Genomic DNA, 69,164 nt, shown 5'->3' with positions numbered 1-69,164 from the left:
CTTGGCAGGCTGTAGCAGGGTGGTTTGCCATTGCCTTCCTCAGTCATCACCTTCCCCAGCAAGCTGGGTACTTATTTTACCGACCTCAGAAGGATGGAAGGCTGAGTTGACCTGAGCCGGCTACCCGAGAGAGAATCCATCTTCCGCTGGGATCGAACTCAGGTTGTGGGGAGAGTTTCAGTTGCAATACTGCAGCCTACCACTCTGCACCACATGAGGCTCTAATTATTATATATCTACTAGTGAATAAATGCCACTAAGAGGACATCATGGCATTTGCTTCTGTAAGTTGAGAAGTGGCAGCTTAAAATCCCCAGTAGGTTTCCCCAATATTTCCCCATGCATGGTGTGTTTGTGATTGTGTCTGTTTATGTATCTGAATTTTATACTATTTTGAGTTCTGAGAAAAAATTTGGGTGGCGGGGAGATGAGTATGTTTGTGGGGATGTAATTTGGCAGTTTAAACTCAGACCCTCCCTTCTTCCTGCTCAGGGCTAAACTGGATAAGTGCATTTCATTTTATGCACCCTGCAACTGGTAATTGCATGATGGCATAACCTGAATCAGGACCATTCTGTGTGGACTGGGGGAAGTCTAAACTAACAACCACCACCTTATGTGTGAGAGTTTTGTGTGTCTATTGAAGGAGAATGAATTGTTTTCAGACAAAAGGGCTTGGAGTTAAAACTGAACTTCCTCCAGCCAGATCCAGATCCATATACTTGCAACGAAGTAAATAAACTCCAGATGTGGAACAGAATAAAATGCATTAGTCCTCGGTTTGCGGATTGAATTACGTATTTCCAAGCCCTATCAAGTATGTCCTGCTAATTGAAAGTTGAAACAGAATCTGGGTTGAGAGGAACATGTTGTGCTTTGCAATTAAGAATCCACTTTTATTGCCTTAGATCACTGTTTCTCAACCTTGGCAACTTCAAGATGTGTGGACTTGTATGCAAGTTGGTGTGGAAACCCCACACTCAGTAGCACTGATGAAGTTACCCAGTCAGGTAATGAAACGTCTGCAAACAAACAACCAAGCTTAGGGAGCACCAGGGACTCCATAGAGGGAAGAGGCAGAAAGCAGATAGGACAGACAGAAAGGTGCTGGTTTGAGAAAACGTAGAGAAGCCAAGGTGAAAGGGACAGAGAGGGAGAGAAACAGTGGAGGGCCAAGTGATGGGGAAAGGATATGAAATGCAGCATCAATGCAGGTGGAAAATGTGGGGCAAGTGGGTGCAAGCAGGAGACTAGGAGAGGGGTGCGACTTGAGGCAGCACTTTCCGTACTCCTGATTTGGAATCGTATCTGTGACCCTGTCTCAAACTTCAGAATGTGTCAGCTGGCCTCCCAAATTTGGAGGTTTCTGCTTTGCATGGTTTATTACCTCACTATAATAAAAATAGGAACATTTCTGTCTGGATATCAGTGACACATATCATGGTGTGCCCTAGGACCACGTGAAGCCCCTGAAGCTTTTGAGTGTCCCTAAAAGCCATTTCCATCCAGAAATGACTTTTAGGGATAATATTATCCCTTTGATATTATAATTATCAAAGTGATAGAAGGGGAAATTTACTAAATATAAGGTGAATAATAATATGAAGTAATACAGTTTTATGCATTTTTCTTTTAAATTATATTTAACTGCGTCCTGGCCTGAACTATAATTTAAAGATTATGTATGATTTTCTTCTCTTTCATTGACCTTGAAATGCTTAGAATAGAACATAAAGCATCACTGCTCTGTCCTGAACTGCTCCTTTCAAAAAGGAGTCCCTTATCCTCTGTAGATCTTTATTTCATATATGCATTTTCCAATTGTATGCAGAAAGTCTGGGCAGTTCCTATGAGGAGGAGCTAAAAAGCCATCAAGTCATCTTTCTCCTTGAAAGACCTACTGGGGCAGCTGAAGCACAGAAGCCAGCAGGGAAAGTGAGGCAAGAATTTTTGCAAATGGGGGAAACAGGCTTTCTGTAAGTTCCCAAGCATATGTCAAAGAAAAGGCAAGTTTTATTATACTTTCAAACGTATTGCACCTGAGCCAGAAATAAACTGGTTCTCTTCCTGAACACAGAAAACGGCTTGAGGTCATAGAGACTCAGAGATTACTCTGAACTGGTGCAGAGTCCATTAGTATATCCACACTTTCTGCTTGGCCCATGACCAAGGCCAGCCACCATTTCCTGAGCACCTCTTCCTGAGTGCAGGAACAGGTGACATCCTCCTTCTCCCACTCCCAATCCATTGCAAATGCACGCAATGCGGTTTTTCAAGCTTCCGTTCAAAACTGCTGCTTTCTGACCCAAACTATCTTCAGTCCTGCAGAGCAGATGGTTCCGAGAGTTTTTTTCTGTTCTAATTGGAGCCTTGGCTCTGATTGGCTGCGGAGCTTGTCACTTCATGTCCCCTCCGGCAGTTGTTTTCTTTCCTGGACTGCCATTTTGTCCTGGGCTGCCAGTCTACTGTGTTTTCTGCTGGTTGGCAGTTACTGTTGTGTGTTTTTGTTTTTAATATTGTCATGAGTAAGGATGGCGAGCAGGGGGCTCCCATCCAGACTGTCAAGCGCATGTGTAGCACTGATGAATTGTTCAGCCATTCAAAGAGACACAGATCGGGACCATCTTAACCCTTGGGGGTTATATGTCTGGGTTTTCCCATGCTTCTTCAGTTTGTTAGGATTCCTGTTAAGTACTAGCAATAAATATTAGAGACCAGTTCCTTGTCTCAGTGTGTTTCCTGGTTGTTAGGACAAATATAATCTGTAATGGATCCAACAATGGCCCATTAATCAATGAACTCTCCTCAACCCTAGAAGCTCATGCTGCATTCAAACCTTACATTTCCTAGTGGAGATTCTTTGTTTCTGCCCAGACTGGGTGAAGCCTGCTCCCCTTGCTTTCCCAGTCCCTGCAAAGTTTCCCTTCCCTTCCCTTCATTTTTCCCATCTTTAAGCTGCAACATAGGAATGTTGTTACTTTGTTAAGATGAAGCTGAATTATCAGTTCTTCCTTGCTATAAAGTTTTATGGACTCAAAAAGGAATGTAAAAATGAAAGAACGACCTATTCCCTGTTATTTTGATCATTTTAGCATTGGAGCTACGATGATACCATAAAGGGGAAAAAGGAAAAAAGAAAGGGTCTGTGTTAGTATCAAAGGAGATATGCAGAAAGGGGGTATGAAGGCATTTATGTGTGCCAACAACTGGGAAAGCAAAGGCAAGGCATGGGGATTTAGTGTAATGGGCTGTGAGACAGGAGGAGCCGCAGCCTAGGCCAGTGCTTCTCAACCTTGGCACCTTTAAGAGGTGTGGACTTCAACTCCCAGAATTACTGTTATTGTTTTGTTTTGTTTTGCATTGTTTTGTTTGTTTTGCAGGAGCCTGCAAATGGCCTGCTCTTTAGGTTCATTTTGTTAATATTGAGGAAAAACAAGACGACAGTTTTAGATGGCCACATTATATTTAATATAATACAAAGATCCATCCTAACTCTGGCTCCACTATGACTTCAGGCAGAGAGCAAGAATAATCTTAGCCCTTTGAAATTCCCCACTTTGGCTAGGAAGGCAAACAGAGGCAGGGGTTAGTCCCAACAGATGGCTCTACCACTGGTTGGCACCTCTGAAGCAGAAATGGATGGGCATGAGAGCCTCAGTGTGCTGACCACTTGGACTGAGATGTCATACGCAGGGAGAGTAAATGCCAGTATTTGCTAGTGGTGCAAAGTAATTGTAAAGATGTTTGCAAAGCCAGAGCAGCTTCTCACTTCTAGAACAATTGATTTAGCAATGTTCAAAACTAAATCCTTCCAGAACACTGAAAGTCTACCCTCTCCTTGGAATTAATTCTTGTTAATTCTAACTCCAGGGGTGGCTCCATAAGACTTGAGTCAAAAAAACATCTTCAGGGACTGCAATGTCCACCCAGCAACCCACTGAGTTCACTTCCCCTCTGATCTGCACCTCTGTTGTGTTCCAGTGTCAAAACATACAAAGCATACAGAATAGGAAGCAGATTTGATAACTGCCTGAAGTAGCTGACAGCACTGGAAATGTGCCTAACACATAGCAAGATCAGATTTTTCTCAGGCAAGCAAACAAGAGTGGGAGTGCTTGCTGAGTTTAGAGAGGTTTATCAAAATTGTTCCAGGAAGGCTTACTGTGTGCCAGTTTAAAATCAAGTCCAGAACCCAAAGCAACATCTATTTAAAAGGACAGGGATAGTTTGGGATGCAGATCTTTGATTTTAATCTTTTTTTTTCTTTTTTCTTTGCCAGAGGCATTGTTTTCTGTTTTTCTAGATTTTTTGAGCTAATTTTGCCTGCATACCACACAATAATTAGACTTCCCCCCAAGGGCTGTTCAGATGCTGACTGATGATAATGGACGCCCCAGGCTGGAGGTGGTCATGGACTGGCCTTATCTGAATTCCATCTGTTGTCATTTAATTGTACAATACGATTTTTTGAGAACAATGCCTATCTGCACGACCTCCTGCCTGATTTTTTACATGTGCAAACATATATTTGAGCAGCGTTCTTCTTTAATGTTCAAAGATAAAACCTGATGATGAACAGCTGTCATGCAGTAAGCAACAGTTTTTAAAGATAGAGTACCATATCGTTCCAAATATATTCAACATTGAAACATGATCTGATCCAAATTTTTGCCAAAGCAAAAATTATTGTTCTAAAGAAAAAAAATCCATCCTTTGTGATATAATCTATTCCTATTGCTTATTCTTATTCTTAATTTTAATTAGCATTAGCCACTGTACATTATATATTGCAAATTGTTGACATTGTCAGCTTAATCTTGCCTCCTGGTTAAATAAAAAAAAATCAGCCATCCTAGGCCACAGGAGAAATAAATGGCAAAGTCTGTAATTTATCAATGCCTTTATTATGACCAACCAAAATGCCACAGAAATGCGTGCAGAATTTGGAACATATTGTTTTTATTCCTTTATTTCTTCATTCATGCGTTCATTCAATTTATAAGCTGCCTAATCACAAAGGAATTCAAGGTGGCATACAGTTTTTTTTTAAAGTCCAAAACCAACCTATCATCATACCAAACAAAGAAGAACCAGTTAAAAAAATGGAAGAACAGTGAAGCACCTCAAGGAAATACCAAAATAATCTAAACATTGCATACTTGATTTGTGGACACAAGTCATCCTGCACCATGGTCTGTTGGAAAAGCCTGTTTTAAAGCTTTCCTGAAAGACAACAGGGTTGGGGCTGTCCAAACTTTGGGGGAATGTGCTTCCAAAGGACAGTGGTGGGAGTGGTGTTGACCTAACAAGAGGATTGTCTCAAGTATGGATTTGGCAATTAAAGTTCACACATATTTGAGATATGTCATAGAACCTGTGCCAGATGATCTTGGTGGCATGCCAGCTACCAAAGTAGCAAAAAACAATCTCATTTGTTCCCTGTTTGCAATTAATAGTGGGTTAACCAATATGCGGTAGATATGTCTACCATTCAAAATGGGCCCATGGTTCCATTTATTATTGCAACATAATACAATCAATGTTTCCATTTGTTTGTCACAATAGGAAATTTCAATCTAAGCACTTGCAAGATTCCATGTTTTGCTTTTTCATTGAATCTGGCCAAACTGTAAACATATCTTGCATTCTTTGCAAAGCTGGATGGGGCTCTGCAATGGCGGTGGGATCAGCTTTGAGATCAGCTGGCCTTAATAGCATACTGAAAGCATTTCTTGACATCAACTTATAAATTAAATGGCTTCCTATATTTGCTTCCAATATAACTGATTATAAATGATTTTAGCACAGATTAAATGGTTGTATTAACTGAAATGCTATTAAAATTGCACAGGAATGCAAAAGATCTATAAGATGGCTTAAACAAATAATAGTTTTAAAACAGCAAAATGCAGCGAATGCTGAAAGAAAGAAAGAAAGAAAGAGGACAATTAACATATTTGTAAGGCCTCTGTAGCAATATCTAATGTACATTAAGATGATGTTGCAATAACCCTGTCTCTATTTCCAGTGGTTCCATCCTCTATTTATATTGATTTGGTCAAACCCAATCTTGACATTTCCAAAGCATTTGAAAACTCCTTGTTTTTTATCAGTAAAATTCAAATTCTTTTGACTGGAAAGTGACATTGATCTTTTGATCAAAGATAAGTGGGCTCAAATTCCTACATAGCTATGAAGTTCACAGGTTATCCTTGCGTCATCACTACTTCCCAGCCTCATTTACTCTAGAGGTCAGTTAATAAGAATGAAAATGTGCCAGCATGAAATCTTTGGAAGAAAACTGTGACAAAATAAGAGAAATAAAATGTGATAACCTTTAATAGGCTGACACAACCTTACCTTTTTCCAGAGAGTAAAAGCTCAAATCCTTCACTGATCTTCTCGAAAGGCAATACATGAGATATTAGTGCATCTGTATTAAATTTATTTTTCATGTAATCAGAAACAAGTTTAGGGAGAGCATCTTTTAACTTCCAACCTGGGATTTAAAAGAAAACAAACATGAATACTGGGTAAGCTATTCATTCCTTTGTATAAAAGGACTGTATCTACACCAGCTTTCTCTGGGCTGATAATCCTTCAAAATACTGTGAGTTATAATGATGCAATTGGAGAGCATCAGGCTGGTGAAAGCTGATCTATATGTCTATTCTCAAATTATATCATAATACTTACAACGATGATGCTGTTATACTAGTAAAGGATGGGGCTAGTGTTTATTCTTTATTCTTTATTATAATGTCACTTCCCAAGAAACTTGTAGCTAATTACACTTATGATATTGAGAATCTTGACTAAAACCACATTTCCCAACCAGAGCCCCTGCTGTCTGCTCAAATTCAACAATGGGAGATGGAGATGATTTGGAGGCTGAAATTAAGTGGATAGTAGATACGTTTCCTTAGAAGAGTCAAGGCAACTTTATACCAAGCTGGACCAATCTGAAATTATACAACTTATTTCAAGAAATGAATCACATGCACATTCTTGCTAGAAGTATCTTATGACCCACATTAGCCAATGCGCACCTCCAATCAAACAGCCTATTAGTTTCCTTCCTGTGAGCAGGAGAGCAGGATCAAAAGAAAGCTGTGATCTTGCAGGAGGTGCCCCCACCAGCACACAAGTCCCATGACCCACATGGGAAGATGCAAGGGCACTGACCTATTTGAAAAACAAAGAAAAACAAGCAAAACAATTGAAGTGAACAAGGAGACTGTTGTCTAAGTTTTCCAAGGATAGCTTGTACATAGTCCTAGAGGCATTGCTTATAAAAGAAGGGAACATCCAAGAGTGAACAGGAGGTCCGAAACCTTAATACATCTGACTCAGCATTCTGAAATAGGAATTAAAGATGGACAATAGTTCCATTCAGACAACTGAAGGCAGAGGTGATGATGATAGAAGTGTCATGGCACGAGACTCAGTGGCACCAATTCCTGATGTGCCTTGAGGAGATGTGTGGGCCCAGAGGGAGTCTGGTTGTTGGCTCTCTTTCTTGCTGGAAGAAGGTACCTCTTCCTCCCCACTTCTTTCTTTTACCTAGTGTCAAAATATGGGCAATATATAATTGTAACTGCAAGGACCAACCAATATATCAGTTTGCTCATTTGTCCTCTCCCACTGGGTAGAAGAGTGAGAGGAAGTAGGCCTAGAACTGGAAGCTAACAGAAGAAGAGGAGGAGGGCATTTATACACATGTAGCCTAGGGCATCATAAACCCAGATGTGTCTCACAAATACTGCAACAAAGATAGCAAAGTGAACGTGCAGGTGCTGGTTTATATTTAACAATTGCACTTTTTCCCAGAAGATGAAGAAAGAATGCAAAGATCACTATTGCAAATATCCCCCCCAAATATAGAATTTGTGACTATAAGACACTAGAGTATTCTCTGCTTGAAGGTTTATCCTAATCTCTGAAGGATAAACCTTCTGCTACAAACTTGAAAACTGAACCTAAGAGATTAATGCCAAGACAAATCACATACTTCTGTGTCAATGCGTCCAATCACTTCAAATGTATAGTCCACACCAAGGCCAGTCATCTGCACAAGCACCTCATGAATTGGCTTCTCAAAATCTTGGGGGCAGATGCACTCAGTGGCTCCTAATTCTTTGGCCTTCATAAATTTATCCTTGTTGATGTCAATGCCAATAATCCTGGATGCTCCAGCTGCTTTGCAACCCATGATCACAGAGAGACCAACGCCTCCTAAGCCAAAGATGGCACAAGTAGAACCCGGCTCAACCTGAAAAATCACATGAACAAGAATCTTGTGTTGGAAGATCCAGTACCCTGACAAAACTTATGTAACAAAATCAGGAGCTAGATGGGTGGGGATGGCATGAGAACTGGCAAAGTCTAGGACAAGAGGACAGACACTGAGACAAAACTGAGCAGGTTGCAATAAAAGTAGTTCTAGTTTCAAGAAAAAGGGGCAACAGCACAAAATAAACAAGTGGAATATAACAGGAAGGTTGGTATACATATATAAGAAAAGGTATAACCTAGGACTGGAGAGAGTGCAGAAAATAAATTGGCAATGACTTTTGGCATTACTTTTGTCTAAAGTAGCTTTCTCCAACATGATATCCTTGCAACACTTGTGAATTTAGACCCATGACTGAGTTTACATGTTACACTAAGCCATTGTTTGCCACTACATTGTACTAAGCCACAAACCATGATTTACAAACCTTAATGATTGGATTCATAAAATATATTAAGCCAAAATCCAACAAGCCAAAGACTGGGATTACACATCAAGTTAACCCATGGCTTATTTACCTATGATATGCTAAATCAACCACAATGGATCACGATTACCCAAATCACAGTAGCTAGATTTGTACAACAGGCTAAAGCAAAATGAAACCAAACCAAAGGTTCATCTCCAGCAGAAATGGGAGAAATTCTTCTTTCAACCTATGCAGGAAGCATTAAGTTCTTCTTACCTTGGCAGAATTGATGGCAGCCCCATAGCCAGTAGAAAAGCCACAGCCAAAGAGGCAAACTTTGTCTAGAGGAGCATCATCATCAATTCTTACAATGGATGCCTCAGGCATCACAGTGTATTCAGAGAAGGTGCTCGTCCACAGGAAGTGATGAACCTGTTTCCCCCGGCAGCTGAACCTGCTGGTCTCATCTGGCATCAGATTTTGAAAAGCTTTATAAATGCTGTTTGAGGAGATTCATATCAGTGTATATCATAAACTGGACCAGTCAGAAATTGTCAGTGTAAGTAGAAAACCCAAATGAGTAATATGTACAACAAACTTACTGGGACTTGAGACAGCAGTTGGCTTTTGGACTCAAGCAGCAGCCACATTGTCCACACTGAGGAACACAGAGAGGAATGACTTTGTCACCTTGGAGGGAGAAAACATCAGTCCTAATGTGATATTTTTGTGTTAAAAATCCCATATTTGCTAATAAAAGTTCAAGAAATCAATATGAAGACTGTACACACAGAAAATAATTCCTAAGATGTATTTCAGATTTTAAGTCACCACCTCTTTGCTATTCTTTAAAACAGCTTATATTTTTTCAGGTTTTTTTTAATGGCCTGGAAGAAAGATGCTGCTGTTTTAAGAAGTCAACTGTTAATGTGTTTTTTAAAGTAGCTGCAACTTTTTTTCCCAGGCTCCTGAGAAGGCTTGGAAAAAAATGAGGTGGTTTCTTTGTTTATTTACAGTTTTTATAGCCCACCTATCAGAAGACTTTGGGTGGGTTACAACAGATTAAAAATGTAAAACAATTCAGAATATAGGAACTCTAAACACCTCCCCAAGATTGATGCCTCTAGCAATCAGCTAGAGTTAAAAACCTGGTAAAGTACAGCCATTTTGCCCACTTTTTGAAATGCCATGAAGGCAGGGGACATGGACCTCCAGGAACAGAGTTCCAATGTGTGAAAGCTACAGCAGAAAAGGCCTCTCATCTGCTCCATGTCCCCATGGGTAGGGACTCTTAGTGGACCTTCTTGGCAAGGCAGTGCATGATGTACCCTGCTGCTACTCCATATGGGGCTCTGTATAGGTGATGACCAGCCCTTTGGATTGGGCCTGAAAGCCTACTGGTAACCAGTGCTAGCTTGCAAAGGTGCTGTTGCCCCATCTGCATCTTGCCACTTCATTTTGGATCAGCTGCAGCTTCTAGTTGCCCCACACACAGAGTATTATGATGATTCAGCTGGTTAGGCATGAGTTGCCATTGCTAAAGCATCCTTTAAGAGTAGAGAGGTACCATGCTTGCACTTGTGCAAGGTTTGAAATCCATGTGAAAAAAATTTAAAGCACATACCATCAAATAAATATGTTCTTTTAAATGTGTTTGTAAACTTGAAGTTTTACTTCAACTAAATTTGGACTAAAACTAGTAAAAAATATTATCTCTCATAGAGAAAATGGAAAATAAATTACTGTTGGAAATGGAGGAAGGTCCTACTGCTGATGTTATCATTGTCTTCCATCATTCTGAAGCCTCCTTGGTAGCCACTTCCTAGACTGAAAAATATGTGTGGGAAAGTTTCCTTCTAATGTCTTCCTTTGAAGTTAAATTGAAATGAAAGAAGTGAGGGAGGCTGCAGATTACTGGAGACAAGATTGTACAATGAAAAACAGAACATTAACTTATACCCCTTTGCTGCCTCCACAGATATCTGCAGGAAGGGGAGAAGGGACAAAATCTGTATCACTATGTCACAACACAAACTCTACCCCTTAATTTTCTTTTGGTGACATCACAATAGAAGGACAAAAGAGCAGAGATTGCACTGTGACATCATAATGCATATTTCATTGTTTTGGCATAACTCTGATCAGGAGCAGAGGCTTACAGTTGTGCTGTGACAAAACAAGTGCTCCACACATGGGGAATTGACCAACGATCTTTTATTGTTTGTAAGAAAATTTGAAAACATATTCTGTTTCATCAGATTGAATGAGAACTGATAGAAGAAAGTTATAGGGAATTTTTTTCTGCTTGGCATAATTTAATCATGTTTGCAATCGTTTATCTTTTATTGATTTGATTGTAATGTCTTTGCTTGACTGTTGTGAGCCACCAAGAGCTGTTGAGAATCAGATGCCATACAAGTTTAATAAATTATTATTATTATTATTATGAACCTGATCCCTTTTATATATTTCAAAATGTAGATGCCTCTTCAAAATTGCCTGAAACTCCTAGTACTGTCCAATATGAATGGCTCCTCTGTCTTATCCTTACCTGGTTTTACACAAGTGACTTCTGGTCCAACACTTTCAACAATGCCTGCTCCTTCATGGCCCCCAATAACAGGGTAGTCTATGTTTGGAAAAACACCTTTCCATACATGATCATCTGTCCGACAGATCCCCGTGGCTACCATCTGTGCAGATAAGAGTATGTCATTTCAGTATTTGCTCTGCTTAGGTCCAGTTTCACCTAAGAAGGTGAGAGGAGCTGTGCTGCATCAGACCCAAAGCCTATCCAGTCCAGCATTCTCTGCACAGTGGCACAGCAGATGCCTTGTGGAAGCCTTCAAACAGGACACTCCTCCCACTTACACCACACAGCAGTTATACAGCTGAAGGAAGGAAGACTTGGGGGCTTTAGTGATGCTTGCCTGAAGATCAACAGAAATAACACCAGATTTATTGGGTTCTGTGTTGCATTTTTCAATATAATTTGTTTCTGGTGTTACCAAAATTTTAATGGCAGACTTATTAAAAACTGGTTCTGAAAAGCACACACAGATCTTGAGAGTTGCCTTCTTCATTCTGGATGCAGAATATCTGCTGATGCAAAATCTGGTGATCTGAATCTTTTCTTTTTCTACAGAATGCAACAGTTCTGCTTATCACCATCATCTCAACAGAAAAGCAGCTGTTGCAGAGGAAGACCCTCTATGGACCACTGATAATGTCACATTGTCAAGAACTTATTTAACAAGCAGGCCTGTAGCCATGCACAAAAGGAAGGTACTGGCAGGCTTCAAGAAGCTCTCAGCAATATAGAACAAGAACTGGATGATTGGTAGAGCAACCATCAACAGGAACATTTTGGACAGCAGCATTTTGGTTCAAGTCTTGTTTGTTATTTATGTTTTCCTAAGCCGTTGTCTCACTAGCCTTTCCAGCAAGTCTGAATAGTTTAGGTTCAAGATACTTGCAGATTTTATTACAATAATAATTTATTCACTTCAGGAGATGTCCTCCTTTTTTACCTTCACTCGAATTTCATGGCTCTTTGGTGGTGCTACTTCCACCTCTTCAATCGAAAGTGCTTTGCCCCGTTCCCAGATGACTGCAGCTTTACATTTAATCACCTATGTACATATGGACCATCAAAAGAAGTCAGAGAAAAGTGCAAAAGTACTGTCAGAATATTTTACTTTTCCTCCAAACCACAGCAGTGACAGAATTGCTGAACCAGGAAGGGAAGGCAGTTGTACTTCTTGGGTTTATTTCAACAAGCTATGGCAGTTTTACCATGGGAAATTTGGGAAGCACTGGTTTAAGTAGTGGTGGGGGACATCCCTAGACATATTTATGCAGAATGTTAAATGGAGTTTACTTCCAGCTAAGTGTGCAAACAACTGCAGCTTAATATTCATAATAATCACCCTGAAGCTTCCCATATGCCAATGTCTCCCTCCAGAGATGGAAGGAGGGATGGAGAAAAAAAACACAGTAATACCTTTGGAAACTTACCTCTCACAGTTTTGTATGTATATAAAAATCAAAAACTAATTCAAATTTAGAACTTTTCTAAAACTTGTAATGGGTTCACCAATTTTAAAAAAAGGTTACCAGGGAAAGTCTGCATTATATTAGGAGGTGTTGCTTGCAAAAATGTTAGAATAGGCAAAACTGCAAATAAAGATCTGTGGAAAGATGTTAACAAAAAACATGTTCACATACATATAAGAAGGCAAGTACTTAGGAAAAAAATACCCTTCAAATCAATTAATCGAACTTGCAAAAGCAGAAACTAAGAAAAATCAAAACTGGCATACATATGTACCCATCCCTAGCTGGAAATACTACTTCCTCCTATTTCCAAAAGATTGTTTTGTTAATTTTAACTATGTGCATGCATATCTATAATAGACAGACAGACAGAGGTAGATTGGTTGGTTGGTAAGTAGGTAGGTAATACACATTTATTTACTTAGGAGCCAGTCTGGTGTAGTGGTTAAGGCACCAGGCTAGAAACCGGGGGACTGTGAGTTCTAGTCCGCCTTAGGCACAAAGCCAACTGGGTGACCTGGGGCCAGTCACTCTCTCTTAGCTCTAGAAAGGAGGCAATGGCAAGCCACTTCTGAAATTTTGCCAAGAAAACTGCAGGGACTTGTCCAGACTGTCACCAGGAGTCAAAAACTGACTCAAAGGCACACACCATAGAGGGATATATAGCATAAACAAGAAAGGATGTACAGTGCATAGCAACTATTCCCAAGTCCCATTTCTAGCCTGGTTGAAATTGTAACACCTCTGGTTTTGTCAAAGCCCTTTAGGTTTAATATCACACATGAAGTGGGATTCTCCCACCTCAAGCACCCATACATTCAATTTGTTACTATGTTGTTTTGTTTCCCGATCAGGGCAGACCTTGAACCTAACTATATTATAATCAGTTTGACCTGAAAATCATTCCCAACACATTGAATCTTCAACCTGCTTTTCCTCCATATTGTCATCCTCAACTGTAGATTGAACAGGTTGCATTGTGGTGGATGCATTTGTTTATTTACTGGGGCTTGTATGCTCAATAGCACACAATTATCAGTAACAAAGAAGAAAAAGAAGAAAACTGTGGCCACTGAGGAACAATAAACATCCCAACACACCCAAATCAAGCCAGGTCTCCTTCCGGGGGTTTCTGTGAAAGCCAATTTGTCATGGCTTTCGTAAAACTCAACAGAGTGGGTAGAGTCTGATCTTGGAAAGAAAACTATTCTAAAGAAGAGGGGCTACAATTGAGAAGGCTTGATTCCTCGAGCCTTGTAGCTGACAGTCCCTAAGAGATTGGACCTGGACAGAGCTTGCCCTACTCAATCTTGTTGGATAGGCAAAAGACACTGGGTGTTTGCATGTGTGGGTAGAATGTGCTTGGAGGCACCTGCCAAAGCAGTTGCAGAGAAGGCTCTAATACCTTCTTTCCATTTTGCAGCCAGATTGCTAAACCTTGAAGTACGTTAAAAAAGAAAGCCCGAGGCTGCTATTGCATGTTGACAGCCTGACATACCTCCCCAAATTGGACTAAGACATAGCTGCTGAGGGATAAAGAGAAGACTAACACTCACAATTGCGGGATGTACCTGGAAGAGGATTCCACTCAGCTGTGCAGTGCAGGAACTGAAATAAACCTGTCTTTCTGGAGTTGGACTTTCCTGCAATTGATGATGTCTCCCCACTGTTTGTAATCAACATGGGTGTGCTTTGCAGCAGAGTCCTAATATTTTGGCATATGGCAGGGCTCTGTCTTGCTTCCTTAGTTGCGGTTTTGCTGTCCTGTTTTGTATCTTGTTACCACATACCCAAACCATTGGTTTATATCTACCACAGCTTTTACACCACTTACAACTTTGCCGCGAAGTGCACATATAATCAGGATACAGTCAGTATTTTCCCAACTGCCCAAACACCTGATAGCTTTTGTTTATTATTGTTGTTTGTCATCCCTTAAAAATGCTGTTTAGTTTTCCTTAGAATACAAATTTGACGTCTACTTCAGTTTGTTGATATTAAAAGTCAAGGGATGGATTGAAAAGATATGGGATCTATTGATTTTAAGTGGGCCCAAGCTGTACTGAGGAGAGGCAGGAAAATGAACAGGAAGATACAACTGATAACGCCACAATGCCTGCATTCATTTAATTTGGAACAGATCCCACCCTAATGGCTAATGACAGCCAACGATGTGTTAGAGTAGTTGAAGTGCTGGAGTGGCACCAGGAGACCCAGGTTCAAGTCCAGCCTAGCCTGGGCAACTTTGGGCCACTTACTGTCTCTCAGTTCAACCTCTCTCATAGGATTGCAGGAATAAAGTGAAGGGAGCTGTGCTTGTAATTCTCCTTGATCCCTTGGAGAAAATGGGGGATATAAATCTACCAAACAACGTGATGAGTTGCTCTTCTTTTCCATGCTAATCAGACTAAATAAACTTGGGAAACGCCTTTTCCACTGCAGAAAAAAAAGTTTGCAGTGCAATCCTATGCATGTTTACTCAGGACAAAGTTTTCACTAGGCTTCTGTATTTTAGACTACAGCTCTAACACTTTGCTCCCATAAATGCATGCACCTGAATACACTTTTTAGGCTGTTAAATTCTCTCCAAGCTTAGATTTTTCTGTGTAGTTTCTCTCCCCGATAGCAAATTTTTATTGAACTGCACTATCTTCAATGAGGCCATCTGTGGAATGCATTTAATAAGGCAAAGTAGTTCTCTCTTGCATTTGGCAGAGTTTGCAAGTCAGTCATGGTATTTTAAATTTATTACGATAATTTATTACCTACTAAGTAAAGAAGGCTACTTGGAAGTCTCATACCATAAATGCAAAACACAACAAAAGAAAGAAGAAAAGTTTTCCCCATATCTATATTGGCTTGTAGAGCTGTTTCTAGATTACACCACTGATTACAGAGTCCTGCATGAAATCTGATATATCAGGGGGAAAGCTAAGCTAAAGAAACTCTCCTCTCTGTTGAAACCCCTCAGAATCTAAATAAGCATCATGGAAGGGGAGGGGGTCAGTTTATAGTTGCAATGTATACTCAGAAAGAGATTGCAAGAGTGAGAAATATTAGCCCTAAATTCAGAGATTTCTGGCTGAAAACTGTTTTGGATATTACACTGAAAGCACGCGTGCATGCACACACACACACACACAAAAGAATGCAATTCTTTTGTTTGCTCTTGGCACACTTCTCTCAAACTGCTGTGAGATTCAATTAGTTTTCTGTATGGTAAAGCATGTTGGTGATCTGGATGGTGAAGAGCAACGGTTTGTCTATATTTACATTAAACACTTCGAATGAAAAGACTATCAGTTTAAATCAGACATGGTACATTTAAAACTCTCAATGTGAAACCTCCTAACAACACATTTGGCAACTGATCTTGTTCTAATACTTGCCCACAGGTTATGCTGATCCTGCTCCCATCCTTAAAATTCTTCAACAGAGCAAAACAACACAGATTTGTACCCCATTCTGATACTGTAGGTTGGACCATGACTCCCATCATCTCTAATCAACATCTCCAATGCTATCTTGAAATGATTAGAACAGGTAATCCAATATATAGTAGAAGATACTGTGTGTTAAGTACTCCATAGACAGCACTAAGTCTTAGTACTGTAAACCCAAGAAAGATTGTGTCAGCATTTTTATGCTTATAGTGCAGGTGAAGGATAAGAATACAGATTTTAAAAGGCAATCAAATGGCTATACAGTTTCTCACACACAGTTTAAAATCATCCCAATGCTCTAGAACACTCAATTTTTCACTCATCAGGCAAGTTTACTTTTTGAACTCACAAGGGTTGAATAGTTCTTCACAACTTGATCTTTGCAGAGTATAGAGTGAATCAGCACAAGTGAAATCACAGAATGCATCATTCATTTCTATGAAACAGTGTCTACACTTCATTCTTTCATTTCAGAAGTGGACTAATAACCACTCATATATGTTGTTCAGGCAGGTTTTGATTAAGCCTTAAAAAGAGTCTTCCTTACCTTCCCAGCAGTCGCCATGTATTCCAGGATCCCTGCTTAGAATCTGCCCAAACTCTTCTATAAATGACTTCTCTCCCTGGTCACTTTGGCTCTGAGAGATACACGAACAACTTTTCTCCACCCAGTACAACACATACAATGTTTAATCTATGATAGGTCAGCTGTGGAAGAGGAGGGTTCATTTGCAGCTGTACTAAAAAGTTCAGTGCCTTCCAAGATTTTTGCTTAAAATAATCTCCCTCTGGAGTAGCCATCCAAAGATAACTGCCATCTGGACCCAGAAGATAGATTCTAAAAACACACACATCTCAGAGCTTAGTACCAAATAAGTTTCTGACTGAGGACTAGTATGTACCAGCAAAAACCAAAGCAAAACACACACATTTGATCTATGTTCTCTTGCTTAAACTACTTACATGAAGGATAAATATAGACCACATGATGCATTTGGACAGCTATTTTAATCCCATAGATTTGGAGACATCATAGAACCACAATTGAGAAATACTAGTCCTTGAGGAATAGCTATTGGGTTTGCTTTGTACCCATCACACGTGTTTGCCAAGGCAAAGATTTATTAAAACGAATGACAGTTCATATGACAAATAATATAAATGGAAAGCCAGGACCACTTCTTTTTTTATGGGTCCTTAGCAAAATATCCAGCATATGCAATACTAATTACCCCCAAAACTATAGCTCTAAATTTCCCTCACTGCTTTGGAGCACCAGGGAAAATTTTAAATGGCTGCTCACAGAAGGTGGCCACACAAAAGCTGTAATTCCATGACATGCTTATCCATGGTTGACTTATTTTAACCTACTCATTAATCTATGGATACTTAAGATTGATACAATTATCCCAATACTATTATTATTTTAAAATTATTGTCAAATTTCTACCTGTGTGTCCCTGGAAAGCAAACCCATAATGTATTCTGTGTTGGCCCAAAACACTGAACCATAAACTAACCATTCTGGTTATGTTTGCACAATATGCTAGATTGAAATACATTTGACTAGTTTGTGGGTCAGTATATCACACAAGCACAGCCAGCATAGAGTTGCAGGCAAATTTAGCCAAATAAAACAGTCTGAAAATAGTTGCCATTGTAATCATAAGCAACAACAGAAGCAATCACACTTGGATATGGAATTATTTCAGCAATTGGTAACTCATGGTAGAAACATATTTGGCTGGTACAATGGGAGAGAGGTTTTCAAAAACAATATAGAGAAAGAAAAAGAGCTTCACTAAAAAGGTAAAATCGTTTAAATAAAGAAAAGCTTGAAGTAAATAATGATGTTTTAATAAAATATATAAAAATATTTTTAACCAGGAGAGAGGCAGGGAGATAAGGAGATAGGGAGAGAAAGAGTGAGAGAGATGGGTGATAGATATCCATGCATATACATAGACACACAGTATATGTGGATGACACCCAGTTATGTATCTCTACCCTAGTTCATTTGGGAAATGTGGTGGAATCTTGACCTGCTGTCTGGAGGCTATGAGAACCTGGATGGGGAGGAATAAGTTGAGACTCTACCTAAGCAAGTTGAAGTGTATGTTGGTCAGGAACCACCTAATTCTGGGACAATACCAACTTTAGATCTTTATGAGACTGTGCTCTCTCTTAAACAGTGCATAATCTCCAGGACTCTCAGTGCCTGCTGGAACAAGAGGTGGAAGTTATGCTCAGCTTCAGCTGGTGCACCAGTTGTGCCCATTTCTGGAACAGGAGATGCTGGCAATCATCATCATGCTTTCATCACCTTACATTTGGACCATTAGTTCACTCTCCACGAGACTGCCCTTCAACACCATCTGGAAACTGCAGCTAGCCAAACTACAGCCTGCTATTGCCTTATAACGCCAATGCTGTGGGAGTTCAATTGGTAGCTTGTCTGTTCCCAGGCCCAATTCAAGGGGCTGGTTATAGTCTTTAAAGTCCTATATGGCTTAAGACCTGGTTATCTGCCTGCCCAGTTTGAGAGTTCCTACTATTGGAGGTACAGTGGAAAGGAACTGGGGGGGCAAGCATTTTCTGTAGTAGGTCCCCTCCTATGAAATATTCTACCACCAGAAACAAGAACTGTGTTATCACTCCTGATATTTAGAAAGTGTCTTTTGCAAAGAGCATTTAGGTTGTAAGCAGTTGGATGTACCCAAGATGAATAAGGGGCTATATTTATATTACAGGTAGTCCTCAATTAGCAACCACAATTGGGACTGGCAACTCAGTCGTTAAGCAAAGCAGTCACTAAGTGAAACTGCAACTGTGCTTATGATCTTACTTCAGCTTTCCTTTGTTTTATATACCTGCAAGTCATAAAGCGAGGATTGGTCACAAAGTTACTTTTTCATCACTGTCGTAACTGAACAGTCGCTAAATGATGCAGTTGCTAAACGCAGTTGCTAAACGAGGACTACTTGTATCCAAGATGACTAAGGGGCTAATATTTGGAATTATTATTTTGAATTTGTTATAAGATTTAATGGTATATGGTTATGGTTTTTATGATGACTGTATTCTGATGTTGCTGTATTTTTGCTTGTGAGCTGTTTAGAGGCAAAATGACTGAAGCTGCATAAAATCCTTTGTGATAAATAAAAATATGGTTTATGGCTAAGCACGTTGTATATATTACCTATTTGTGGCTTATTCAATAACCCAATAAAACATGACCTAGTGTTATGCATGAATCTAATTCCTGCCTAGTCTGGTTACGTATCTTATGTTTCAGTCTCCTGGAATCACTGGACCATGAATCAAGGAATTGTAAAGATAATGAGCAGTACTTCCCCCCGCCAAAAAAAACCCTCTCTATAAAATATTGACTTTTTGTCTTTTCTTTCTTTCTTTCTTTTGGGGGAGATGGGCAAACAAAATTTGAATAATAAATAAATAAAACAAATAAACCACAATTCTCACAGAATGTTCTTTAGCAAGTTTTATTAAGATGAAATGGGCAGGGGTACAAGAATTCTAGCAAGTGAAGTATTTTCAACTTAATACCAACATATATTTGCGTACATTACAATCAATATTCTGGTTCTCTTTCTCACAGTCTTTGCAGGAAGGAGGCAGGACTTTTCCTTGATAATGGGAAAGATGGTGGCTGGTTGTTTACATGATAAGTCTCCTGAATCTTTGTCAGTTGGGGAACCACCCCTTACACATTCCTCAAAAGCTTTTTCTTAAGCCATTTTGTTTGGCTTAGAGGATGGGAGTTGACAAGTTATACTGCTGGAGTTCCTGTGTTTGCTATCTGACTCCCCCACCCCCATGCCAATCTGGGCACCAAAACTTAGGAAGCCTTAAGTCCTGCCTACTCCTCAAATCAGACAACTTCTCCATAGTATGGGGACACCACAGATGGTTCAGAACCATTGGAAATTGATCTCTACCTGTTTTTAACTACTCACCCATTTCTTGTTCTGAAACACCTAAATTTATTACAGTTGATCCTGGCCTTTTTGTTTGTTTGTTTTATTTGCTTCTGCTCTAAAACATATCTCTGCATATTTTGCATTCGGATTGGCAGCTGGTTCTCCCAAAAATATCAATGGCCTGGACCTTGATTCTTTAAGATGAATTTGAATGTAGTAAGTGGAAAAGTTTGGACTCCCTTCCAGCTGATTCAATGTTACATTTTTTTTTACTGTAAAATTGTTAATAAGCCTCAAAAGGTGACTTGACTCATTAACCTAGTTAGCAAGGTGAAGACAATTTCACAGGTGAAAAAATACACTGACCCTTCACCCTCATGTTGTGTTTGTTGTTGTGTCTACTTTCAATAACTGTGGGCTAATAACTAAGCAGCTACCTGAGCATTTGAAAATGAAAATAGTGAATTCTTAAAAGCAGGGGATGGTTAGAAAAAACCCTGAACACTTACAGTTAGCACTTTTAATTCTGAGAAACATTAAGAAATGGAACTGCTGAAGTCAAGGCAAGATATGGAACACGAAGCAAAGTCTCTGCTAGAACCCACTGCAAAACAGAACCCACAGACCACTTCATATAACCTACTGAAAGGTTTAGCAGATACTGGAGTACTTTTCCACAGATAAACAGGACATCATTACTTACACAACACTGATCTGCACAGGAAAGCTGTCAGAAGGAAATTTTTCTCTGACCTCATCACAGAAGTCAATGTCTAAATTTTGCAAAAGAAAACCTTGAACAGTGGGACAAAGTGCTTTGGATTGATGAAACACATACTGAACCGTCCAACCACAACCATATAAATTAAGCTTGGAGAAAAAAAGGTGAAACATTTGAAGACAAGAAGACCTTGCCAACTGTTAAATACAAGAGTTATGCAGCTCTATTATGCTTTATAGTTGTGAGGCAGCCAGCGGCCACAGGAACTATTGCATAGATGGAAGGAAAAATGACTTGAACTAAGTAACCGTACATCCTGGAAATTAATGTGCCACAGGCAGTTAAGAAACTGAAGGCACAAAGGGTTGGATGATTCAGCAAGACAATGACCTGAAACATACCACTAAATCAACCTTGAAGTACTAATAGGAAAATAAAGTAAGTTTAGACTTGCTTTCACAGTCCCCACACTTATTATTACAAATCTGTGGGGAGATCTCAAACATGCAGTGCATGCAAGGAGATCTAAGAATATTTCTGAGCTGGGAAGAGTAGGGGGAAAAATCCCAAAAGCAAGAATTGAAAGACTTAGCTGGCTACAGGAAACATTTGGAAGCTGTTAGTTCTGTTAAAGGAGCTATAATAAAGTACTAATTGAAAGGGTGTCCAAATTTCTCCATCCACCATACTGTTTTTTTTAAAAATTTTAAACCAACATCCATAGTAAGTATACATTCAAATTTGCAAAAAGATGTGCAACTCTGTATCATTATGTCAACTTCTATTTACTTAGAGATTTAGGATACCAAAGTTTTGCATGCAACTATATTTTTAAAAAATAGTTTTAAGGCTGCCTTTTGTGAGGATTTCTAATACATTTTCTCTTATTGTTAGCATTTGTTTTACTACCAGTGCATAAAGCATTCAATTCTACTTAAATGAAAGCCTTTTTAAAACTGCCTTTGACATTCAGATAATTCCTACTTTTGCGCTCCCAGGAATTGTTCCAGCTGGTTCAAGCCTTCCAACATCTGACTGGGCGATCTCAAAACACAATATAAAAATCGTATTTTTGTTCTTTCATCAACAAAAAGCCCACACACCATAAATGGTTTCACTTCACATAAGGCCAAACAAAATGGCTTGTACCCTTTGAAAAGGATTTTTTTTTCATCTTTTCTCTTTTAAAAATACGATAGAATCTTTTGGTCTCTTCTCTACTCCAAACAATGTCCCAAATTAAGCTTTCAGTACCTTTCAATTCAGGAGTCTCTAAAGCCCTAACCAGCAATTTATTATAGATGTCCCATCCTATCATAGTTTTGAAGTGCAAAAAGGGATACCATAGGTAAGCAGTTCTTCATGTCCACTGTCCTCAGGCTTTTTCCAAGTTGGGCACCCTGCAATTGTTGGACTTCAATCTGCATAATCCCTAACCAATAAATCTGAGTAATCTGGAATTTGAAGTCCACACATCTGAAAGGCACCCAGTGTGGCGAAGGCTGATTTATTTTACTGAGACTGTAAGAGGATGGTTTGGTCTCGTCCTCATTATTGTCGGTTTTGGGGTTGACATCAGAATGACTTCAGATCAATTGCTTTATGTTATAGATGCCTCCATTTTTCTTAGTATATCTTCAGCATTTAAAATCTATTTGGTGGATTTTCTGGGAAATGGGAGTTGGCTGGAAGAATTGTAAAACACTGGAATGGAAAATATTCACATGATTTATGACTAAGGATTGTTCCTATTGTATGTGTTGACAAATTTAAATGAGCCTTTTTCAGCCAAAGGTCGAGGAAGAAAACTTTAAAGCAATATAGTCCAAGTGTTGCAGCTGTTCCATTTATAATGATTTGCCAGGCCCTTTTAAAAAAATTGCTATGCTTATTATCCATTTTGAAGCAGTGCTGATCCTCTGATGCTATTGTATGTGTACTTTTCTTTCGTTGATTAGCTTTGCACAATTTTCAGTGCACAATTAAGCATACCTAAAACAATTACTGGAGCTGCTGACAGATGCTTTGGTATCTAGTTCCATTGACTGTGCACTGAAAGTACAGAGTTGGCATGGTTGGCATTCAAATTGGAGGGCAAGCCAAGGAAGACAGTTCCATTCTATCTTCAGCACATTAGGCTATGGGTGGTAAGGAAGCATGAACAGGAGAGAAAGCAAAGAGCAAGTCTCAAATTCTTTGATATCAAATTATATGGCAGAGGCACCCACCCTCTATGACAGCTAGTGCAGTGGTTGAGGTGTTGGACTGGAACCAGAAAAGCCTGGGTCCAAGTCCCCATTTGATCACTGGCTTAACAAGAGAACTGCAGTGCCAAGAAAATGAAGGGAGGTTGCCACATGTGTGGCCCTGGGCTGCCAGAGGACAGGAGCTGCTGCTGGCACCAAGGGACTGCCTGGAGGCGTGGCCCTGTTTCAGTGGAATTAATGCTGTGGAGACAGAACTATAAGGAGAAAGCAGTCAAGGGTGATTGGTCCTAATCTCTCTTCACTAATCAGGTGCCATTCTGGTGTAATTCAATTAGTGAATCATGTCACATTCTAATACCATAAGGCTAAGCGATCCAAGACATGAATTTTCCAATGCATTTAATGTAAGTATGATAGATTTTTTTTCCATTTTGGAGCCTTAGAAATGCTGGATTGTGCTCTTCCTGTGATAATTAGAACTAAGGCCATGACTTGGAATTTTTCAGCATTTGGAGCCAAGTAAAATCAACTTTCCATGTTGTAAATCCTGTAGTTTATGCTACATTCTAAACATAAACACAGAAAGAGACGAAATAATAGCATCTTTTGCCAGAACTTTCAGAACAAACATAGAGCCAAGGAAAAGGGTGTTCTTCATGGTTCCAGGCTAAAGACTTCCAGGCAGATGCAGCAAGTTGAGCAACTTAAAACATCAAGACAGTACGAATGCTGAAAAATATAACACAGGCTTAACTTTCCACATTATTTTGTAAAGAAAAATGATCAAAACAGCACATACTTTTAAATTCATCCCTCTGACTGATTTCCTATTTTAAAATCCTGCTGACAGGTATTATTGCTAACCTTGGAACTATGGGAGAGGCAGGCTGTGCAGTTGGGAAATGTGACCATTGGACTTGTTTGTGGCAATGCTGTCAAGGGAACAGCATTTACCATCCATAAGGATTCAGTGCTGTGGAAAACTCATCTAGTCAGGTAGCTGCGGGCCACAAAGGAATGGAGCCCAGTGTGGGTATACGTGAATTCACTCATGAGGCAGCTGACAAAACAATGGAAGAATCTGGGTGTTCCACAACAAAAGTAGCATGCAGATCTGAGCAGTCTTCCTTTTGCTGCTCCTGCACATTATCGCCCCATAGTCCAATTTGCATCCAGGTGCAGAAGTTATTGCTTGTTGTTTTAAAACCCCTGAGCGGCTTAGACCTGGGGTATCTTAGATCAGCCTTTCTCAACCTTTTGACCTTGGAGGAATCCTTGAAATATTTTTCAGGCCTCAGGGAACCCCTGCACATTCAGGCTCAAATACAGGCCAGAAATTATTAACAAAATTAATAACAAAATTATTATATTCATTTCATGGGCAGGCCTGTATATATGCATTCAGAGTGTTCTTAAACTAAAAATAAAGAATGAGACTTACCTCTGGCCTGAATTTGAAATAATTTTTTAAATAAATAGTGATCTCCCAGGGAACCCCTAGTGACCTCTCGTGGAACCTTAGGGTGCCACGGAACCCTGGTTGAGAAACCCTACCTTAGATAATGTCCTTTCCTCCTCCAAGATTCTTACTGCCTACTTAGAGCACAGCTGGTTCATCTGGCTGCCAGTTGGGCCTGCTCTTTCCGGGGTGGGTGGGGGAGAAGAGGGATTTGTGTATGTAGAACTCATTTCCCAATGGGATATAATAAAAACACACTCTTTCAATTAGCCTTTAACTTTATCTAGAGGTGTAATGTCTTAAATAGCAATTTAATAATTATTTTATTGGAGAGCTTTTGTTTTAACATGCTTGATTTTTGTACAATATCCAGAAACTTTGGCAGTGGGTGATCTAGAAATCAATCAATCAAATAAGGAAAAAATAAGTATGACAGTTGAGAATTCCCAGATTCCAAACAATATTAAGGGTATCAAATTAGGAAGGCTGACCTAGATTTTTAAAAATCTGTTGAAGAAGTCTAAGTGTTTGATTCACATATAATGTAGGCAATAAATCTTGGCTCACACATCACACTGAAGAATGATTTGTTTGCTGCACATCTCAAAATATGTGATGATAGCCACCAACTGGAGAGCTTTAAAATGGGTTAATCAGATTTAGGAATGAGAAGCCTATCAATTACAGTTAGCCATGAACAGCCTTTTCCAACCAGATGTGTGGATTTCAACTTCCAGAACTGAACCACATATTGGTATGTAAGGAAAGATTGCTATATATTATCTTCATATCAGAAGGCATATACATCTCCTTGGTATTGTGGAAAATGGGCAGGAACAGCGCTATCACATTTGTATCTTGCTTTTGGACTGAGTTCAGGACTTTTAGCCAGACTCAGCACAGCTGCTCTGATGAGATGAAAATATAAAAAAAAGTGCAGCAAATTCTTCAGTCTCTTGGCAAGTCCCTTTGATCTTTAAGGACCTACAAAATCTAAATATTAATACCAGCTCTGTGTATAGATGAAACTGAATTCTGAGCTGAAGCTACTTCTGTTAAAAGTAGGTAATGATAGGGCAGAAATCTCACCTCTTTCCAGCATGAAGCAAGTCAAATCCTTTTCCAATTTCACTGAATGGCAAAACATGGGTGATCAGAACATCTGGTTTAAATTTCCCTTCCATGTAACTGGAGACCAACTGAGGAATTGAATCTTTCATCTTCCAGCCTAGAAAAAACAAAACAAAAATGTAACCTACTAGATGTTGTTGGCTCTGCCTACCATGAACGTTTTTGCAAGTTCCCAAACTTTTTTGGCAAATGGCAAAAATGCTCATAACAACACTTATAACATTAATTTTTGTTCTTGTACAACCAAATATAGAGTAAGCTGAAACTGGAAGCACATGAATCGCTAAACATTTACTCGTAACTGTTGCTTCATTTTGTGGAAGAAAGACAGCAGCTTTATTTATTTATTTCTCAATCAATCACACTTATATGGCCATCCATCTCACAAAATGTGACTCTGGGTGGCATACAATAAAATCATAAAATAACAATATTAAAGGAGCGCCATTAAAAATATTGATGTTATTATTTAAAAAAGGCTAGGCAAGAACATTGGAAATTATGAACAGTGGAGCCACCTCAGCAGATCACCATTCCCTTGAGACCTCCAGGCCTGTTGACACAGCCAAGGGAGTTTTGAGGGATTTCCAGAAGGATGGCAGGGAAGGGGCCAATCTCACCTAGGGGGAGATGATGTTCCACAGCAGAAAAGGCCTGTCTCCAGGGTCCCACCAGATATAACTCCTTAGTAGATGGGACCTGCAGCACACCTCTTCTGCCAGTTCTGATGGGATGGGCAGATGTAATCAGGAAGAGGCAGTCACTCAAATAACCTGACCCCATGCCATGAAGAGAGTTAAAGGTCAAAACCTGCACCTTGAATTGGACGTGGAAGCAAACTGGCAGCCAATGCAACTCACGGAGCAGAGGTATAACGTGTGCCATTCTAGGGGCACACATAGCCGCACGCGGTGCCGCATTCTACACCAGCTGAAGCTTCTGGACACTCTTCAAGGGTGGCCCCATGTAGACCGCATTATAATAGTCTACCTGGGAGGTGACCAGGGCATGAGTGACCATGAGCAGAGCATTTGGAGGACACCAGAATGGAGAAGGTTGATATACAGCAATCATGAGAAGCTTTCAGAGTGCACAAACTCTCTCTGAAGATAAAATGGGACGGGATGGGAATTTGTTAGGATTGTAACAGGAGGAGAAAGTTAATACAAGAGCCAAATTTCCTAGCTACTACGATCTGCAGGACAGGCCCTTTTGAAAATGATCCGGGTTTCTGTTCTCTTGTATTGCTCCCAGGCTATCAAATGCACTTTCTTCTTTGCTGTTTAGAAAATCTATAAAGACAATTTCTTTTGCCAGAATTTTAATTATTAATTCATTTTAATCTCAATTTACAGTTTTTAATATTGCTTTTTAATTTTAACATCAATGCTTTTTAGCTGCCTTGATTACTTGCCAAATCAGAAAGGTCGAGTATAAATCCAACTAACTGATAAATAAATAATGTATATCCTCTGTACACATATTGCAACCCTGACACCCTATATCAGCCCTGTCTTGTAGATGTTCCTACACTTATAAGAACATAAATTTACAAAATGCAAATATGAAAAACACAGAGTAGCAATGAATTATTTGAACACAAATGAATTCACAGTAAGTCTTTGCAACATACTTTTTTTTTCCTTTCTAGTGTTTTTCCCACATGTGCAGGGTCCACTTTTTTCAGATCAACCAAATGTTGATCCATTGGTTGTGAAAGGAATTCACCAATTGGCTTGTTGCCCGAATCTGACATCAGGGATTGAGAGAGGGTGACTGGCCCAAAGTCACCCAGCCGGATTTCATGCCTAAGGAAGAACTAGAACTCACAATCTCCTGGTTTCTAGCCTAGAGTCTTAACAACTAGACCAAATTGGCTCTCTTTTGCAGCATACTATTGAAAGAAATAATTACTTATACTAAGTGGACTTTGAGGCAAAGTTTAATACGTTCAGATACTCATACTCTTTTGAACTATATGCCTATTATATAGTAATTGATGGCTGGACAATGGAAATGAAATCTCCATGCCCTTCTTCTGGCCCTTCAGCATTGTCAAGATAAACTTACTGTCTCACTTACTCAGTGGATTAATGTAACCTGAGATTTATGAATGAGTTGCTTATAGAAATAGATTATGTATGGACAATTGCAGTGAAGAATGATTATCCTTCACTGAAACTGTTGTATAAAATTTCATATACATCTATTGACATATGGGAAGCCCTTAATATCTAATTGTTGCTATTGTATGGCTTTTTTTCCCTTTTTTCTTTTGTTATCAATTATTTTTCTCCTTAACCTTCTGCTTTATTAAATGACAACAACAAAAAAGATGTCCAGAACAGGAACACTTTCCCCTCACCCTGAGAAAGATTCATACTGAAAATATATTTAGCTCAGATATCATAACATTAGGATGTTCTATATGACAGGATGCATATAGAACACCCCCATCCACCCCCATCTCCACACTATCGCTTAGTTTGCTAGTACTATGCAAAAAATGTAATTTTATAGCTAGTTTCTGCTACTTACTTCAAACTTACAGTCCTAAAACATTGTAATGCAGTGTAATATAGCCACAAATCAAATGAACCAATTATCCTAGGACAAATTCCAGTTTATAAGTATATACATGTTCACATACCATCATTCCCACTGTAATTCCACACTACAGAACAAAGAAAACAGGCAATAATTATATATTAGTGTGCTCACCTATCTTTCATCTATCAACATACCTCCAATGAAACTCCCTTTCATGGTGCGTCCTGTTAAAAGCAGCATGGGATCAAAAGAGAGTTGTGCACCTAAGGGAGGCACACCAACCATTACACAGATCCCACAGCCCATGTGACAGGATGCCAAAGCAGCTGTCTGATTGAAAAAGGGGAAGAAATTAAGTAAGTTTTTGCCTATGCAAAGAAAAAAGAGACAATCGATGAACCCTAAAAATATCTGATCCTGGAAATGGGAATGAGAACTAAGCTGCTGATTTAGCATAAAGCAAATGTATACTGAGTGTTCTGCAATCTGTGTACAGCCATCACTTATGCTTATGCTACACAGTAAGAACTGAGCTACATGCTTCCCTAAACCATTTTTGCCAGCCATGGTCTGAAGTTAAGCTGGAATCAGCTGACAGCATTCCAAGGATCTCTGATCTTTCTGAAAAGTTGATCAGTGATTTTTCACTAGACAGTTGAGTATCCCCAAATAGCATCCATCCATTTGCTCTTGAAGAATATCAATAAAACAGATCTGGTCTTCTAAATACCCTAACTGATCCATGTGTGGGTTGTGGGTTCTAGCTACTGACATACAAGAGCTCACTCTCAGATACAGAAGAGTCCCTTGGCAGTCTGCTTGGCATGGAAGAGCTGCCTGCAGGGCAGGACCCTTGAAATAAAAGGGGATCCATTTTTACACAGTGTACTACAAACTCATTGTCTTCAGAAGTGGTGATAGTTACCAAATGAGATTGTTTAAAAGAGGGATCTATTGTGAGAGCCTGTGGTTGATGATGGACTTAAACCTGGCTCTCCCCAGCCCTGCTTGAACATCTTAACCACTACACCACACTGCCTGATTCATGGAGGGCTGAACTATCAATTGTTGTCTTGATAGCCATTCACTTTCTCTGAATTCTTTAACCTCTCGCTGCTGAGAAGCAGGAAGGGAAGAGGGCTATTGTCCCTAAACCCTGTTTGAGATGTTGTAGAAAGAAAGCCATGTTAGTCTAGGGGAAGCCAAAAATCGGAAAGATTTTAAGATTAACCAATATTTATTTTGGGCTTTCATGAACTGCAGATTGCTTCATTAAATGCAGAGGGGCTTGACAAATGTGGGATTAAAAAGATAGGTATTGATGTGAAATTAAAATATACCACAATAAATGATTAGGTGCTTGAAATCCGTGCACCTTTCATCTGTATTACTACTCTGCCATCCTCTTCCCTTTTCTCCACTCCTGCCTTATCCCTGTGTATTTCAATCTCATCTCAGTCAAGTCACTGATCAAGTGAGTTGCAGGTCACGAAAGCTTAAAATAAACCCTGGTTAATCTTAAAATATTACCAGACTCATCCCATTTGACAGTTTTCCAAATAAACCTATTAGGTTACTGGGAGACAGAGAACACTGAACTAGATGATCCTTTGGCTTGATGTTTATGAAACAACTGTTCACTACAATGATAAATATTTCAAGAAAATATTAATATAGCAAGCCTGAAGAAAATATACATACAATTGCCATTTCCAGACTTCAGATGTAGCGGACAAAATCTGTGCTCCAATATCTCTCCAAAATATTAGACTAAGTCCATTATACCCAAAGTAGTTCAGACAATTCATTTTAAATTTAGATCAATTATTGTCACTTGCATATTGATGCAATTTATGTCACTTGCATAAGAATGCATTTATGCAAATGAAGTAAAATGGTGCCTATTTACACAAATGATGTACATTCAAACTTTAGATAGCTGGTAGTAGCAGATGTTCTGCCATCCCGAATGGTCTGTTAAATCAAAGATTTACTATACTGTCTTCATTGAATCTAGCATCAAATGGTAAAATAGAGCCAATACATTTTGAGTCAATACAGAACATACCAATGTCTCCAAACATCCAACAACCTCAAAGGCATAATCCACACCATGTCCAGTCATTTCCAGCAGTACTTCTTGAATGGGTTTCTTGTAATCTTGAGGGTTAAGACATTCTGTAGCTCCCAATTCTTTTGCCTTTCCAAATTTGTCTCTGTTAATGTCAATCCCAATGATACGAGACGCTCCAGCTGCTTTGCATCCCATGACCACAGAGAGACCAACTCCTCCCAAACCAAAAACAGCACAGGTGGATCCAGGCATAACCTATGGAGTCATGGAGAAAGAGTGCACAGATAAATTCAAGCTACACCCAGCAAAGTAACAGATTGGTGAAGAAGTGCTTAAATGGCACAGAATTTGAGACATCAAGAAACTTATAGGTTTTCTCACCTGGGCTGTATTGAGGGCAGCCCCATAACCAGTAGAGAATCCACAACCAAAAAGACAGACTTTATCCAGAGGTGCAGCATCATCAATTTTAACAATGGTAGAGTCAGGCATGACTGTATATTCAGAGAAAGTGCTGATCCAAAGAAAGTGATGAACTTGTTTCCCTTTGCAGGTGAATCTACTGGTTTTGTCAGGCATCAGATTTTGTGGTTCGCAGATGCTGTTTCAGAGATAACTGGGCTTGTCAATAGGAAAAAAGACTGTATGTGCATTGCTAATAATCAAGAAAAATACAAAAAAAAGTTTCTAAAGAACTCACTGGGTTTTCAAGCAACAGTTGGTGTTTGATTTTAAACACGAGCTGCATTCTCCACACTGGGGCAGACAAAGAGGAATCACTTTGTCTCCTTCAAATACAAGGGGAAAAACATGAAACCTCTGGATCAAAAGATCATGTTTTCTACCCACATTTTTATAAATCAAGATCAGTACAAATGGCCTTTTCCTAGTGCATTTATCACAGTTGAAACAGCCTTCTGAACACACTGTAAAAATTCATATTGCAATTCATTGTGAACTGGAAAAAAAAAGGATCACTAAAAAAGATGTCCTAGAAGCAGTTCATTTCACTTGACCATAGTTTCTTTAATAAGTTACATTCTTCATTCACACTACACCATGGCTTGGCTTGGCATGTTGGATGAACCTAGCAACTATGGTTTGTTAAGAACAAACAAACTTAGTTTACAATTCAGCTTTGAAAACCATGGTTTGTAAAAATGTACCATCCAAAGGAAAAACATTTATCATCGCATAAGTTTTCATAGATCAAAGGTTACTTCATCAGATGCACAGAGTACAGGTCTAAGGAAGAAAAATTATTTATTTATATACACAGCTTCACTGGGAGGGGGAAGAGAAGAGTGAAATGGTGAAGGGAGGCTAAGAGGCACAATTTTTTATTTATTTTTATTTATTTATCAAATTTTTATCACCACCCATCTCCCCCACATGGGGGACAATTGCTCTAGATGTGTCCAAATAAGAAGCAATACAACAGAGAAACTCTTGCAACGAATAGCAAATTATGTTTTGTAGTGTGACAAGAACTCCCTAACCTCTGGTGCAGGCTACGAAAAATGGTGCTGTAAATACAGCCTATAGTATAAATCCCAGTTAAACAAATCGAGGCCTCTAATATTTGAGCTCAGTCCTGTACAATGCAGACTCAGTGTAATGGCACATGGTCCAATTATGCTGGATACCCATTGCATTTTGAAAATATTAAAATACAGGCATACCTCAGAAATATTGCGTGTTCGGTTCCAGGCCACTGCAATAAAGCTAATACTGCAATAAAGTGAGTCACACAAATTTTCTGGTTTCCCAGTGCATAAAGAAGTTACTGTAGTCTACTAAGTGTGCAGTAGCATTGTGTCTAAAAAAATGTACATACCTTAATTAAAAAATATTTTATTGCTAAAAATGCTAATCTGTTGGAGACATGGTGCTGATAGCGTTGCTTGATGCAGGGTTGCCTTAAGCCTTCAATTGGTAAAAAATGCAATATCTGAGAAGCGCAATAAAGCAAAGCACAATAAAACGAGGTATGCCTGTCCATGTGAAAAAGCCAAAGGGGATCTTCTCTGTACCTGGTTTCACACACATCACTCCTGGCCCAACGCTCTCTACTATTCCAGCTCCTTCATGGCCTGGAATTACAGGATACTCTACTTTGGAGAAAGAACCTGCCAGCACATGGTCATCCGTTCCGCATATTCCTGTGGCTATTATCTGTAATAGAGAACAAGGAGGTAGGTCCAACTATAAGGGAAGTTATATCAGTAGTTATTAGGAGCTTCCAGTGACCTATGCACAATGATCCTGTATGAATATGGGCAAGTCTGTGGATTTCCAACAATCTTCACATTGGAGAAAAACACAATGTAAAAAATGCTACTACTGTGATGCAACAGACCAGAGGGCAGAATGCCGCTTATCTTCACCAGTGGAATGCATGCTATTAACGCAACCCATCCACCGTGATCATCCTCCTACAGATAGAAAATAGGTGACTAATACTTGTTCTACTTCTTGGCCTTCTAAGTATAATTACTGAAAATTTTGCAATTATTTTGGAAATGGGGCAAAATATTTTTCAGCAGTGATTTATGTAAGTCATGTGTATAATCAGTTAAACACTTGTTTGCCTATTGCAATTTCTGTGCAAGACAGAAATTGTGAATTCCAATTCATATCTCCCTGAGATCAAAGCAGTGCTCATCAATGGCATTGGCAACTGGATATCTATTCCCACACCAGTTTGGATTTCTGACCCAAACCATCACATTGCAAGAGGTACACTTCTAGAATTTTTATTATGTTTGTGAAGGCCTCCTCCTTAACTGGATCAAAGTGCTCAAGTGCACTTTTCTTCAAACTACCCTGCACAATTTCTCTTCTGTGTATTCTTTAATTTATCCTTCCTTCAAACCACACTGGGAAATGCCACTCTAATTTATCAACAGTATAGAACTATAAAGTCTTCTTTATACAGTAGTTATATAAAATATAATACTTACTCTGGAATTTCATATGATGTAAGAAAGACAAATATCCCATAATTTCATGCCAAATGAAGCACTGAAATACACTAATTTCAAAATGATGTCATATAGTTTCCTGGCGCTAGGAAGCATTCATGCCCCAGCCACTTCAGTATTCAGGAAAATGGGATGTCACAAAGTTTCCCAAACCAGTAGCAGCAAACTCAAGCTCAGAATTGGGTCCCCACCCCACTATTTTCATTTAGACCTATGCAGTAGACTGAGCATTGCATTGGATTTGAAGGTGAAAAGGTGTTTTGGAGCACATGGGAACGCAAATGTAGAACCTATCTAGAACTCTTTAAAGCAGCTATGTCACTTCTTGGGCTCAGAAAAGACCCTTAATCTGCAAAATTTAAGGGATCCATTTTGCACCTTTAAGCCTCCTCCTTTCCCAGTGTGGTACAGTGGTTGAGGTGTTGGACTAGGCACTGGGGGATCCTGGTTTTAGTTAACCCTCAGATCCAGAGGCTTACTGGGTAACTTTGGGCCAAGCAGAATTTCTCTCTCTCTGCTCAACCTACGTCACAGGGTTGCTGTTTTGGGAAAAAGCAGGAAGAAGTACCATGTACGCTGCTTTGAGCTCCCAAACAAAAGTTGGAATATAAATCTAATACATAAATATCTAATAAAACTTATGTAAAAATGAATTTAGGAGATTACAAATGGGAAAAATTTGCATGTCAACTAGAGATTACAAACTCCTGCCATAAATGCTTTATAAAGCAAGGCTGCATCACAGGACACTTTTAGCTAAAACCAAACAGGGCACATCATATTCTTAGAATGAAACACAATTCCGGATTACTTTTCTCTTAGCCTCTCAACTGTTGCCAATGTACAAGCATTTATTTGTCAAACTGCTTTGTCAATGGTTTGAAAAATAGGATAATGGAAGTAACAAATTGTAGGTTTCCTTTAAGAACAAAACAGTACTTTCTAAAACAGAGGACCATGGAAAATTACTCAGAAAAACTGATCTACCTTCACACGAACTTCATGAGACTTTGGTGGAGCGACTTCCACTTCTTCAATCGAAAGTGGCTTGCCGACTTCCCAAGCCACAGCCGCCCTACATTTGATAACCTAGGAAGGCCAAACCAAAAACAAATACGGTGTTCAGTCTAATCCTATGCAAAGCACAAAGGGGTGAAACCAGGTAGAACTTTTCCACTGGTATAACTTTTACACCTAGAATCCTTGTCAATGTAGCAGCTCATGGTGGGCGATAGAAAAAGCCTCCCATTCCAGTGGGAGTACTCAGCTCACTTGAGGTACAGCACCAGAGGCCTCCACAGGAGGGCTCAAATGACAAACTTAATGTCCCATAATTGCAACACACGCCCTACTCCCTTTGGATGTGCATCAGGATGATGCACGTGTGTACAAAAGGAGAAGACCCTGAATTGCAGGGGTGTAATGTTGCTCTGAGAGTGCCTTGGACTGCAGAAAAATCAAACCAGTCCATCCTCCAGGAAATAAAGCCAGACTGCTCACTTGAGGGGATGATATTAAAGGCAAAACTGAAATACTTTGGCCACATAATGAGAAGACAGGACACCCTGGAGAAGATGCTGATGCTAGGGAGAGTGGAGGGCAAAAGGAAGACGGGCCGACCAAGGGCAAGGTGGATGGATGATATTCTAGATGCTGATGCTAGGGAGAGTGGAAGGCAAAAGGAAGGGGGGCCGACTAAGGGCAAGATGGATAGATGATATTCTAGAGGTGATGGACTCGTCCCTGGGGGAGCTGGGGGTGTTGACGACCGACAGGAAGCTCTGGCGTGGGCTGGTCCATGAAGTCACGAAGAGTCGGAAGCGACTAAACGAATAAACAACCACAACAAAATAGTACAGTGCAGTAATATATATAATACATTACCTAGTGTATACATGACTTCTGGAAAATGTATTGGACTATATTATAAGTCACTACTTGCACTCACTGGGGATAAAATCCTCAGGAATACAATAAAGTGATTTGGTAAGATAGTACTGTTAATGTATAATTCTCCAAAGAGGAAAGGGCGCCCTGTTGCACCACTAGACTTAGGGTCATAGCTCAGTTGTCGATCACGTTTCAATTACTACTGTGTCCAGGTCCAAGTTTCAAGGTAAATCAGAAATGGGCAACTTTTTTGGTGGCTGGAAGCCACAATTAACATTTTGGGGAGGAGAAATCATGTTATGCCACAGGTGTGAGGAATTTCTGATACTTCCCCCAGAGAGTCTATTGGGAGAGGGGGGGCAGTTGGTTTTTGTCTCTTGCACACAGTTTCTTTTTTAAAATATTTTTAAACATATGTTTGTTTCACAGCTTGTACTTGCAGTTTTCAAGTACTGCCTGCCTCAAAATGTAGAAAAACCCTGACAGTTTTCAGCCACTCTAGCCAGAGGGGGCTCTAGGGATGGGAGAGGTTACCACCCTCAGATGTAGACAGCATCATGAGTGAATTTCCAGTGTTCTTACATGGCAAAGAAATCCCTCCCCCCACATGTGCGCTGTTGTGCTCATTTATTGCAAAAGATTTGCTATACAGAAGTGTCTACAGGGCAGAGGCTTTCATTAAATGACTAGAGCAACATTTGTTGTTGTTTATTCGTTTAGTCGCTTCCGGCTCTTCGTGACTTCATGGGCCAGCCCACGCCAGAGCTTCCTGTCGGTCGTCAACACCCCCAGCTCTCCCAGGGACGAGTCCGTCACCTCTAGAATATCATCTATCCATCTTGCCCTTGGTCGGCCCCTCTTCCTTTTGCCCTCCACTCTCCCTAGCATCAGCATCTTCTCCAGGGTGTCCTGTCTTCTCATTATGTGGCCAAAGTACTTCCGTTTTGCCTTTAATATCATTCCCTCAAGTGAGCAGTCTGGCTTGATTTCCTGGAGGATGGACTGGTTTGATCTTCTTGCAGTCCAAGGCACTCTCAGAATTTTCCTCCAACACCACAGTTCCAAAGCATCTATCTTCCTTCTCTCAGCCTTCTTTATGGTCCAGCTCTCGCAGCCATATGTTACTACAGGGAACACCATTGCTTTAACTATGCGGACCTTTGTTGTCAGTGTGATGTCTCTGCTCTTAACTATTTTATTGAGATTTGTCATTGCTCTTCTCCCAAGGATTAAGTGTCTTCTGATTTCCTGACTGCAGTCAGCATCTGCAGTAATCTTCGCACCTGGAAATACAAAGTCTTTCACTGCTTCTACATTTTCTTCCTCTATTTGCCAGTTATCAATCAAGCTGGTTGCCATAATCTTGGTTTTTTTGAGGTTTAGCTGCAAGCCAGCTTTTGCACTTTCTTCTTTCACCTTCATCATAAGGCTCCTCAATTCCTCTTCGCTTTCAGCCATCAAAGTGGTATCATCTGCATATCTGAGATTGTTAATGTTTCTTCCAGCGATTTTAACTCCAGCCTTGGATTCCTCAAGCCCAGCATGTCGCATGATGTGTTCTGCATACAAGTTGAATAGGTAGGGTGAGAGTATACAGCCCTGCCGTACTCCTTTCCCAATCTTAAACCAGTCCGTTGTTCCGTGGTCTGTTCTTACTGTTGCTGCTTGGTCGTTATGCAGATTCTTCAGGAGGCAGACAAGATGACTTGGTATCCCCATACCACTAAGAACTTGCCACAATTTGTTATGGTCCACACAGTCAAAGGCTTTAGAATAGTCAATAAAACAGAAAGAGATGTTTTTCTGAAACTCCCTGGCTTTTTCCATTATCCAGCGGATATTGGCAATTTGGTCCCTAGTTCCTCTGCCTTTTCTAAACCCAGCTTGTACATCTGGCAATTCTTGCTCCATGAATTGCTGAAGTCTACCTTGCAGGATCTTGAGCATTACCTTACTGGCATGTGAAATGAGTGCCACTGTTTGATAGTTTGAACATTCTTTAGTGTTTCCCTTTTTTGGTATGGGGATATAAGTTGATTTTTTCCAATCTGATGGCCATTCTTGTGTTTTCCAAATTTGCTGGCATATAGCATGCATTACCTTGACAGCATCATCTTGCAAGATTTTGAACAGTTCAGCTGGGATGCCATCATCTCCTGCTGCCTTGTTATTAGCAATGCTTCTTAAGGCCCATTCAACCTCAATCTTCAGGATGTCTGGCTCTAGCTCACTGACCACACCGTCAAAGCTATTCCCGATATTGTTATCCTTCCTATACAAGTCTTCCGTATATTCTTGCCACCTTTTCTTGATCTCTTCTTCTTCTGTTAGGTCCTTGCCATCTTTGTTTTTGATCATACCCATTTTTGCCTGGAATTTACCTCCAATGTTTCTAATTTTCTGGAAGAGGTCTCTTGTCCTTCCTATTCTATTGTCTTCTTCCACTTCCGCGCATTGCTTTTTAAAAAATAATTCCTTATCTCTTCTGGCTAACCTCTGGAATTTTGCATTTAATTGGGCATATCTCCCCCTATCACTGTTGCCTTTTGCTTTCCTTCTTTCTTGAGCTACTTCTAGTGTCTCAGCAGACAGCCATTTTGCCTTCTTGGTTTTCTCTTTCTTTGGGATGTATTTTGTTGCCGCCTCCTGAACAATGTTGCGGACTTCTGTCCATAGTTCTTCTGGGGCCCTATCTACTAAGTCCAGTCCCTTAAATCTATTCTTCACCTCCACTGCATATCCCTTAGGAATATTAGTGAGCTCATATCTAGCTGATCTGTGGGTCTTCCCTAATCTCTTTAGTCTGATCCTAAATTGTGCAAGAAGAAGTTCGTGATCTGAACTACAGTCAGCTCCAGGTCTTGTTTTTACCGACTGTACAGATGTCTGCCACCTTTGGCTGCAAAGGATGTAGTCAATCTGGTTTCGGTGTTGTCCATCTGGGGAAGTCCATGTATAAAGCCATCTCTTAGGTTGCTGGAAGAGAGTGTTTGTTATGCACATTGAGTTGTCTTGGCAAAATTCTATCAGCCTATGTCCTGCTTCGTTTTGTTCACCCAGGCCATGCTTACCTGTAATTCCAGGTGTCATCTGACTGCCCACCTTAGCATTCCAGTCTCCCGTGATGAAAATAACATCTCTTTTAGGCGTGTTGTCCAGTAGGTGCTGCAGATCCTCATAGAACTGCTCTACTTCAGCTTCTTCACCATCTGTGGTTGGGGCATATATTTGGATCACTGTGATGTTAGATGGCTTGCCCTGAATTCGAACTGAGATCATTCTATCATTTTTTGGATTGTATCCAAGCATTGCTTTAGCCATTTTACTATTAATTATGAAGGCTACTCCATTTCTTCTGTGGTCCTCTTGTCCACAGTAGTAGATCTGGTGGGCATTTGATGTGAAGTGGCCCATTCCAGTCCATTTCAGTTCACTGACGCCCAGAATGTCTATCTTTAATCTTGACATCTCACCAATAACCACATCCAATTTGCCCTGGCTCATAGATCTTACATTCCAGGTTCTAATGGTGTGTTGATCCTTAGAACATCAGATTCGCCGTTCACCACCAGCACCGTCGGCCGTTAGCCGTCCTTTTGGCTTTGAGCTAGCTGCGTCATCACGTCTGGGGCTAGTTGAACTCATCCTCTGTTCCTCCCCGGTAGCATTTTGACCATCTTCCGACCTGGGGGTCTCATCTTCCGATGGTATACCGACATATCTCTGGTTGTACTGATCCATTTAGTTTTCACGGCAAGAATACTGGGGTGGGTTGCCATTACCTTCCCCAGGGATCGCATTTAGTCTGACCTCTCTGTCACGACCTTCCCGTCTTGGGTGGCCCTTCACGGTTTAGCTCATGGCATCATTGAGGTGCTCAAGCTCCAGCACCACGACAAGGTAACGATCCTTTGCTTGAGACTGTACTATTATATGTACTAAATAAGGGATGAATGTAGCTATGCATGTACTAGGACTTAACAGAACTGCCACTTAAATCTCTAGTTATGTGCTTCAGATGCCAATCTAGCTGCAATTGCATGAAAATGAGATTGCAACTGTAAACATCCTTAGGAGGGGAGCCTTCAACTCATTATGGACTCCTGGAGACTGCCTGGACAAGTCGATGAGGTTTTCTTGGCAATATTTCAGAAGTGCTTTGCCATTGCCTGCTTCCTAGGGCTGAGAGAGAGTGACTGGCCCAAGGTCACCCAGCTGGCTTTGTGTCTAAGGTGGGACTAGACACCCAGTTTCTAGCCTGGTGCCTTAGCCCCCACACCAAACTGGCTCTCAACAGTAAACGCATTTAGCTAGAAATCAACCCAATTGACATATTGTTTAGATTCATGGAACACAGTGAACAACAAAGAAGCCAATCACATTTTAGCTTAGCATGTTTTGAGAATGCCGCCCATCTGGTTTCAGTGTGTTGCATTAGGGTTACCAAATGAAGCATAGTGGAGTAACCGTGGGTAAAGTCTTGTAAGCAAAGCCACTAGGATCTATTAACCGACTTGGGCTGTACCAGTTTAAGGGCAACTTGTGATCCAACAAGCAAGACAAAATCAATCATTTTGCTATGCATTGTGCCAACCAGTGGCAATGCTATCTAGGGGTGACTGGATTTGTTGTCCAGTGTGTATTTGAATACAATTAAACAAAAAAATTGATTTCTAGTTATTATTTGAGCTATAATTCTTGCACGTTCAGTTTCAACAAATCTTACTGTTGCAGTTATTTCACAGAAAGTGTGCAAGAGGGTAAGACTTTGCATTAAGCCATGGTTTTGCTTAACTGTAGTTTACTGTATAAACTACAGTTCCCATATTAGGTCTACAGAAAAGCGGGAAGCCATCAGCCATTATTTACAAATCACAATGGCTGGGCTCGCACCAAAGGTTAACCCACAAACTAGCAAACGCATTTCGCGTTTAAATTAGTTTACAGCTTTAGATTAGTTTACTTCTTCCGTAAGAAAAATAAATTGTTTCTTACTTGCCCAGAAGTATCCATGTCTGCAAACTAGCTACCGCACGAGAATCTTTCCACCCCGCTTCCGGAGAACCCTCAACTACCGCTTTGGAAAACCGGGGGAACGGCGGGGGAAAAACGACTACAGTACACCAAAATCACCAATACGGCGCTACGTATTTCTCTTCCACTATCAAGATTCCTTCAGGGCCAAAGAGCGGTCGACGGACCATCCGTTACTCGATCAGAACTCTTCGCTTGCCGTAGACGCGCCGCGGAGGACTCTGGGGAATGCAGTCAAATACTTGCCTACACAACCAGGAGAAGCGCTACCCTCTTATCAAGGCATCCACGTGTGATAAGATGCTGTAACCGTCACAAGAAATCCCTGTCAGGCAATTTGAGTAAAGAGACTATCTAAATTCGTTTCCAAATATATATTCACTTGTCCTTGAGCAAGGGTGTGAAAGGACATATCTTTGTTTTACCAAAATTTTGGGGAGAAGACTACATTAGTTAAGATGTGCAATAGGAAAGTGATGCCCCCCCTTTTTTTTTTTGGTCATAGGTGATTTGGAGAGAAGCAGAAGCACTTTCGTCCTTAAAGACGTTGAAAGTAGTTTTTCATGGTGGACTGGGACCAGGGAGACCATCTGGTCCACCAGAGCCATGAAAGCTCTCTGGGAAGTTTTGGTCTCAGCCCAATCTATATTTGCTGTGGGGGAAAATGGGAGGAGGGACTGTTGTGTGTGCTACCTTATGCTCCTGGAGAAAAAGCAGCGTATTAAACTAGTAGGTAATAATAGTATGATATTTTTCCTGAGCAAGGAGGGCCATTTCACTATCTCCAGTTCTTCAGTAATGTCTAATCCAAGCAGCAACTGGTTATTACCTAATTACCTAATTTATACCTTGACTTTCTGTTTAAACTAACACTTGATGTGGCTTATAACAATTTTTGGGGGGAGGTGGGGGTTCCTTCAAGTCAGCGTTGACTCCTGGCAACTGCCTGGACTAGTCCCTGCAGTTTTCTTGGCAAGATTTTCAGAAGTGGATTGCCATTGGCTTCTTCCTAAGGGTGAGAGTGAGTGACTGGCCCTCACCCAGCTGGTCTTAAGCCTAAACTGGGATTAGAATACATGTGCTTTAACCACTACACCAAACTGGCTCTCTTTATATGACAGTTACAAAACCAAAATAAAACAGTGGCATTGTGTATTATGTGAACTCAGTCCTGTATAATGCAGGCTCAGTATAATGGCGTATTGTCTAATTACACTGGATTCACATTGCATTTTGAAGATATTAAAATACATGTGAAAAAAGCCAGAGGGGATCTTCTCTGTACCTGGATTCACACGTCACTGCTGGCCCAATGTGCTCTACAATTTCGGCTCCTTCATGGCCTGGAATTACAGGATACTCTACTTTGGGGAAAGAACCTGCCAGAATGTGGTCATCCATCCCACATATTCCTGTGGTTATGTTATATACTAGAGAGGGAACTCATCCATATGGGAAATTATGTGGGTACTTATTAGGGACTTCCAGTGACTTTTTTTTTTTTTGGTCACAAATTGTTATTGGTGAAGTAATTGAGAAGTTTTGCCTGAAACATCTATGTTTTTCAAGTTTGTTTTCTATTTGGTCTGGTTTGATTGCCCAAAGAAAATTGTTTATATTCTGAAAAGAAATGTTTGAATTATAATATCTGTTCTATGAGTCAGTATTACAATTTTCTAGTTAATATAGGTGATTGCAGCTAAATACTCAACACAAGTAAACAAGTATGACAGTTCGTTGACAAAAACATTAATTTTTTTACAAAGAGCAAATATTATTATAAAAGAAGGCTTATTCCAAATTCATAGATAGCGAGGCTTGGTATTTGCTTAAAAATGCAACTGCATAAAGACTATTCCTGGTAAATGAAACTGTTTCTTTGAATGTTTACTACCAGAAGTTAGAGTAATTCTATTTACATGGCTTCAAAAGAAGATTGAATGAGTTCAGAAGAGTAGGCTTACCCATTACTGGAAAGGGATGTACTGCATGTGCACATGCAGAATGTGGTAGATTCTGTGTAGATTCTGCTAGGTCCAGAATCTCTGTAGATTCTGTATAGATTCTGATAGGTAGATACTGGTAGGCCCTGCTGCATCTGGGAGGTGGGTGGGTTGGTGGGAGGGGTCCAAATTTTCCATCCAGCCTGTCATGAGCACTGATGGTGAGCAGGAGGGGGCCCCTATCCAGGGAGGAAAACGCATGTGTAGTAGCGAGAATTTGAGCTGTCATTCAAAGAGACACAGAACAGACCCACCTTGACTTTTGGGGTTTATCTGTATGGGTTTTCTCACGCTTCTTCAGTTTGTTAGGATTTTCTGTCTAATGTAGCAGTAATAAAACACTAGAGACCTATTCCTCGTCTTGGCATGGTTCCTGCTTGTTAGGACACAACCCTACTGTACTTTTCCCACAGCAGTTAACTTCAGTAAAGTTGTCACCAGTCACTTTTTCCTAGACAAATCCCTCTCTGCCATTGTGTACTAAGAAATAAACAGGTGGCAATCCTCCCCTTGCCACTGAATTTGGGAAAACATGTACTAAAGGCCTTCCTTAGAATGAGTGTTACTGATTCATTAAGAATTCAAGTCTTTATTATGATATCAAGGTTCAAAAAAGTAGAAGGAATTAAAAAGACAGAAAATGGTAAAGGAAAAGAAAACTAAGATGATTTTAGCTGCTACTGCTTCAGTCATGAACCTCTTCTCTCCAATACACAGAAGCCCCACAACTGAGATCATGATCCATTAAATAAAATTCTAATCTGAATCTAGCTTTCACTAGTTCCCAGCTTGTTGTATAATTCCCTGATATCTAACCTAGATCATTATGGGTTAGGATGCCTTCTCTGACCTGGGTTTCAGCCAGTCCCAGAGAAGACAAAAAGTAAAAGCAAATGGAGCCAGCCCCTTTATCTTTTTAGAAGCCTACTAGAAGGGAACCTTCCTGTACTTGTTTGGTTCCTCAGAGTTAGAGTTTCAGAGCCTTCTGGGGTCTCTGCCAATTTACTTTGATTGATAGGTCCAGATTTCTCTTTGATTCTTTCAGTGTCTGAAAGAACACTGTCTTATTTTACAGTATCATTATATGGGGATGCTTGAAATTATTAGCCTAATGGTGCCCCAAATTCTTCTAATTCAGTGATGGGGAACTTCTGGCCTATTCTGTTCTATTAAACTGGCCTATCAAGTGAAGTCTCTTCCACAAGGTTTTGGCTCCTACTCTTTGGCACTCTTAAGTGATAAAGACACTCTTAAAGCAGCTCTCTTGAGCTCTTCACCCATCCTTCTTTCTTAAAGGGGAAGGACAAAGCTATGTTCCAGCTAACACTCCTGGTGATCTTTCAAGATTAAATGAATTACCAGTCTAACTGTAAATGAATAACAAACACTGGCTCTTCTTCCAAACTTGTCTTTTCATCCTGGCATGAATTGAGTTACAAAGGTCTGGCACCACATGAGAGGAAATACAATAATGCCAATATAGTGAAACATCATTTAGTGGACCATTGAAGGCAGGATATGCCATTGCTCATGAATGCCTGTAAAAATATGAAGTCCCATCATTGTAGCAATTTACTCCATTTGCATAACAACATCAAATTGCTGCTGGTGTTGAAAAATTAAGGTAAACTTAACTACTTCATCTGAATCACTTCATATGCAAGATTTGTTCATTATTTTGTGGGACTGTCCTAGTGAACATTTGGCCCACTGAATCTGAGGTCCACTATATGAGGGTCATTTAAATCCAGGTTTCACTATAATTATTCTAGTTGTACATTTGGGAGCAGCTTGAAACCATGCCATGCAGAAATGATTATATGCTATTATTTTATAGAAATTACTGTGCTTCCAAGCTACTTTTGTCTTTTCTGGTGTAAGTTCAGCCAATACCAGTTTGCACTGGGTACCAGTTTGCTTCTGGGTCCAATTCAAGGTGTTGGTTATCACCTTTAAATCCCTACATGGCATGGGGCCAGGCTACCTGAGGGACTGACTCATCCCCATGACATTAACCCGCCCCACCCGTTCATGCAGAGAGGGCATGTTATGGACCCCATTGGTAAAAGAATTCTGTTTGGCAGGGTCCAGGAGACAGGTCTTCTCTGCAGTGGCTCCTGTCCTTTGGAACATCCTGCCGCTGGAAGTCAGGCAAGCCCCATCCATCCTGACCCTCCAGAAGTCCCTGAAGACCTGGCTCTGCCACCGTGACTGGGGTGGGGAGGGTGGTAGTCATTCCTGGGGATGGCTGGCACCTTAGAGTGCTCCCCTCATATTTACAATCTTTTATAGCCATCTGGATTTTTATTTTCTATTTTTCTATTGTATTGTATTATATTTTATGCATTATTTATGATTACTGTTTTTAATGTTTAATTGATTAACTTATTGTAAACCACTCAGAGTCCTTGGGCAGGGGGGATGGGCAGTAGCAAAAATTTGAGAAATAAATAAAGAATAAAATAAAATACTAGAACTTAAAAGATGCCCGAAAGGATATATTTTGTGGAATTGGAAGGCCTGTCTTTTGGCACCATGAGCTAAGGGTTAGTTGTCACAAACATTCTAAACATAATTTCTGATCCATTTGGTCATGAATCTGAGAGCTAAGCAATAAAAAAAATGGTAGAGGAATGGGTTATGATGCTTTAACAGCAAGAATATGTGGTTACACTACCCTCTTACTATCAAGTGAATTACATTGGCTCTATAGCTGTCACTCTGGAGCCTTGTCTGGAAAGATAGAAAAAGCAATAAATGAGGTAGGAAAAGAAGAACTGGGCATCCAGCTGAGAGGGTAGAGCAGGTGTGGGGAAATAGTTGGTAAATCTCCTCTGCCAGACAAGTGGAAACACAGCAGTTTTAAAATCCACAAAGCCCTCATTGCCTTCAAAGTCTCTTGGTTTTGATGCTCTGTCCATCCTCACTTTTTCAGTTTTGATACTTCAGAGAGGACACCTACTGCTTAGTTTATCTTGGGATTGACTTTCTTCAGCAATGTTCCAATATTTGTGTCTTCATGATCAGCTGAGAATATGATGCATTTCTCAGTACTTGTTTATCAAAGTAAGAATTTTGTACAGGTTTATGTCCTTTCCACCTGAGCTGAAAAGCCTACTGTTGACATTACCCAGAATTCTCACTTTTTTCTTTGCTACAGGAAAAGTAGGAAAGCCACAGAAGCATAAATGGAACACATCAGCCTTCAACAAAACTTACTTGTTTTCCATTAAACAACATGCAATAAAGATTATCCAATTCCAGTACCTCAACCAGACTTATATCAGGTGCCAAAATATGTACCTATAAGTAATGTTAATATCTCAGCCCAGTGTTGAGCAGAGATAATATCGGTATGGAAAGACAAGGTTGCAGGTCCACACTAAGATAACAGGTTCATTTAAGTATGATATAAAAATGTACTTTTATATAAATATAAAAGTATTATAAATCTAAAAATATCTAACATTTAAAAATAATGAAATTCGGCTCTTGTAACTTGCACAGAGCTGTAGCCCAGACAAAGAGAACTGGGGTGAAATTGGCAAGAGCCCCCATGGCAGGGTGCTGAGTGTCTTTTAAAGCAACTGTTTCTGCAGTTTTCAATGGAAATGTGAGATGTGTCAGGGGAAGTAACAATTTATGTCCTTTTTTGAATGGGGAATGGGATATTTTTTTCCCCCCAGGACTTGTAATAGTTTGGGACAGGGCACTGGCTGAATGGCATTCTTGCCTTTTCTTACTGGTCAGCTGGAAGGAAAGCTCTGATTCACTCATGACTTTCTCTGCATGCTTTGGTCTGCAGTGGTGGAGAAGATTCTGCATCTGAAGTTCCATGGTAGGGGATCAAAAAAGTCAATATGGCAGATATAACTCTGCAATTGAAGCCTCATCCCCCCCCGCTTTTGAAAACATTTCAATGCATACAAAAAAGGGATCAGATTTTGATTGTGGTTTTTAAAAACACCCCTGTTGTGCATCCAGATACAGAATGATTTGGGAGAATTAGATAACATTTCCTTATACTTGAAAGAATATTCTAATTCTATAACAATGTTATATATTATAAAAGAACCTGCCACAAGCAATTAATATTTCTATCAAATAAAAAGCTGTGTATCATTTTCCACCTTGAATTTGTAAAAACAAATTCCATCCTGCCACTCAAAAAGTGAAAAAAATTAAAAGCACAGAACTAGTGTTAAAATAAATCTATGTCTCTAGACTGGTAATAGTTAAACTTGTTGCGGATCATTACTGATATTGTATATATTATCTAGCTATTGGTATATTTATTTGTTTGCTTATTTATTGCATTTAACTCCCCCCCCCCAAAAAGATGAGTATTTCCCCCCACATATTTATCTATAAATGGCAGGGACAGGAGGGAAATGAGAGGAGTTATCAGACTCCTATAACTAGGAGCCCTGAGCATATGTAAGTGGGACCTATGAGACTTAACAAAGAGTAAATGTGCGTGGGGCTCCTTGGGCTTGAAGCCCAACAGAAACATGTCTCTGAGCTTATTTCATCTTTGCAAACAGAATGAAAAATACAGCTTAATACCCCAATAATCTCGCCCTTAGTTTTTACCCCAGTTCAGGTGGAATAAGCTGAGTTACAGCTTCAACTCCAACAAAGCAGCAGCCTAGATCTATTTGCCTAGCAATAAGAGCCACTGAACCCTATGGATTGCTACAGAGTTAGAGTTTATCCTTGCTGGCCTTGCACTTTTCTATTTGCCTATGTTGTGAAAATAATTTGTGAGAGAAAAGGTTTTGAGCACATATGCACACAATTAATTTTATGTATTTTTTTCTTTCTAGCATTTTCCCCACAGGTGCAGGGTCCACTTTTTAAGATCAACTGAATGTTGATCTGTTGGTTGCAACAGGAATTGACAAGCCAGCTTGTCACCTGAGCCTGACACTGTGAGCTGAGAGAGAGTAACTGACCCAAAGTCACACAGCCGGCTTTCATGCCTAAGGTGGGACTAGAACTCACAGTCTCCTGGTTTCTAGCCTGTTGCCTTAGCCACTAGACCAAACTGGCTCTCAATTAATTTTATAATCACCTGTCTTATTTTAGGGGCAAATAATTTAAATCAATAGTTATTAATTGAATTGATCTTAATTCTTTTTCCTGGCCCACCCCTTGTTTCAGAGTGCAGCCTCTGACTGGTGCACATATACACAGGCAAGATGAACACACATCTACAAGTAGTAACATGTACTCATTTGCACAAGGAAAAAAAATCTCAAGGATTTGTTTCAGAGAGAGACAGCTGACAAAATAGGGAAGGTGTACAAAGCACAAGAATGTTAAGCATGTTTATAACTTTATTTTGTTTAAACTTTGTTTTTGTGTGAGACTGCCTTAATTTCAGAGTTCCATTTGCGTAAATACAGCAGTAATAATAACACATGAACCATGTTTTATTGGGGAGAAAAGAAAGAGACAGAAAGAAAAGAAATAAATTCTGTTTTCTGTTGATTTACTTATTGAAGTATATATCCTGCATAATGTATTGATCCTGTGGAATTCAGCAGACAAAGGTGATGGTTTTCTATTTTTCTTCAGAACCAAAGACTTTAAAACAACAGGACGCAGCGGATACTGAAACATCAGAAAACAGTTTATATTTAAATGTGAATTCTTTTCTTAGCAAATTCAAGGTGTTGTATTCAGACTTTAAATAAGCCCAGTGATAAAAACCTGTTCACAACTATTTTTAGCAATAGATTAATACTGGAAGAATTTTACAAGGCAGGCTGAAGGGAGGGAGAAAAAGAACAGGGGAAAATGGACTAATTCTGCCAAAATTAAACTTTTCCAACATGCCATTATTTCTGTGGAAGAATTAACAACATATGTAAATCTTTATCCTCTTTTTTGAATGAGGCTCTCTGCTCCTCCCTTTTTTGCAGAGCATAAAAGACAACCCTAAAAACAACTGCAGCCTCCTAATAGAAAGTATAAGGGACAAATAATTTTGGGGTGCAAATGGTCACACAAATATGCAGAAGCATCAGTCTTTTCTGTGAGATTTTTAAATTTTTAAGATAAGTATCAGCGTTGATTTCAGTTGATTACTACCTTATTGCTGCCTTTGTTCATTAGTGATAAACAGAAATACACATTATTCATTGATTTGCCATCTTTAGCCAAAATTCTCAGAATAGCTTATATATTAAAATATACAGTACAAATACAATTAAAAATGGCAATAGCTGCAACAGAATTAACATTTTCAGTATAAAATGGCCAAAGTATTTGAAAACTTTAGCTTTAATCTAGTTTCTGCAAGAATGGGGGTGTCTGGAAAAGGGTTAAAAATTCAAGATGCAGTGACAACCACATGACCCCCCCATTTTTACATGCATCCCATCTGCACAAGAAAGCAAAGTTAGTAGTATCGTCTCCAAATTCTATTAGTACTGAAGATGAAGTGAGGAGTAAACTGGTATTTTTAGATTTCTAACTCCCCGTTTGATGTAGGGAGGCACTTTATTCAAGCCTGGGTGAGCATCCAGTTAAACAATGCAAGTAAAATTTGTGTTGCATGCATTCCATTGCTATTCCAGCCATAGCAGTGGAACATAACTGAATAGTGTACATAATTTCAAAAGGAACAAAAAAGGAAACCAGGCATGTTCGCTGCCTTGAGTTATTTATAAAAATAATAAAGGCGGGATAGAAAATAAATAAATAAATAAATTTTATTTCCATGTATTTTCCCCCCAGACTTTTTAACTAGCTTTTAATCCTCCCCCACCCCAATTTGTATGCTATTTTCCACTTTGTCTCTCTCTGTAAATCATGCAACATTCTAAATTAGAAAGCAGATGTTGCTGCTGGGCTGTTTTATTTCTCTAAGGCTTTTGGATAAATTCATGTTTCATAGATGAAAGAGCTGAGTTATTCCCCTTCAACAACAACAAAAAATAGATTCTGAGTACATTGCAGATGTCTGTTCTGGCTTATATAACTGCTGTTTGTCCATGTCTCCTCAAGATTTCTGGAAATAGGGTAGGATTGATAACAACACTGAGAGAACTCTGTTAGCATTGCAAAAGATATACCCCGTCCTACCTTGCAACTTCAATGTTTAGGAAACCTTCAGGAGATCAATGGAAGTCCAACCATCATTTTCTGGTTTTTAATTCCCAGCAAACAATTGGAAAAATGCTTGGTGCAACCTAACTCAGCAAGTAGGACTACCTAATTGGTCTTAGATGCTCTAAAAGTTGAAGGTGACTTTATTTTTACTGGTGCATCTAACATATTATTGCCGAACTGGTGATGTCTTCAGTCCATGTAAGTATATAGTCTGCTGTAGACATAGCTTATGATTATGATTATTTTTGGTGCCTTTGAGTCAATCTTGACCCCTGGCAACTGCCTGGACAAGTCCCTTGGCAAGATTTTGGAAGTGGTTTGCCATTGCCTACTTCCTAGGTCTTAGAAAGAGTGACTGGCCCAAGGTCAGCCAGCTGACTTCGTGTCTAAGGTGGGACTAGAACTCCCAGTCTCCCAGTTTCTAGCCTGGTGCCTTAACCACTGCACCAAACTGGCTCTTTCTTGTTTAGGAATAGTGATACATTTTACTCCCAGACCCACAGTTTTCTTCTTTCTAGGGTTTAGTCACCTTGCCTGAAACTCAAGGCATGTAGCTATTTTGCAAAGCTTCTGTTGGCAAAATAGAAGTAGTTCCTCATTATGGATTTTGACTTTTAATTATGTAATGTAAGCACTCTTAATGCAGTTCATTATCCTTTGGACCATACTTGTTCATTTTAAGCTGGGAGAACAAAATTTGTTTTTTAAAAAAGAAAGTTTTACCTTTTTCCTGAGTGAAGCAAATCAAAGCCTTCATTGATTTTATCAAAAGGTAAAGTGTGAGTAATTAATGGATCTAAAGTAAATCTTTTCTTCATTAAATCTGAAACCAGCTTAGGAACAGCATCTTTACTTTTCCATTCTGAAAGTAAGAAAGTACATAGTTAAATATATTGCATTAATTTTACAAGGCCATTAAAAAAAAGCTCTACAACTTTTCTTGAGGCAGTGAGTCTTAATAAGATTGGACTGGAAGTCATAGGATATCAGATGATCCGCTGTTGCCAGAGTTGAGGAGTTTACTGTCAATTGATGAATTTACTATATAAATTACAGACTTTTTTTTCTGCATTGGAAAATCTCTGGACTCCCTGTTCAAATTTCTGTGGTCCCATCTATGTCCTATCCTTGAAATCCTGGCCCTCAGAGGGCAAGGAGAAAGAGTGCAGCCCATTCTGAAGCCTTTGCTTCAAGATTTGTTTCCATGCACTGAGGAATTAGGAGACCTGTCCTTTGTAAAGATTACTGGACCATCATTATAAATCAACCTTCTTTAAACTGGTGCTCTCCATAAGTGTTGGACTTTAAAGGCCACATTGTCTGAGAAATGTTGGAATTCAAGTCTAGCACATCTGGAGGATATAAAATTGGGAAAGGCTGATATAAATAAGTAAATACTAGTACCAGCAGACCAACAATGTGGCTGCATAAAGAGTTCGACAACTCTAATTCTGTTATGGATTTCTCTCTGCCTCTCAGTACAATTTGCATTTATACAATGCAGGAGATGAATCACTGGAGCTCTGAACATTGAAAAAGAAATTAAACCTATAAGAGAAGCAATTGGGCTGTTTTCCCAGACTCAGCACCTGCTCCCTCTGCAACTAGTGTTATCTTAGGAAGTTTTTTAAAAAGACAAAACAAGATTAACTTTTTTCTCCCTGCAGCAATAATATCTTGAAAGATAGCAACTTTAGAAAATCAGAAAAACTCTCCTGTGAAATGTTTAAACATTTCTTCCAGCAACTCCTCCACTTGATGTAATATGTTCTTCTCCCTGCTACCACTGCTTTTAAGTTTTAAAAAACACCCATTGAAGCAGTCAGATATTCCAATTCATATCAAGACATACTGAAATTCTGGTAAAGTTTCAGAATCCTGTTTTACTTGAACTTAATCATTTTCAGAATTTGCTGTTACGTTTGGATTTTGATGGTCCTTATTAATAACCAGTTTCAGGGGGAGCAGCAGTCTTCTGCTTGTTGGGTGTCCTCCAGGGGTGCAACAGTGTAAGAGAAATGACAACTGCTGTCCTCTAACATTTCTTGAGGAGCAATTGGGCTTGTGGTAATAGCAGAACTACATCTGATTTTATGATTCAGTGACAGAAGATCAAATAAAGAACAGGGAAACTTTTGGTGGCAAGATGATACATCTAACATTTGGGGATGGGGTGAAGATTGCTGTGATGGATCAGTAATGCATAATGGATGGGATGTGTAATATAGGTTGACATAGATGGAATTTTCATTTGTTCCCTCCAGATTTATTTTGGGGTGAGGGGAGAGTTTAATAATTGCATGTATTTCTTAAAGCATGTTAAATCTATTTTACAGTTTTTGTGTGTCTTTTGCCTCCAAATGATATGAACCCATATCATTACTTTTAAGCAATAGGGGTCAATCAAGATTCCAGTGACTGCAAACAAAAGGTTCAGAACAAATTGCAACATCTAGATTCAATGCATTGATGACAGAATGTTAGATGCAACGTATGGGTGAGCATCTTTCTCATCTGGTGCTCTCCAGCTATGTTGAAATACAACTATCATTACTCCAAATGTGACCATAGACAATACCACTTGGGGATGATAGAAACCAAAGAGTAAGTGATTGGGGAAAGATGATATTCAGGATTTCAGCTGCACAGGTGTTGAGATCATTGGCAGCTTGTAAGCTAAGTTGCTCTTTATCCCCATCACCTATCTACTACAATGGTCATATTATACTGATAATATTGAGCTTCCCATAGTGTAGGGTACAAGAGAGAGAGAGAATATTTTAGTAGCCAAATAATATACAGTTTGTAGCAGGGCCCTACCTCCAAACAGAGTTCCTTTCCAAGTGCGGCCTGAGAAGAGAAGTGCTGGAGAAAAGGTAATACTAGACTCCGTAGGAGGCACTCCCACCATGAAGCACTTTCCATAGTTTATATGACAGGAAGTCAAGGCGGCCAGCTGAAGTCAATCCAAAGTCATATATTTGAATCAAGCCAAAGACAACATCTGCCACACCCACCAGAATTCTTCTTTCATTGATCTTTCTCTTAGGATTATATTGTTCCAAATGTATCAATAATAACATCTCCCCAAATGGTCTGTTGTGGCAACACCACCCTCTGATAGGTTACTATAAAGTAATCCACGGAAGGAAAGTTTTCCATCCTCTTTAAAATGTTGGGTGTGGGGGCAGGTGGCTACAGCAGGGATGTGAAACTTCCCTTTTGTGAACTTCTTTGAGTTAATTTGACTTACATCCACTCCTCCTCTCTTGACTAATGGATGGAACAAGAAAATTTTTGGTCATTTCCATGAAATGGATCTATTCCCTTAGAATCGTTCTAAGACCTCATACTATCTTTACTTACTTTATTTTGCCCTAGAGCATAAAAAGTGCCAGCAGTAATCTTACCCCCAAAAGGCTAAAATCTCATGACATCATTAAAATCTTGCAAAATTTTGGTGATCTCACAAGATTAAAAAAAAAAAATTAAAAAACACTGCTGGGTTCAGAGGGTGCCATGTATGATATTTGCAGATGACATGGTACTTTGAACACAACCCTGTCAACCCTTTTGCTAAATGCTGAATCAGACAAAGTCTCTAAAGAACAAATACAAGCTTTGTATAACACAAGATGGGATCCTACAGGTTTGTCTAGTTGTGTGTGTGTGTGCGCGCGCACCTTTGAGTTAGTCTTGATTCCTTGTGACTGACTGGACAACCCCTGCAGTTTCATGGCAAGATTTTCAGAAGTGGTTTGCCATTGCCTCCTTCCTAGGGCTGAGAGAGAGGGACTGGCCCAAGGTCACCCAGCTGGCTTTGTGCCTAAGGCGGGACTAGAACTCCCGGTCTCCTGATTTCTCGCCTGGTGTCTTAACCATTACACCAAACTGGCTCTCCTAATCACATGACCCCTTTGCCAAATTGAAGGCTGCAGTACATGCTGTGGCCATCTGTAATGGGATGCAGAAGAAAAAAAGCAAGCTGTTTCCTTTCCCTGCAACCATCAACCATCCCTGTTGACATAAAAATAGAATAACCAGGCCCTATTTCTGGAGTCCCCAGATTAAACCCCTGGTGAATTTTGTTCTTTAATACCCTACAGCAGGGTTCCTCAACCTTGGCAACTCTAAGCTGTGCGGACTTCAACTCCCAGAATTCCCCAGCCAGCAAAGCAAAGTTGGCTAGGGAATTCTGGGAGTTGAAGTCCGCACAGCTCTGAGTTGCCAGAGTTGAGGAACCCTGCCTACAGTCCTTGCTGCAATGGAATAAGGCCCAAAGAAAGTTTGGCTTTTAGTAAAAATAGGTTCTTTCCCCACACCCCTCTTAGTTACCCCACTGCGGTACTACCTTCATGCACATACCATGGTTTCAGGGCGCCCAACCACTTCAAAGGAATACTCAACTCCTTCACCCCCAGTCAAGTCAAAGAGTACTTCGTTGATTGGTTTCTTGAAATCCAGGGGGTTGATACACTCTGTGGCACCAATATCTTTAGCCTTGGGGAATTTATCCTTGTTGATATCAACTCCAATGATTCGGGAAGCTCCAGCTGCTTTACAGCCCATGACTACTGAGAGACCAACTCCTCCGAGGCCAAAGACAGCACAGGTAGAACCAGGCTGCACCTTTGTTAGCATAAAAATAAAAATAGAGCATTAGGGTTATGTGTTAATTCTAGTGCAGGGTTAATGAAGCTCTTTGGGTCCAAAGACATACTTGGAATTTTGAGAGCACCTCATGGGCGTTATCACAAAAGGGATACCATGGAGAGAATTGTACATTCATAGAATGGCTGCTATAGGACATATGACCAGTCACAAATATCTATTTCCACGAGGCTTACTGGAGAAATTGTTTCCATCAATGCCTCTAATATCCCCAAAACGATCTCTACTGCCTTTCAACTTATCTTTGTCCTTTTTAAAATCCTGTCAGGTGAGTACACCTTTAAACCAAACACTGGTCTGTAGCCACCAACATTTTTATTTTCCAAAAATGTCTAATTCAATTATGGATATAAATTGAAATCAAGCAATTATGAGCAGAACTACGGCACCATAGTTTCATGAGTGACAAGTGTTAGAACATGGAGATATCAGAACCTGCTGCAGGTGATGCTTACCTTTGCAGCATTTATGGCAGTACCATAACCAGTAGAAAATCCACAGCCAATAAGACACACTTTTTCAAGAGGAGCTGCAGCATCAATTTTGGCAACCGAATCCTCATGTACCACAGTGTATTCTGTGAAAGTGCTGGTACTGACAAAATTGTACACTGTTTTTCCTTTGTATGTGAATCTACTGGTGCCATCTTCCATTAATCCAGTCCCTGAGTGAAGGCTTAAAAATATGGAAGGGGAGATTGGGGTTATTTATTTATTTATCCAATTTGTCCCCGCCCATCTCCTCCCTTCAGGGGACTCTGGGTGGTTATTGATAATGGTTCTCATGCAGGACAAGAAAGATTATAGTAGTGCCACAAGTAAGAACAGAAACTCACTCATGCTTCTTGCATAGGTTGCCTGTAGGATGCAGACAAGTGCTGCATTTGCCACATTGTGGGATAAAAAGTGGAATGACTTTGTCTCCTGAGAATGAGAAAAAGTTCATTATCAATGGGCCTGAAAGCTTCCAGATAGCTTAATACCACAATTGTTGGCAGGATTTTACGAGCAAAATAGTCGATTCACTTCTAATTTAAAATTGCTACATTTGGATTTTAAAATTCTTGTATTTAAACAACGCAAATTATGAACATGTGATAGACATGGGGTTAATATTTAGTAGCTTCTCATAGGAATTGAATTAATAGCAAATGTTCTTTCTAGTTAGTTCTGGAAAGAACAATAATGCTTGTGGTTTAATGTAGAGTAGTTATTCTATAGTGGAGTCTCTCTACCACCAACTAACCAACTTCTAGTGTTTTTATTCAGAATTCCAGTAGCGCAAACTCCTGACGTTCTGAAATCAAAAAAACCTACGTCATTTTTATTTTCTGGTGGTTGGTTACCCCATTGATTTTATCTTTACTGAGAAAAGTTTTGCACTGATGTCTCTGGATTTCCATACCTGGTTTCATACTGGTAACACCTTCCCCAACACTCTCAACAACACCAACTGCTTCATGACCAAGAATAATAGGGAACTTTGACATTAATGCGCCACTTACAACATGGTCATCTGAACGACAAATTCCAGAAGCCAAAATCTAGAATAAAGGTAGAATATGACTGGAGTAGATTATTTTAGGCTTAACATTACATTATGTGATTTCTTGTACTATCCTTGAACCTCAATTTTCAGGCACAGCTATAAATACAATGATTAAAATCAGGAACACTCCAATAGAAAAATGCAGTCAAAATTAAAATCCAATTAAAAAGTTAAAAAGCAAGTATTTAAAGTATTTAAATATTACAAGAATCACTTCTAAAACCTCATTCGTTTTTAAAAGTGGAATAATTTTTTTAAAGAAATATCCTTACTCGGCATATTTGCCTAGCACTGAAAAATGATGATCAGCCTAGGTGAGGCTCCTTGGTGACAAATTTCCAAGGATATTTCACCGTAAATATCCTGTCACATATATATAAACTCACACAACAGAGACACCTGGAAGAGGACATCAGTAGGTGTCTACCCTATAGGGCCAGGCAGATGTTATAGAAGTCATTACTTATGAAGTGCCTGAGGTCCAAGCTATTTGCAAATATCCTAGCACCCTGAACTGCATTAGCAGCAAGTTGAATCTTTGAATAAGGACAAAATATTTTCTCAGTAATTGGCATCAGTTCATATTCCAGTTACTGCATTATCAACTAAGAGTTCTGCCTTCAAGAAAGTCCACTAATAAGCTAGTTGAGGAGATACCAGGTGACATGACAAATAAATACATAGCTGGCTTAAGAATCATACTGCTCATCAGTGCTTCCTAATCAGAATGGATCAGTGTGGATAGTCAAGGAATTAGAAACGAAATCCTATGAAGAGAAGTTAAGGGAACTAGAAATGTTTAACTTTGAGAGGAGGAGACCTAGGGGGACTTATAATAGCACTTTTCAAAGAACTGAAAAGATATTACACAAAAGACAAGACCTGTTCTCTATCACTGCAGAATGCAGGTCACAAAATAATGAATTTAAGTTATAAGAAGGCAGATTCTGATTGAATGTCAGGAAAAAACAGCAGTTTGTTAGTAGAACTAATACTGAGAGAGATGACAAGCCCCCTCCACTTGATGTGTCCTAACAGAGGCTAGACCATTTGTCAGGCACATTTTAATTCGGATTTTTTCCCTGATCCAGGGATTGGATTTGAGTTCCATAATGGCCTGTCTCAATTCTATGATTCTATAGTATATTACAATAATTTAACGGCAGATCTCCATGGGCATTATTGTATATTGCATCAGTGGGACCACAGCCTCATTCATAAAACACTGGATGCAAATTTTAATCCATCCTCCTGATGCTTTTTTTCCCATTTAAAATCGATTTCCACTGCATTTTTCCTGCATTATTGAGTATAACGTGTTTCAAAATTGTAGTAGTTTCCACTTCACTTTGGGGAAGCTGCTAGGAGAAATTGCACTCTAGAAGGCATGGAATCTTCTATCCATATTGTTAAACCTCTTAGAAAAGATTATGAAATTTATTTGATTTGGTCCTTTGATTATATTGGGTGTGACATTCATTAAGGAATAGGTATTCTCAAAGGAAATTTGAGGCAGGATGATAAAAATTTTATGGCACCATGATCTTCCCAACTGGATGTAGATTTGTTGGTAGATGGGCAAGGGTGTTTGGGCTTCCTCTACCTTGTAAACAGGCTGTGAGGCCACATCTTACTAGTGTTGTGTCCTCATATGCTGTGGCCTCAGTGAGTGGGGCCAAGTTGACAACTGCTTGCCCAGGACTTCCTCAAACCTGAAACCAGATCTATTCATTGCCAGGGCTTCCTTATTCCCAAGAATGATTGTTTAGTAAGGTTCTGAAAAAAATTTCCTAGATATCGCTGGATCACCACCCCAAATTCCAAGTCTGCAGAAAGAGGGAATTATAGTGGAATCATTAAGTCTGTGGTGCAGATACAGTATGTCAAAAAATCTTGCGAAAGCTTTGCCCCAAAAGTCAAGGACTGTGGAGTATGAATCTGGACATTTGTCATGTATACACACATATTGGATCCTAGATTTGGTTGCACTGAATGTGATCTAAAAATGAGCAGAATTTTATTGGAAGATTCAAATGATGCATGGAATTTAAAGTTACTTTGAAGAGCACAAGATTTGTTCTTTAAATAATCAAAGTGTATCATCTCTTTTGGTCATGCCTGATTGTATTTTAGGGAAATTGGAAAAGCTTTCTGTTTGGACTTGGACTTTCACAAGATGTTAGTCTCTCTACCAGACAGTGTCCAGTGTTCTGTGTGGGCTTTGATACCCATGTAGAGTTCCTGAAGTATTGTGTTTCCAAGGCAATTCTTAAGGGACTCTATCTGTCCCACTTTGCTTCCCAGCCCGCCCCCCCCAGCCCCCTCTCCCGAATGAAGAAAGCATTGCAGGTGGTAGAGCACCACATACTCCCTTTGGGATGACTGTGCATAAATAAAAACCATTTCCACTGATCCAGGTTTTGGTTTATCCCTTTCACCTTGATGCGAACTTCATGTGCTTTTGGTGGAGCCACTTCTATTTCCACAATGCTAAATGGTTCCTTAGGTTCCCAGATTACTGCTGCTTTGCATTTGATTACCTAAGAGAATGGATGTGAGAGATGGTTTAGTCCAAAAGAAGATACTCATTCATTGATTCATCCATCCGGCATTTACAGGAAGGCCTACTCTTCTGGCATCCAATGTATCTTCCTTCCTTGCTGACTGTTGTGCCTGGTTTTGACCAGCCAAGTTCCCTCTCTAACAACCCCCTTCCCTACAATCAGATGTGGCACAGAATAATCCATGCTAATGTTTTGGAGCTCCTCCACTTCTTTCCTGCTGCATGTGTTGGCCAAGCCATTGAAACATTTCTTGTTTAAAAGGAATGGGCTTGATTTACTCTGAAAAGAAAATCCAGAAACCAAAAGATTGTGCCCAAGTGCACCAAAAATAAATGAGCAAGCGAGATTCATGTGTCTTGACCAGAACCCCACCTCCAATCCCACCTTCAGTTTGTGATATGGACCTAATGAGTTTTGGAATTATGGATTGTTTTACATGCACAAATAGTTTATCAGAGTGCTACTGACAAAAAAGGTGCCAGGGTGAGTTGGGATCACAGGAAAACTTTTGGATCAGTCTCAGGCAATTCTTTATTTGCCAACCACAATGCAAACAACCCTGTGCTGTTGTATATCTCAGGAATCATCAACATTAAAAGAAATAGTCTACTTACTTTCCCTGCAGTGCTCATAGTCCTTGATTTTGTAACCGACTTTACCTCTTCTAGGCTATTCTGCTAGGTGGACAACGGTTTGCCTTCACAATAGGGGTTGCAAAAAATTTACTTGCCTTTTAGCTAACTGTACTTTCCCAGCCCCACCCAGACAAACTTAGTCACTCCCCTACTTTGACTAGTTTCATCAAGTTGTTTCGTAACATCAAACAATTAGGGATAAGTTCATAGATCATCAGGGATTTTCAGCTTTAGTGAAGGTGTTGTTAAGTGGATAAGCAGTGCATCAGGGAGTTGTATTGCATAAGTCCAAGGAACATTAACTAACACTGGCAGCTGTGAAGAAGGCAGGATTTATGTTGACAATCTCAAGGAAAAGAATAGAAAGCAATCTGCCAATCTAGTGAGATTACAGATGAAATATGGTATACTTTTTGGTTCTTGACTTTAAAAAAAAAGGTGGTAGAACTGTAAAAGATTCTGATTGAAGAGCTGTAGCAACTTCACTTTGAGAATATGTTATGACAATGGAGCTTTTCAGATTAGAAGAAATAGTGATTATTGATTATTGAGGTGTATAAAATTATGCATGGTGTGGGGAGAGCATAGGAAGCAAAAAAAACACTTCCCTCCTTCATAATAATAGAACTCAGAGTCATTTGATGAAATGAAATCACAGGAGTATCAAGACAAACCAAAGTAAATACCACTTCATGCTGTGCATAATGAAGCTCTGGAATGACCCCAAACTAGTGATGGCCACAAATTGGAAGGCTTGAAAGCAGTATTTACGGTTTATGCATCTACAAAGAGAATTTTGACTCTACCTTGTTATTTTTCAGAGCAGAAGGTTACTGTCAATACTTCCATTTTCCTCCAAATTCCAGGTGCAGACTGGAGGGTACAATTGCCCTTGTGAGTTTCAATGGGTATCCGGTTGGCTCCTGTGGAGACCAAAAGTTATACCTTTGAACCTTTGCTCTGAAATGACAGGATAAAAGGTAGGAATTGTAAAGAGGTGCTTAAAAGCAAAGTTTGTATCCAATATACAACACATTAGTCAATCATATCCAAATGGTTTATATGATTGCTGTAAAAGTGGGAACTGTAAAAAGACCATAAAATGCAATGTTCGTCATATGATAAAGGAAAGGAGACTGGCCATCATGATTCCACTAGCTTTTATGGTTTTCTGGCCCCAGTTTAAAACCTTGGCCCCTACTTTTAAGCCTCAACGATTTGAGGCACGCTATTAGAAAATCATCTCTAACTTCCACTATATTTTTACCTTAAAAAGGCCCTTGCTGAGAAGGGCCCTTTTGCATGTTGACTCATCTAGTGAAAGTGGCAGAAACATTTAAAAAAAAACAGACTAAAACTTTAGCTCCTTTATTCTCCAGTATTCATAAACAGCAAAAGATTTCCTGGGAGAATGAGACGGAGAGGGAAGAACCCTTAGTACGTTGTTCATATTGCTACTGCGAACCCAGCCCTTGTGTTTAATGTATGGTTCAGTATGTCATGAGACTCCAGTATATTTATTTATTGGTTTATTTATTGAAACAATTGATATGGCTTCCCATCTCATAGCAATGGCTGGACAGCATACAAGAATTAAAACCAACAATAATTAGACCAAACAATCCAAGTAACAAAGATCTGAGGTCACAAAGATCAATTCCAGCTTACAGTAAGAACAGCAATAAAAGCAGGCAACCAGTACAGCTTGCTTAACCCCCTGGCCCAAATGCCTAGGGAAGCATCCAGGTCTTTAGTGCCTTACAAAGGCTAGGAGGGTTGGGGCCATCTGGATCTCTGGAGAGATGCTGTTGTACTGGACTGGTGCTGCAACAGGGACGGTATGATTTCTGAATCCAACAAGATGAAAGGGTCTCTGAGAACTGAGAAGATGGTTGTTGGTGGGATGAAACAAGCTATTACATGCTGATTGCTGTATTGTATGTTGATACAATATGATGCAAGCCACTCTAGGAACATGTTTGGTTGAAGTAAGTGGGATAAAAGATTATTCATTCTCCATCCCTCTAAAATCTGAATGCCAATGATTCACATGAACATAGCAGTATTTTTCCCGAGAAGGTTCCAGTTGTGTCCAGAACAGGGTGCTTTTTCTCACCCACCAAGCTTTCAAGTTTTTCCTGTTCCACAGTCTGCCTCTTTCCTACACATAGTTATACAGTATATGTTCTGTGGATCAAGTCCCCATCCCCTACCCTGCAGTTCTCTGTCCAAACTGTTGCACATAGCATGGTACTGAACACAATTAAAGCACTACATTATGTGTCTTTATGATTTTTGGGGTCTTTATGATTTCTTGTGTCTTTATGATGAGTGCCTTTGAGTGCCATTGAGTGCCTTTTTTGATTTTTGATTTATGTATTTATGAGTGTCTATGAGTGTCTTTATGAGTCATTTTTCTAAATTTGTATACTGCTGCATTCTCACTGGACTCCTGGCTGTTTATGTCACCAAAGATCACTATACATTACCTCCCCATACAGACCCGAATAACCAGTCCTGCATTACAGAATCACTGGGATTTGGGATATTGAGCAATCGAAGTTTGAGACCAACACCAACATTTAGTATAACTCAATGTTATTACTTAGATTATTATTTATTAGTAATGTTTCCTACTGATACACCCATTCTCTTATACAGCAGAGAAAATCTCTCGGGGTATGGTAATTTTGTTCAGAGACCAGAGCTTTGGCCATTTCCTGGCCTGAAAAGTCTTCTTCAATTTAGCAATCTCTGAGACTTGTCCAGCTGCTTTTTATTTCATAGCTCTTCTGTAGCTTTTAAGAAATTCTTTACCTTACAGACATTAGTTCATAGGCCTCAGTGTTCTTGTTATATTCTACTTGACAGCCTATAGTCATTTGATTGGCAGCTGTTGTAGACAAAGAAGAGGCAAAACAGATGGAGAATACAATACACTGGGAATGGTTTGCAGATTAATGGTTGCAATGGGGTTGCTCTGTGTGTCTGAAATTGAGCAAGCAGCCTTGTCATATGCTCCATGCATGCCACTGAACATTAATAAAATCCTTACCATTCAAACTTGCTTGATTTTTTTTATTGAGAGCTAAGATTCCAAATTTAGCCTCTTATTAAAATATTTAATCTACAGCAGAAACAGATAACGTCTGACCCTCCAGATGCTGCCAAACAATTTATCTGCTCTAGAAAGCATGGGCAGTGGTGAGAAATGATGGGACCCAACCAACCAGCCGACCATTTACCTATTCCTGCTCTAATTTTTAAAAAGTAATTTGCAGTTCTGAATTAGTGGCGGGTACAGTAATTTGCCTGCATTTTACCTACTAGTTCTTATTTAACTTGATGAAAAATAACTTACTCTTGAAACTTCTTTTTGACTATCAAGGAATGTGCATGAATATCTTGTCTTTCACTGTACTATAATATTGCCAGGTCTACAGCTTCCTTGGCTTCTCAAGCTTCAGTTAAATTTGACTTTATATAAAATAACATGTTACATTCCTTAGAGCTGCCCATTTTCTTTTCAAATGGACATATCAGGGAATATGAATTATTTCTGGCACTATGTGAGATTGGACTGCAATTAGATCTTTATACAAAACCTTCTACATAACCTGCTCTCCTTAAATTAAACTCTTTCGTTTTCACTCTGATTTAAATAGAAGGCATAGATGGAAAGAAGCTGTATTCCCATCCTTCATATTTCTTCCAGCTATTTTGGAACCTCCACAGAGAGCCCATTCAGAAATAATGGCTAAGAAGTTGAAGAGGCTGCCTTGTGAAATATTGTGTCATTCTGATAATATTTCAACATTTCTGGAAGGTAGGCAAACATTATTAACCCAAGGCCTTTGACCACATTCTATAATACATTGACCTTACAATAAAATTGATGATTAAGCCAGGCCAGCTGGCATTGCTAGTAGGTTACTTATGAATGGTCTATCCAATTCCATGTGAGGTTGGTATATTATTATGCATATGCCATCACTGTTCGGCAAGTAAGGAGAGTCTGTTCAGAAAAACTTTGATAATAATATGCTTTTTGGAAGTGATTCACAGTCAATGTGAATGCCACTTCTTTAAAACGAAGATGAAGCCAACTAAAGTCTTGCCTTGCATGTTGAATGGGTATGGAAAGGAATATGTGCAACAGCTTGAAACTGCTTTCTCATCAAAGTTCTTTTTTAATAGGCAACCAAGAAGCTTCTGTGACTTATGAGAACCAATCTTCAAAATGATTTCTTGCTAATGTGGTGAAACCTATACTTAGTATTACTAAAAGGGAAAGAATTAAGAAAGGAAATAGGATGTGTTGGGAGAGGAAGCGTGAAGGAGTTCCTAAGAACATACTCAGGTGAGCATAGCTAGAACTGAATGAAAATCATAATTCTGATTGTGCTCAACATGGTCATTTCAAGAGCTACTGGCAAAGCATCTCCCTAGATTCCCACACAGCATGGCCATTTTGGGAAAGCTGTACTAATTGAAAGTCTGGCTATAAATGCTTCTTTTAAGAAAATCATAATGGATATCCCCTCTGCAGACCTAATTTATGCTAACCCAGAATTGGAGCTGGGACTCTGCTCCATGGCTTCAAGTCAGTTCAGCTTCTCTTCTGCAGTTGAACTAAGTAAAGGCTAGTTTCACATGGGTGAGAATTCCTGCCTCACCCTATCTTCTAGGGGTTTCTGCCCTATCTGCAGGTAGTAAGTGACTAAAGCACCAGTGACCAAAGCTGCCCCCTCACAATGATCAGGTTTGTATTCTTGCTGCAAAATCAAACGTAGTGAGATAATGTCAAGAATGGGCAAGTTGCAGTCTAGAACCAGTTTTCTGGTCCACCCTTAGTCAGCTGAAGGGAGTGCAGGTTGATTCATGGGGAATTCTGAACATTATAAGGGGATGAAACCAGTGGCTGGGTGGAAGTCTGCTTTTAAGGACTGATAGCAATATTGAAAACACACAATTAAAAAAAAAAAGTGCTATTATATAAGTAGATTTATAGAAGAACATCTTGCACAATGCTTTCAGAAGGCTATATTACATACGGTATTTATTATTTGCTCCTTTATCTAAATTATTGTGAAATCCAAATTATGTTGAAATATTGCATGGGATCTTGCCAGACCTTCAGCACTTGGCAAACAAAACTGAAGCCCTCTCAGTTCTTTGTCAATCTGTTGCACATATTCTTTTCCATTCCCATTCAATATTACTTACAAAATGAGAGGGCTTCATTTTCGTTTGCCAAGTCCTGCCAAGAAGACTGATCTTTTCTGGCTTTGCACTGATTTATTTGAAACAGGAAGAAAGCAGTTTTTGAAGCTCTGTGGCTCTGTAGTTTGTGGATAGTATGTTTTCCATTGATGGGAACTTTTAACTCACCCTGCTTCCTACTGCAGGAGAACCTAACAACAGTTACTCATGCTCTTGCTACTGCCTGGTTGGACTATTGCGATATGGACTACTGCTACAATGGGGGTGCCTTGGAAGATCACAGGAAAGTTATAGTTGGTCCATAATGCAGTGATCTGTGTGCTAAATGGCAGTTGCTGCTGGGAGCAACACCTGTACTTTGAGCAGTGCCTTGACTTCCTAAAATCTTCTGGGTGCAATTTAAAGTACTGGTTTTGACTTACAATGCTGTTTATGGCTTGGCATTTAGCCAGCTCCAGGACTGCATACTTTAACAGGAATCAGCCCAACCAGTAAGGCCATTTGAGGAGAAAAAGTTAATAGTCTCCCATTTCCAGGAAGTAAAAGGGGCCAAGGGTAGGAGGTACTACTTTTCAGGAGCAGCATTAGCTCTCCAGACAGCCTTCCAATGAAGATTAGATTGGCTCCCTCCCTGATTTCATTTAGGAAATTTTTAAAAACAGCTTTTTTGTAGAGCATTTACAGCATATAATAGGCCATCAGTACATACATACTGTAAATGTACATGTCTGGTTCTCTTTGTGCCTATATGGATTTTAGAAATTTGTTATTTTTACCATGAAGATCCATCCATCCATCTCTTGTGAACTGCAATACGTGCCAGTTAATAAAGCAGTTAATTCCATTTGACCCTAACAAATTTATGTTGGTACATATCCAGAAGACTCACAACAAATAGCAGTGGAATTTTCAAAATTGACAGCCTACAAGTGCAGTTGGTTTTTTGTTTTTTGCTATTTTGTCATTTATTAGATTTTGAGTATTTAATAGTGAAACCATTAGAAATGTACTTCAGAGAACTGTTCTAGCTAATAATTCTGACTGATGCCTCATCCATCCCTCTGTGGTCATTCTAAGCAGCCTAAAGGCAACTTATAAATTTACTATAATATTGTTTTACTGTATATTAACTCAGTTACACTGGATATTTGGAAAACATAGCTAGATCTTACAAATGAAGCCTTCATACATTTTTTTAGATTCTGCTTGATTACTATATTTTATGTACAGCTCTGGACTGGTTATCATTACTAAAAGAACATTAATGCAACAGTTGTTCCAATTGAATTCACACAAAACTATCCAGTGTGGCTGGCTGGTGCTGGTCTTATTTATATAGACATTTACACATGTATCCGCTTGCATACATGCACGGTTCATCTAGAGAAGTTCACAGGGGATGCTCTTGTACCAGATGAGAAAACTTTTGGACACCCAGGGCTTTTTACTTGCAATTTTGGGGATCAAAATAATTAACTGAAATACTGAATGAATACCAGATGAATAAAGTGTGTCCAACATATAGTGCCTTTCTTTATTTGGAAAAATGCCTACATAACAAGAAAATGTTAAAGACTTAGAACCATGTTTGTAGCATTTATTTATTTGGAGAAGAAAAAGTGATCCTTGATTAGAAAATAGGAGAACAGTATTTCTAAAGCTGGAGAAGGTGATCCAGTTAGTAAAATATGAATATACACTATGTTTTAAACTTTGTGCTCATAACATTTTTTTCTAGAATGAGTTTCTTAAAAGTCTTCCACAACCATTTGGTCCATGAAGATAAAGCAGAAGGACGAAATTCCATCACACATTGTTATTATATAAACTACAGAGAGGGGACTTCAGCAGTTTAAGAAAATATTCTGTAATTGGTTTTTTCGCCTCAACAGCTTAAAATGTTAAGACAGTCCGGATGCTGAAACAGAGAAATAATATAAATGTGAGTTTTGTTCTTAACATTAAGCTAGCATTTCACTATCTCCTGTGATGCTCCAACCTGTTCTCGAGAGAAGGAGTGAAGCTTCTCTTGTGCAATTAACAGTAGCTATATACAATCATCCTGGGGATGCGAAGGGCAGCTCTTGAGCTTCCATAAAAATGTAATTTATTCAGACATCTCCATGTGTCTTCTGTTCTTAATAATCACAGAAGCACAGGAAGTTGCCCTTTACCAGACCATTCATCTAAGCCAGTGTTTTTCAACCTTGGCAACTTTAAGATGTGTGGACTTCAACTCCCAAAATTCCCCAGTGGGCAAGGGCAAGGCTGGCTGGGGAATTCTGGGAGTTGAAGTCCACACATCTTAAAGTTGCCAAGGTTGAGAAACCCTGGTCTAGGCTCTGTTCATCCTTTCTTTGACAGATATTCTTCATGGAGTTAGTATTTCTCATCATTAGCTTCCTGAACTTTTTTTTTTTTAATTTCAAGATTAAATCTAGGACTTCTATGGGAAAATCTCATCCCTGAATATAGGTGTGTCCTGTGCCTGACCGCCTGCCCAGTATTTTTTCCTATTCCCCTTTCGCAGAATTTGCTTAAACAAACTAACTGTTCGTAAACTGCTTTTCTTCACAGTGCAGTGCTTCCCTAAAAGGTGCTAACTGCAAGTTAACAAGCTCAGCTCTGTGGCCCTAATAAGTTAATTGACAGGCTTGTCCTGCTATCTGAAATTGGCAAGACCCTGAGCAGTTTCACCCTTTCTTTTGCCTCCTGAGCAGCTCCTGGCTGCCACAAGCTCCCTAAGCAAACAGTGGGGGCTAAGGCATTCCTTTCAATGGGCACAGGTAGTCCTCAGTTAGACGGTAACTGAGACCAGAATTTCTGTCACTAAGCCATGTGGTTGTAAAGCACAACACCACGTGACCACATCACTTAGTGATCACAATCCTGGCAGTCCCCATTGCTGTCATTAAATGAGGTTTGCAAGTTGTTAAGCGAGGACCTCCTTGCAATTTCCTGCCAGCTTCCAACAAGAAAAGTCAGTGGGGAAGCCAGCAGGAAGTTGCAAGTCCCAGGCAGCTCACAAGCAGGCCGGCAGGCAGTGGCTGCTGATGTGTGGGGAAGGGCATGTGAGATGCTACTGTGGCATGGTGTGAGCATGATGGGGTTTGGGGTGGCTGCTTCAGGGTGTGGGAGGGTGCACAAGGGTGCAGGAGGGCCAGTACGGCATGGTGCGAGCATGGCTGGGTGGGGTTATCTGCTGCCAGGTGCGGGAGACTTACCAGAGCAATTTGCGACCTTCCCTGCTGGCTTCCCTATTGACTTTGCTTGTAGGAAGCTGGCAGGGAAGGTCACCAATGGCGATCACATGACTGTGGGATGCTGCAACTGTCATAAGTCGTAACTTTGAATGAACAAGCAGTTGTTAACAAAGGACTACCTGCATTCCCCACTGTGTGCCAGCTTACTCTCTTGTAATCTCTTCCTCTCCAAATAGAAACACAAAATTAATTTCCCCTTGCTAGTTAGCCCAGAACCAAGGTGAAGATCCCAAAGGGTGGGGGAGTAGGGAAAAAGGGCCGTAAGATTTAATCCTTTTCCCCAGCTTCCTCATGAATCATGTTCTGGAAACTTTCCCCACCATTTGGGCTCACCCAGCTGTTTGGGGTTGTATCCTTCTGATGCTGTAAGTATGTTCAGGGCAATTTCTTAATAAACTTTTTTCAAGATTTATTACTGTCCTGGCATCTCCCTTAGTGTTCTCATTCTTTGGTATCCATCCTGCAACAAGTATGAGTAATTGTAGAGGGAAGAGAGAATGGCCTTGAGGGGAGGGAGGAAGAGCTGCTGGCAAGGCAATGTTCAGATAAAAGAAACCTGAGTCTGGGGCAGGAATGTAACTTACGTAAAAGCCTTAGACAAGTCCCTCCCTGGTTCAGGTGAAGATAAAAGGAAGGAGGGGGGAAGCATGTTCAGACCTGCAAGATTCTGTCACTATAAGTTTACAACAGAAGTAGCATTGTCCTACATGACTTTGGTTTCCTGATCTGGTCTGTCTTGAAGGGTTGACAGTAATAAATAGCAAACATAGGGCAAAAGAGAGACAGAAGAGCATCATCACCTTTTTCCTGATCGGAGCAGATCCAGCCCTTCATTGATTTTGTCAAAAGGTAATGTATGAGTGATTAAAGGATCCAAAATGAGTTTCTTCCTCATGAAGTCTGAAACCAATTTGGGGACAGAGTCTTTGCTTTTCCACCCTGAAAGAAAGATTGATTAGAATGCATTCCTGAAAGAAGGCCAGTAAAATTTTTGAAAAGACAGAGGAGTGTTTAATTGTCCTGCAGATTTAAATTAATGAAAAATGAAATCCGTTCTAAGCCACTTCTTCCTATATTGTAGTTTTCATTGTCATGGATGAGGCATCTACCTTGGAAGTGGAGAGAGTCACTGAAGGGAGAAAATTAGGATAAAACTTTGCTGTACATTGTTTTTCTCCTTTCAAGAATGTGATTGGGCTCAGACATCACATTAAGTGAGAGATGGACAACTTTTTACAGCCAGAAGCTGCACTTTGGGATACAATCAAGGGTACAACTGTTGGAATGATGATACAAAGTAGGTGGAATATCTCATATACTTAGTTGGGGCCAGGATTTTCTCTCCCCCCACCAGCCTTGGAAAGAGGTTCTTTGATTTATTTCAATTGTATTAAGCCCTTTTAGAATTCATTCAATAGGTTTCATTAATTTTCTAATATCTTATTATACAACTGCTGCTTCTTTTTCTGTATTTCTGGTTTCTAGGTAGTAGAAGACGCATGCTATTTATCACCTTTGTGGCTAGAGGGACTTGGAGAGATGAAACCAATGTGTTTATGTAGCCCACCTCTGCAAATGCCAATTTGTTTAAGCCATACCTGGCAGATTGATCCGATATGCTAAACCATAAAAAAAAAAGAATCAATTATGAGATGGACTGTTTTGATAGCTTTGGTATCTGACAATTTTTGTATGTTTTTGCATTGAGTGGCCAGATCCATCTTGTTCTGTATAACTGTATGTTTTTATTGTTCATTATTTTGTGCGCCGCCCAGGGTTGGTTTGGAGTTGGGCAGCGCCAAAGTCAAAATAAGTAAATAAACATCTGTAGTTCCTTGAATTTGAGTTACACCATATTATTTGGAAACATATCCACAGAAATCATTAATGTCCCCAAATACACAATGAAAATAATTATCATATCGTGAATTATCATGGGGAATGTT

The 69,164-nt window shown here is 39.7% G+C and overlaps 4 protein-coding genes across 4 annotated transcripts in view; all 4 read right to left on the bottom strand.

Annotated features, from left to right (window-relative positions):
• Positions 1-4,883: 4,883 nt before the first annotated feature.
• On the bottom strand, positions 4,884-17,356 carry LOC134501713 (alcohol dehydrogenase 1-like). Its single transcript, XM_063309604.1, has 9 exons — positions 16,749-17,356; positions 12,233-12,334; positions 11,254-11,395; positions 9,305-9,392; positions 8,979-9,201; positions 8,012-8,272; positions 7,050-7,185; positions 6,361-6,499; positions 4,884-5,918 (listed from the first exon to the last, which is right to left on the bottom strand). Exons 1-9 carry the CDS (start codon positions 16,764-16,766, stop codon positions 5,894-5,896), a joined length of 1,134 nt encoding a protein of 377 aa, XP_063165674.1. The 5' UTR covers positions 16,767-17,356; the 3' UTR covers positions 4,884-5,893.
• A 2,334-nt stretch (positions 17,357-19,690) lies between these two features.
• LOC134502230 (alcohol dehydrogenase 1-like) lies at positions 19,691-40,365 on the bottom strand. The gene is made up of 9 exons (XM_063310450.1): positions 40,154-40,365; positions 34,256-34,357; positions 32,318-32,459; positions 30,985-31,072; positions 30,666-30,885; positions 30,279-30,539; positions 28,405-28,540; positions 25,619-25,757; positions 19,691-23,799 (listed from the first exon to the last, which is right to left on the bottom strand). Exons 1-9 carry the CDS (start codon positions 40,169-40,171, stop codon positions 23,775-23,777), a joined length of 1,131 nt encoding a protein of 376 aa, XP_063166520.1. The 5' UTR covers positions 40,172-40,365; the 3' UTR covers positions 19,691-23,774.
• A 7,156-nt stretch (positions 40,366-47,521) lies between these two features.
• Positions 47,522-58,849, bottom strand: LOC134502228 (alcohol dehydrogenase 1B-like). The gene is made up of 9 exons (XM_063310449.1): positions 58,712-58,849; positions 57,972-58,073; positions 55,390-55,528; positions 54,821-54,908; positions 54,441-54,660; positions 53,680-53,943; positions 52,135-52,270; positions 50,038-50,176; positions 47,522-47,811 (listed from the first exon to the last, which is right to left on the bottom strand). Exons 1-9 carry the CDS (start codon positions 58,727-58,729, stop codon positions 47,787-47,789), a joined length of 1,131 nt encoding a protein of 376 aa, XP_063166519.1. The 5' UTR covers positions 58,730-58,849; the 3' UTR covers positions 47,522-47,786.
• A 6,701-nt stretch (positions 58,850-65,550) lies between these two features.
• Positions 65,551-69,164, bottom strand: part of LOC134502231 (alcohol dehydrogenase 1) — a 20,540-nt gene continuing 16,926 nt past the window's right edge. Inside the window, exons 8-9 of the mRNA XM_063310451.1 lie at positions 68,019-68,157; positions 65,551-65,873 (exon numbers count right to left, since the gene is read on the bottom strand). Coding sequence (XP_063166521.1) covers positions 65,849-65,873; positions 68,019-68,157 — 164 coding nt within the window. The 3' untranslated portion in view covers positions 65,551-65,848. The remainder of the gene's footprint in view (positions 65,874-68,018; positions 68,158-69,164) is intronic.

The sequence above is a fragment of the Candoia aspera genome, chromosome 8 (assembly GCF_035149785.1).
Source record: "Candoia aspera isolate rCanAsp1 chromosome 8, rCanAsp1.hap2, whole genome shotgun sequence".
Taxonomy (NCBI): Eukaryota; Metazoa; Chordata; class Lepidosauria; order Squamata; family Boidae; genus Candoia; species Candoia aspera.
The sequence above is the reverse complement of the archived record's forward strand: the minus strand, read 5'-3'. Positions and strand labels throughout refer to the sequence as shown.

Bases quoted from the DNA above. Each gene is read 5' to 3' on its own strand.
- LOC134501713 (XM_063309604.1), bottom strand. The intron at 8,273-8,978 runs GTAAGAAGAACT...GTGATTTTTCAG, and splicing joins CTGCCATCAATTCTGCCAAG to GTTGAGCCGGGTTCTACTTG. The intron at 6,500-7,049 runs GTGCGCATTGGC...TTTAAATCCCAG, and splicing joins AATAGGCTGTTTGATTGGAG to GTTGGAAGTTAAAAGATGCT.
- LOC134502228 (XM_063310449.1), bottom strand. The intron at 53,944-54,440 runs GTAAGCATCACC...ATGCTAACAAAG, and splicing joins CTGCCATAAATGCTGCAAAG to GTGCAGCCTGGTTCTACCTG. The intron at 50,177-52,134 runs GTAGGGCCCTGC...TCTTACTTTCAG, and splicing joins GAAAGGAACTCTGTTTGGAG to AATGGAAAAGTAAAGATGCT.
- LOC134502230 (XM_063310450.1), bottom strand. The intron at 28,541-30,278 runs GTATGTTCTGTA...TTTTTCAATCAG, and splicing joins TTGGATGTTTGGAGACATTG to ACAGCTGCTTTGGCATCCTG. The intron at 25,758-28,404 runs GTATGTTGATAG...TGTTTTTTCTAG, and splicing joins GAAAGGGAGTTTCATTGGAG to GCTGGAAGATGAAAGATTCA.